At 41.0% G+C, this 51,119-nt stretch overlaps 1 pseudogene; it reads left to right on the top strand.

The window, feature by feature from the left end:
* Positions 1 to 15,756: 15,756 nt before the first annotated feature.
* Positions 15,757 to 21,177, top strand: LOC106002875 (annotated as a pseudogene).
* The last annotated feature ends 29,942 nt before the right edge of the window (positions 21,178 to 51,119 follow it).

The following is a 51,119-nucleotide window of genomic DNA, read 5'->3' as shown; positions in this document are numbered from 1 at the left end:
CATTTTGCCTATTATCCCAACATCCAGCATAGTGGTCTGAGCTGGACGCAGCAAGACGGTTCGAAGACTGGTAGTGTCCCCCGAGAAGGTTACAAAACAAAAAAACAAAAAAATCAGTTGAGAGTGTCTTTTGGCTTCTTCTCATTTCTTTAAGCCTCGGACAGTGTCCTAATTTTTTAAAAGATCTTTAGCATTTGCATATCTGTCTGAGCATTACACACACAGAAATTCCAGTCATCCATCTCAGAGCACGATAGACTAAAATTTATAACTAAATGGAAAGACTGGGAAAGCATTTCATTAAGGGAAGTAATCCAGACTCAGAGAACACAGGCTGCATAGTTTCCCTTATTTGTGGCAGCTAGGCTGCTCCAATAAATCCAGAAGCCAATACACTGGATTTTGTGCTAAGGGTTATAGCTGAATTACCTGAAGCACAGTGGACTCTAAGAAGAGGAAAATAGTATGACTTTCATGTTCTCTGAAGAAATGTTTAATAGTCTGACAAGAAAATAAAAACTTCAAAAGTTTGTCAGTTGTCAATAACTTAGTAAAGAAGCATGCTCTCATATGAGTGGACCAGACTGAACATAGTCACACACATTTTAGCAACTAAAAATCCAAAGCCTACTGTCAGCACAAATAAACGTGTCTTGTTTAAAATTTCAATCTATTTCTATTTCCTGACTTTCCAGACCAAGAATTATTTTCTTACAAGGGAATATGAAAACAAAAACATCCATTTCTGGATATTTGCATGAGGTTACTTGTTCTTTCTCAGAAGTTTGCCTCAATGCAAACAAACAAGAAACTTAAATGCTGAGGAAAACAAATGTTATTTTTTCATCATACCATAAAAAGAATGTAAACTCTGAGCAAGGTAAAATGACAAGCAAAAATAAGGCAAATGACAGAATTTTCAGTGAAGTAAATTTCTTTGTTCACATTGCCATCTTAAATCCTTCACCTCTGTGTTCCTCTAGTACATAGCTGAGAATCTGGCAGTTCTCTCAAGAAGCAGAGCAGAATGGACGGTCTCCACACAGTGAGTTGAAAGGTACCCAAGGTAGGTGTTTCAGTATGGGAAGCTGTCGGATTTACTATTCTTTCCTTATATCTTAACCGACACATGTTCATTCCAAGGTCCAGAAATGTAGATGTAAGACTATCAAAGTCAAAGGAGAAAAACAAATGATCAAGCATGAAAGTTAAATGTTTCAAACAGAAATGTGGTAGTGCATGACTGTAATCCCAGAACTCAGGAAACTGAGGCAGGGGCATTTATTCACTTTCAATCCAGCAAGGCAATAAAGCCAGGTTTTCCCTTATGAGGCTCAGGTATCCTATCATCACTTGCTAAAGAATAACTACTTGCACAAGAAGCACCATCTGGGATTTCCATTGCACCCTCTCCACCTTTACATTCATTGGCTTTACTAGCTTCTTCTCTATTACTGCCCATTTCCCAGTCAATCAACTGTAATTAATCTCCCTTGTCCCCCTCTTTTGCACACAAAGTATTCCTGCCTATTCCAGTGCCATTCCCATTCTTTCTCTGTATTTTAGACAGTATCCTGTCTTCACTTGAGTGATCATTTCACTGGAACACCATGCTATACTTGTGAGCTCAATGTGCTCGATGTGGTTGTTTTTTCTTTGGTCATGGAGCTAATTCAATAACCTGTTTGGTAATAACTGACTTTAGGCAACTATTGGCAAAGTGGTGTTCTGAAATTCTCTCCACACGTGAGCCATGCTTTAGAGTAGGAGGAAGCCTCTGTGCCCATTGTCCTAAAATTTGCTCTTCTTACCACAGTGGACACTTCTGGAAAGGAGGGATACTCTATGTACCACATCCTTTTCCTCTTGGGTCTGATGGTGCCTTCACCAGAGACATGTATCATCCTGTGCTACAATAATGCTTTAGAAAATGTAAGACAAAACCTAATAAAGGAAGCACAAGGAAATTATACATTGTTCAGTGTGAAAATATAAAATTCACAGTGAAGAAAAATGTATGGGGTCAAACCTCCATTTTCAGAGGCCTTGAAGGTCAAGCCATCATACTAGTTCTTCATGTCTGTGTGTAACATTTATAGTCAGGCTCTTCTTGTGGTCATGTAGGTCCTATTGACCACCAGGAGTCACTGGAAGTCCAGGGTACATTTGGTACATGGGTGGAGGGGTTCTCCTTGAGGACCTATTGGGCACTGACAGGCCAGGGATGAGGGCGAGCAGCCAAAAAGGAGGCAGCAGTAAAAGTAGGGGAGGCTGCAATAGTGGCTACAGTGGCAGCCTGAAACCCGAAGGGCTACAGCATGGTCACTGCAACCTTTGTAACTCATGCGCTCATGGGGAGCTCAATTAGCATGCACAGAGCAGGGAAAAGTGGGGTATCCTGAAGCCAACCTTCAGACAGCTGTGGCGGTGCAAACAGAGGATTGACACTCAAACATACTGGACTGGACAAGGAGGCTCCAAGGTCAACAGGGGCCTGGGCAGGTCTATTGGTTTTGAAACTCTAGGAAAAGTAACACCCTTTACCCCAAAACTTAGGAAAAGCAAATCTGATCAATCTCCAGGATTGCTTTATGCCTTCCTTTCCTGCTGGGATTCTTCTTTGCCACTCATTAGGGCTCCAGTTTCACACAGAAGACAAGAACATGAATATGTCAAAGCATACATCAAGATGCACATTGTCATCTGAATTCCAGACAGACCCTGCATGACATGGATTTAGTTCTATGTTAAAAATATGCCTGTGCTGCCATACGGGGTCAAGGCTCCCAGGGATCAAGGCTCCTGCCTGCTAAGACACAAGCTGTAGTGGAACAATCTGGAAGCACTGAGGACAGCATAGCACGTTGTACTCCCACCTGATATTCAACAAGAAATGGCTGCTAACAAAGTCTCTGAACAGGTTCCAATTGACCCCAATTGTTCTCTTTTTTCTCTCCTGAGATTTTATAAAGCACTAGATGTGTAAGATTCTTATGTGTGTGTGCCAGTCATAAGGCTTGAACTCAGGTCTTAGGCACCATCCCTGAGCTACTGTGCTCTCAGCTAGTGCTCTTCTACTCGTGCCGCAACTCCATTTCCAAATTTTGGTGGTTAACTGGAAATAAGAGTTTTACATACTGCCTAGTTTGGCTTTGATCTGTAATTCTCAGATCTCAGCCTCCTGAATACCTAGGATTATAAGCATGAGCCATTGACACACAGCATAGATCTGTAGCTCTTAAGAAGTTATTTACTATTACCTTTTCACAAACATATGACTTTGTTTTTTTATCTTATTTTTGTTTCTACTTATTGATTGGATGGTTGCAATATAGGGAAGGGAACACAGAATTTTGTATATATATGTATCACATACATATCTCCATGACCAGAGATAAATGAGCCAAACAGACATAGTGGCACATGTCTATACTCCCATCTATTTTAGAGGTGGATTTGGGGATGTTCAATGCCAGCCCTGGACAAAATTTAACAAGAGACCCCATTTCAAAAAGAGATTGAACATGATGGTATATGACTGTAACCTTAGCTATTTGAGAAGCAAGATGATAGAGATTAGAAGCCAGTCAGTGCAAAAATAAAGAAAAGAAAATAAGTAAAGCAAAGGAAATAAAAAGATAAATAGGCCCACTATTATACTAAAACAACCTATTCAAGACAAAATAGAAAGTTCTGGTTTCTCTCAGTAACAACCCAACACATTTTAAGATCTTCGGTATGAGGTTTTAAGACCTAGATTACATTTGTTACATTCTCATTTATTTTGGTCATTAAAGTCAGTTGGATTTAATAGTATATTTACAACCCAATTTCTATCAATATTTATCTAATTTCTCATTGAATTTCAGATCTCATTGTTTATAATGTGTGATGTGTATGGTGTGTGTGTGTGTGTGTGTGTTTGTGTGTGTGTGTGTGTTTCTGGGGATTGAGCCCAGCACCTTCAATTTGCGAGGCTAGTTCTCTACAACTCATCTAGCAGGGATTGCAGGTATGTATTACCATATTCATCATCATTGTTTCATAACAAATCTTCAGTGCTTACTGGAATCCATACCTAAGCAGTCATCTTCAGAAAGTGTGTGCAGGGGTGGTCTATGTGAGCCCCTGCTCACCTCACATATCAATGGGAAGGAGGAAGTGATGACATCTGATTATTACCATAGTAGGTAGCATCTTGGTTATTTGTCAGCAATCACTCCCCGAGGTAAACACGTCCCAATTAACCCTCACAGAAACTCTGTGAGACTGAGAATCATATCCCAGTTTTGGAGATAGAAAACTCAGGCCCAGAGAGGTGAGGTGAGTAGCTACTCTAGGTCAAATAGGATGTGACTAACAGGAAAAGTAAGGCTTCTCTAACAGTGAACTTGACTGGATTAAAATTAGAATTCTTGGTTCCCCATGTCTTGGGGCCTTTAATGAAATCTAGAATGTGGAATGCTTAATATGGATTCTGTTTCTGAATATATGATTCCTGAATGCTCATAGAAATGGTAATTGTATTTTCTTCTTTTGGTATTCCTGGGGATTGAACTGAGGATTTCCCACTTGTTTAGCTTGCTCACTGCCAGATTGTTTGTTTCCTCTTGAGCCATGCTCCTACCTTTTCCTTATGACTTTATGCATGGTGCCTTGAAGATTTTTCTTACGAGGTTAGCTTCAAACTGAAATCCTTCTCCTCTCAGTCTATAGAGGAGCTAGGATTACAGATGTGAGCCATTGGCACCTGCCTCCTGAAACACTAACTTTATGTTTGTAATTAAAAGTAATTATGGGCTGGGCCTTGTTGTAAATCAATCACTAGGTTAATTTAATCTGGAGCATACTATACATATTTTGTTTTATATTTTGAAATCTGTTTTTGAATGATTTCCCCCTTTTAGAGTTCAGATAAATTTTCTGCTACTATGTTTTATTTCCTTTTTCTTTCTTCCATTTTTTCCTTCCCTTTCCCTTTGCATGTCTCCTCCTCCCTTTCACTCTGGGCCCCTCCTTCTCTCCCTTTCCCTCTTATTCGCATTCTCTCCCTCCCTCTCTCCTCCTCTCTGTGGAACCCAGGAACTCACACATACTAGACAAATACTCTGACACTGAGCAACACCCACTTCCACCCATAAGTTCAAAAATTTTAGTTATGTCGACAGCTGGTGACTCAAGTTTCTAACACTAGATGCTCAGGAGACTAAGATCTAATGGTTGTGGTTCAAATCCAGCCTAGGTAAGAAAGTCCATGAGAGTCTTATCTCCAATTAACCAGCAGAAAACCAGTAATCGAGCTATAGCTCAAAGTGGTACTGCATTAGCCTTGAGCAATAAAGCCCATGGAAAGTGCCTAGGTCCTGATTTCAAACACCATGTCCCACAAAAAATAAAGAAGAATGGATAAAATTATTATTTTCCTTCTTTAACTGCAAGCCTGTACTGTCCCAAAAGGCCCAAGTCTCAGATGATTTCTCCATGACATTGGCTTCTCAACTGAGAGAAACCTCATTATCTATTGAATGTTAATTATTAAATTATACTAAAGTCCATCTCCAGGGTTTATCCTCAAGCCTTCTCTCTTTTCTTATCTTTGATAATTAATTACTCTGATGACATTCTTGTTTTATTTTTTTGCAGTGCTGGGACTGAGCTATGGCATTACTTATGCTAAGCAGGGGGCTCTACACACAGCTAATATCCCAATCCCCACTCTGATGACTTCAGATATCTCCTTTCAGCAGATGGATCTCTGTGAAGTCCATAATTCCAGACACCATCCACCCTTCCTGGGAGCAATTCAAGTCAGTATATCTGCTGCCATCAACTCAGGCTGTCTTGACAACTGCCACGTATTGGCAGCCTAAAGCATCAGGAACGTATCTGTGCTCAGTCTTAAAATGGTGCAAGGAAAGATCAAGGTGTGCTTTCTTCTTGGTCTCTCTTATTGGGGTGTGGTACCTATCCTGGGTATTCCCATGGTCCCCTATATGGATGCGTCTGTGTCCATCTATTGTCATTTTCATATAAGAACACCAGATGTGTTAGAAGACAACCCACCTGGATTGTCTCATTTAACTAAATAGTGTGTGTGTGTGTGTGTGTGTGTGTGTGTGTGTGTGTGCATGCATACACATGGGCTGGTAGTGTGGCTTGATCTCAGACTCACAACCCTTGCTTGACTTTTTGCTTAAGGCTCATACTTTACCACTTGAGCCACAGCTGATCTTCTGGTTTTTGCTAATTGGAGATAAAAGTCTCACAGATTAGTGTGGCCTCAAACTTGGATATTAAGATTTCAGCCTTCAGGTACATAGCTAGGATTACAGACATGAGCCACCAGTGCCCATCTAAATTTCTCTTCAAAGACCCTTTTCTGGGGGTTGGGAATATGTTTTAGTGGAAAAGTGCTTACCTAGCATGCGTGAAGTCCTGGGTTCAATTCCTTAGTACCACATAAACAGAAAAAGCATGAGGTGACATTGGGGTTCAAGTGGTAGAGTACTAGATGAGCAAAAGAAGCTCAGGGACAGTGCCCAGGCCCTGAGTTCAAGCCCTTGGAGTGGTAAAGAAGAAAACCCTCTTCCCCAATAAAGGCTCATTCAGAGGTATTGATGTATAGAATCTCAACATGTGAATTTTGAAAAGGACACTATTTAGTCACGAACAACAGCTAACACCAAAGCCCTTACATCCATACTTGGAGAGGAACTAGTACTATGTTTTTCTTCTTGGGTCTAATACTTGTTTACCTTGCTCATTTTGTGAAAGATGGCTAGTTTGTCCCACACCATATTTGCAAACCAAATTGTCTGTCCACATGAATTCCTAATTAATCTCACAATGACTCTAAAGTCTGTTCTATATTAACTTTTGGAGAACTTTCCTAGAACTCCCAACACTTTTTGTATAAAATTTGAGTAAAAAACTTAACATGGCATTTAAAATGAGATGAGAAAATACCTTGTTCACTTTTTGTCAATTATGGGGCCAAAACTGAAGGCTTGGGCACTATCCCTGAGAGTTCTTTGCTCAAGTCCAGTGATCTACCACTTTCAGCTATAGTGCCACTTCCACTGAATTGTGTGTTTGTAAAAATCTTTAAGACTACTTGAAGCCTTCAATTTGCTTTGGCCACATCACTTATATAAACTGTCTAATATGCCAACCAGTACTCTTTCCTGAGTAGCAGTGAGCAGCTAAGTACCCATACCCTCTTGAGTTCAAGCAGTTGATTTGATAGCTTCTAAAAATTTAAAAAACCCACCTCTTCTAAAATGAACCGTATTACATGTGTATGTAGGGGAGCCCAGTCATAGCCCTGCTGTTAGGCTCAGATGAGGTGTTGCCCAAGGAAGAGGAGAAGCCTTTCAACAGACAGACTAATGATCTGGAGGAAGATCGCAGAGGAGAAGCTGGAGGCTAAACAAACTCTGGCATAGAAATCGGTTTTAAAGATCCAGTGAGCAGACATATGCTAGAGAATCACATCTAGTGTGTCATGAGAGTACAGAGACATGGCCAGAGAGAAAAAATTCAAGCAGCTTGGTTAAGGAGACAGATCTGAGCACTTGCTGGTCTCTGCAGCTGCGGCTGCTGTGGCTGCTGTGGCTGCTGCAGCGGCCTCCATATCAATAGAGAGAGCCCAGGACACAGACAACAAACACTGTGAACTAGTGGATTCTATTCACCACCAGCAAGAACTGACCAGGAAGACGTGAAGGACCTCTACAATGAAAACTTTAAAAACCTGAAAATGGAATTAAAAACAAAACTTAGGAAGTAGAAACCTTTCCCCCCCAAAAAAAAATGCTCCTGGATTGGAAGGAACAACATCTTGAAAATGGCAATATTTCCAAAGGCTATGTACAAATTCAATGCGGTACCTATCAATATTCTGACCTATATAGAAAAGGAAATCCAAAAATTCAAATGGAAGAATAAAAGACCCCAAATAGCAAAAATGAGTCCTTACAGAAAGAACATTGCTAGAGGAATATAAATACCAAACTTCAAACTCTACTACTAAGCCATAGTCACCAAAACGGCTTGGTACTGGTACAAGAACAGACCTAAGTACCAATGGAATAGAACTGAAAACCCAGAAATGAACCCACAGACTTTCAGCCATGTAATCTTTGATAAGGAACCTAAATAAATAGAATGGAAAAAAGACAGCCTCTACAGTAAATGGTGCTGGCAAATTTGGTTAATTGCCTGTAGAAAACTAAAGCTAGATCTTTATATATCACACTGCACCAGCATCAACTCCATATGGATCAAAGACCACAAAGTCAAAGCAGGCACTCTGAAAACATTATAGGGCGGAATAGGAGAAGCACTAGTTTTCCTTAGCACAGGCCAAAATTTTCTTAATAGAGACCCAGAAACACAACAAATCAAAGAAAATTTGGAGAAATAGGATTGAAAGAAGAAGCAGAGCTTCTGCATGGCAAAGGACATAGCTAGCAAGATCAATAGAAAGCCCACGGACTGGGAGAAGATTTTCACTAGCCATACAACAGATGAGGGTCTCATATCTAAAATACACATGGTACACAAAAAATTAAATCCCCCAACTACAAATCTTCAAAGAAACAACTGCCTGATTAAAAAGTGGACTAGAAACTTAAAGAGAAACTTCTCTGAAGAGGAAATGACCAATAGACCTCTGAAGAAATGCTCAACCTCCCTACCCATGAAAGAAATGCAAATGAAAACAATACTGAGATTCCACCTCACCCCAGTTAGAATGGCTATGATCAAGAACTCTAATAACACCAGATGCTGGAGGGGATGTGGCCAGAAGGGATCCCTACTACATTGTTGGTGGGAGTGTAAACTTGTTCCACCACTTTGGAAAGCAGTATGGAAGTTCCCCAAAGACTCCACATAGAGCTCCTCTCTGACCTAGAAATCCCACTTTTGGGCATTTACCCAAACGATCACAAACAAGGCTATTCTAAGGCTACCAGCACAACTATGTTTATTGCAGCATTATTTACCATAGCTAAGCTATAGAACCAACCCAGATGCTCCTCAGTAGATGAAAGAATCAAAAAATGTGTCATATATATACAATGGAATTCTATGCCTCCATCACAAAGAATGACATTGCCTCATTTGTGAGGAAATGGAAAGACTTGGAAACAATTATATTAAGTGAAGTAAGCCAGGTCCAAAGAAACATAGGTCCCATGGTTTCCTGTATTTGCAATAACTAGTATATGTTTGGGAGAAGCAGAAAAAGTCAAAAGCTATGTACACATGACCATACAAGATGATGTTAAGCGAAATGAACCCCAAGATGGAGACATAAATATCCTGTTTCTTGCTTGCTATTGTTTCTAAAGTATTTATAATGTACCATGTGAGTTTTTTGTTTCTTTTTATGTTCCTTCCCAGGGTATAACCCCTGTTTTCACAGTATTTGATGTCGGTGCCCTGCATCTTTTATATACACTTCTCTAATGCAGGGAGTGGAATGGAAAAAACAAAATGCTTAAATAAGGATACAGGTTGATCCACTGTAACAATGAGATGAACTTTACAACTTCAGTGGCAGGGGGTGGGGATGTGGGAGTTTGGGCAGTGTAGTTGTGGAGGTGTGAGGGAAGGGATGGTAGGGGAAAAACAAAGGTTTTGGCAAAAATGCTCGATAGGAAATGTACTCATTATCTTGATCATGTAATTCTAACCCCTCTGTACAGTATTCTTACAATCAAAATGTTCAAAAAAGAAATGTTCTCATAACATTGTGTATGTAACTGTATCTCCTCTGTACATTACCTTCATGGTAAAATTAAATTTAAGAAACAGCAAAGAAAAAACAGACAACACTTGTCACCATCTAACCAATAAGGGCTGAGCCTCATCCCCCTCATTCTCCTCTCTGATTAAGGTTATTTCTAACGTTCCTTAAATGGGAACAGGTTTCCCTTATTTGCAATAACTAGTGAATGTCTGAGACAAGCAGAAGCGGTCAGATAAGTAGATGTAAGTCTAAATGAACCCCAAGATAAGGATTCAATGTTTTTTTTGCTTTCTTGCGATTGTTTCTAACATATTTATAAATGATTTCCTTGTTGCTTTGTATGTCACTCCCTCATAGTATAACCCCTATTTTCACTGTACTTGATGTTGGTATAATTTGTGGAGGGGAAGGGAAAAAACGAATTGTTTTTAGGGATACAGGTAGACCCATGGCAACAATGAGATGTACAAGACGTTATGTCGAAAAAGGAACTTTACAACATTGGTGGAGGGGGCGGTGAGAGGGTGGAGGGGGGTGGGTGGGGGAGATGGGAAGGGATGGGAAGGGGAAACAAAGGAGGAGGCAACAATGCTTGATTAGAAATGTACTCATTACCCTCTCATGTAACCCCTCTATATGGTATTTTCACAATAAAATATATGTATACATATATTTAAAAACAAACATAAAAATCTGAACAGATGGTGCATCCAGCGCTGTTTCTGTCAAGCATGCTGCTGCCTTTTAAAACTACAGAATTTTAAGGAATCGTGGAGAAGCAGGGATCCCACTGAAAAGGAACTCTAACAAAATTAAAACTCCTTTCTAACATTGGCATTTTAGGACATTTCAGCCTCCTATGGGCAGATGACAGACTTACAGGAGTAAGAATGTGCATGTTCTGTGCAAATATTCTATGTGTCCTTAGCCACCATCTTGTCCTCCTCCACAATGTGCTGGCTCATGTTGTTCTACATAGTTAGAAGTTCTTTGAAAGTCAGAATCCAGTCAGCCAGTGACTTTTCTAGTTCCTGCATTTAAACACAAGAAAGAGGGTAGAAAGAAAGTCTTCACTCTATTTGATGTTGGTATAATTTGTGGAGGGAAGTGAAAAAACAAATCGTTTAACTAGGGATACAGGTGGCCCATTTTTAACAATGAGATGTTCAAGTCTTTATGTCGAAAAACGAACTTTACAACTTTGGTGTGTGGGGCGAGAATCGGGGGGAGGGGTGAGGAGGAGAGTATGGGAAGGGATGGGAAGAGGAAACAATGGAGGCAACAATGCTTAATAAGAAATGTACTCGTTATCTTGCCCATGTAATTGTAAATCCTCTGTACGGTATTCTCACAATAAAAAAATAAAATATAAAAAAGAAAGCCTTCAACTCTAGCTGATGCTGTTCCCATACCTGTAAGATTATCCTTTGATTAGACTCAAGGGGAGGAGGACCAGTCAAGGAAAGGGACCATAGGAATGAAGACCTACCTTGGTGGCCAGCCTCAAACCAAGTTGCTCTGAAAAGAACATTCCTTCCTGCTTTCCTTTTCATTGCCTCAGTATTTCTCTAATGTTTATACAACTCACTCTGATTTAAAATATAGGTCAACACCTCAATTTAGAGAACAGTGAAGTTAATATTTAGTTAAAATATATTTAATAATGCCATATGTATTTAAAAGGTGTAAATAGGTGGCATCTTCTTTTAAAAATCTGATGAATGCAGTGCTGAAATCGTCATCACATGCAATTTTTCTTCAACTGGCATTATATTTTGGCTAACTTTTAAAATGAAAAAGTGTAAAAAAATTTTAAAAATATAATTAGTACAGATTTATCAGCAAAACATCTGTCTGTGGATACATAATTTGTTGGTTTCTCTATATTTCTTTGTGGTGGCTATCAAACAGAATTTTAGGAAAACATAGGCAAGCTATCAGTAGCAATACCCTTGATGAGATTTGGGTTCTATTTAATTTTTTGTGCTGATCCTGGGAATTGCACTCATTGCCTGTGCACTGTCCCTAAGCTTTTACTGCTCGAGGCTACTACTCTAAAACTTGGGCCATAGTTCTACATCCATATTTTTGGTTTTTAATTGGAGATAAGACTCACAGACATTCTGTCATTGGGTCCAACTTCAAACCAAGTTTCCTATATCTCAGGCTCCATAATAGCAAGGATTATAACCGTGAGCCACTGTTAGCCACATTGTGTCTTTTTTAGAAACAGCTGTAAATAATAATAATAGAAAACTATCACTATAACTAAAGGCTCAAACCTGTAATCCCCTAGCTATTTCAGAGGCTGAGATCTATAGGATCATAGTTTAAAGCTAGACTGGTCAGATAATTCAGAGTTTTTTAATTTTTTTAACCTGCTGGCCCCAGAGCTTAAATTCAGGCTTTGGCACTGTATATGAGTTGCTTTTCATTAAGGCTAGTGTTCTACCTCTTGAGCCACAGTGATACTTGCAGCTTTTCCTGAGTAGTATATTAGAGGGAAGAGGTAAGGAGATTGCCCAGTCTGGCTCCAAACTACCACCTAAAATCCTAAGCCTCCAAAGTAGCAAATCAGATATTATTATTTTCAACTAAGCAGCAAAAATAAACAGAATGGAGGTATGGTTCAAGTGTTAGAGTTTCAGCCTTGCATGGAAAAAGTTAAGGAAATTTAAGCCCCAGTACTGGCATATATGCGCACAAAAGCATGTAGATACAGACATACACAGGGTCCTATACTCAATTCCCCGGGATGAAAAAAAGATTAAAATATTAAATTAAATTATAAGGACAAAAATAAGTAATTTAAACGGTATTTTTAAAAAAAACAAAACACTATGATAGCCAGGTGCTGGTGGCTCATGCATTTAACCCTAGCTTCTCAGGAGGCTGAAATCTGAGGATAGTGTATCAAAGCCAGTCCAGACAGGAAAGGTCCATGAGACTCTTATCTTCAATAATCCACTCAAAAACCTTGAAGTAGTGCTGTAGCTAAAGTTGTGTAGTGCTAGTCTTGAGCTGGAGACCATAGGTATTGAGCCCAGGCCTACAGTTGAATCCCATGACCAAGAAAAAACAAACAAACAAATAGAAAATAAAAAAACTGCCATAGCTGAATTGTGACTTAGGTGTTAGAATACTTTCTTCCCATAAACGAGGTATGAGTTCAATCCCCAGTGTTGTTCATACCAAAACAACCCAATAAAAGCACACCAATAACTAACCAAAAATATATCATACTTTTTAAAGAAGATTAAAACTTACAAAAATAATTGAAGTAGAGCTAACATTTGACTCCTATCCTATTAAACACCAAAAAAGAAAAAAAAAGGCAGAACTTGAGCTGAGGCTCAATAGCCTGCTAGCTTTGAAATAAAAACAAAATACCAAAAACAAAACAACCCTCAGAGAGAGTCCACAGGCCCTGAATTCAAGCCTCTCCCAACCCCCAAAAGAAAAAAACCCTCAGGAGTTGAGTTTTTATTCCTGCAAGCTTTGAGCAAAATCAAAATCCAAAAATCTTATGGACAGTGAAGTAGTGTGGCATAAACTGTAGAGCCTGCTAGTTTTGATCTAAGAAAACAAGCCAGGTTTCTGTGGCTCATGCCTGTAATACTCGCTACTCAGGAAGCTTCCCACAATGGGAAGCCAGTCCAGGCTGAAAAGTCCCCTGGTGACTGTTTTTTTCCAATTAAGTGGAAGTGGCACTGTGGCTGAAAGTGGCAGTGGGCCTGCTTTGACCCTGACAGACAATACCTAGGCACTGAGTTCAATCCCCACAACTGACAAAATAAATAAATAAATACTGAGTGAGAATAGCTAGGCCCTGATAATAAAGGACATGTACTTTAAAAAGGGGAGAAGGCAAATCAAATAAATGAAAAGGTGCAAAAATGAGCATATTAAAGATTTCTAAATCATGGCTCAAAACTGCAATCTTACTTGCTCAGATTGCTGAAAACTAAGGATTGTGTTTCAAAGCCATCCTGGGCAGAAAGTACAGGAGACTTATTTTACTGTGTTCAGTCCTGGGGCTTGAACTTGCTATGATTTCCTTATGGCTAGAGGTCTACTTCTTCCTACCTATTGGTGGTTAATTAGAGATAATTTTCTCATTGATTTTCTTGCCCAGATTGGCTTCGAACCATGATTCTCAGATTTCAGTCCTCCCTGTAATAATCTTGGCTTGCTGTTGATATTCTAATCTCCTAGTAACCACAGGAAAAGCAGAAGCTGAGCTGTGGCTCAACTAGTGAAACCTGCCACCATTAAGATAAAAATAAATAAAACCTCAAGGAGAGTCATCAGGCCTTAATTTCAAGACCTAACAACCAGCACTCAATTAAAAAAAAATAAAAAAAAGAACCTCAGTCACCATTACCTGAGTTTGAGCCCTAGAAGAAGAGCTACAAAAAAGAGAACCAGCCTGTAGTTTACCTGTGGTAAAATTTGTAAAGCAGGGTAGTTTCAAGAGGAAAGAAAAAACTAAGCATGAAAGCTAGCCCCTAAGAACAATTGTCAAAAAAAGAAATAATAAATAACCTGAAAAGGTGAAAGAAAAGGTAATTAAAGATTTTTAAATGTTGACTCACACTTATAATCCTGAGTGCTAAAGTCACTGAAGTCTGAAGATCATGGTTCAAAGCCATCATGGGCATTGAAGTCCATGAAACTTGCTTCAGTTTGTTCAGTCGAGGGACTTAAATTTGAAGTGTTTTGCTCATGGCTAAAGCTCTACTGTCTTCTGCCTATTAGTGGTTGATTGGAGGTAAATCTCATAGACTTTCCTGCCCAGGTTGACTTTGAATAGTGATCCTCAGATTGCAAGCCCCACTGTACTGCCCTTGACTACCCATGGGACTCTTGTCTCATATTAAACACTTAAAAAAGGCAGAATTTGAGCTGTGGTTCAAGTAGTAGAGCCTTCTACCTTTCAGTTAAATAAGTAAATCAATAAAACCTCAGAAAGAGAGGGGCAGAATGAGAGTGAAAGACAGGAAATCCTACACTCATCAAAAGTAGAGAAATGTAAATATCACCCGTTGTGGAAGAAATAAATTGTATTGTCAAAGCATACAGAATTCACAAAGTTTATAGTCCATGATAATGATAATTTGACTTGTGAAGGTTAAAATATGTTTGCAATTTCAACTAAATATCACTATTCCACAATTCTGTGAAATAAGAGAAATTAAGGTAATCACCTAATCTCAATAATAATAAAAACTTCAGAAAGAGTCACCAGGCCTTAATTTCAAGCCTTAAGTCACTAACCTGCCCCAACTCAGACCAAAAAAAAAAGACACTCTGACCAGGACCTGAGTTCTTACACTAGGAGCAGAAGCCAAATGAAACAAAAAGTAGACTGTAGTAGTCCTATGGCTCAAGTAATAAAGCAAGCTACTTTTAAGAGGAAAGAAAAAACCTGAGTATGAAGGCTAGATCCTAAGCCCCTGATTTTTCCCATAATGGAAAGTGGATCAATCATGGAATCCAACAGTTTGTGCTTGCTCTTGGGATCACACCTGAAAATGCCCCTTCAGTTCTAGACCCTCCAATCAAAAATGGACGGTAGGCTTGTTCTGGGCTTCTGGCAAACAAGGACCTTGTGCAGAGGAAGTTCCTCCTCTTCTTTTCTGGATCCCAGGGTTCAGCCTCTCTTGTGAGTCAGAGTGGGGAGTGGATGGCAGGTTGACCAGGTGATCCAAATAGAGTGGGAGATGTGCTAATAGACTTGCAGCTGGCAGCTGGATTCCAGGGTAGGTAGGAACTGGTAGGGCCCTCTGATTACCCAGCAATAGGGCGATTGAGTTGGAGCACCTGCTGGCTCCACCTATAATCAAGTCCGCCCCACCTCCTCTGCCCCTGTAACAATCAGAGGTATAAATGGGGATCTGAGTTCACTCTGTCAGATTCCTGCTTCCCAGCTCTACTTGTTTGCCTCTGTGAGCACCACTGCTGAAGACATACATCCATCTGCTCTGCAGCCCTGCACCATGAGGGAGATTGTGTACATACAGGCAGGCCAGTGTGGCAACCAGATTGGCACAAAGGTGAGCATGGCAATGGCCTAGGACCCAAGTCTCAAATTTAGGGGAAGGAGAAGGAGGACGGGTTGGAGTGTGGAGGTGGTGGTGGTCATGGCTAGGCTGAAGTAGGTGGGGCTCCATAGTGGTCCCTAAGCTTCTGCAAATGAAGTCCCCCAGAGAGCTTCTCCAATTTCCCTAATTTGTGTGCCCCTGGTGGGTGTGGTTTTTAAACAAGGCTGGGGTGGTTTCAAATCCCTTGCATGTCTTAGTCTTACCTGAGACTCAAGTCTTTGTATTTAGTTTCCTGGGAATAGACTAATGCACATTTGGTCTGGTTTGAATGCAAGGAATGCAGTGTTTTTGAGCTGAAAGATACAGACAATTCCATTTGTGTCAACTGATGAGTGTCAGATAATTGTGAACAGGTCTTCTACCTTAATGCAAACTTCTCTGAGTTTCATGCCCCACCTCAGCTTCCTTAAGTTGGGTGTTTTCTAAATCATTGGTTGTTGTGTATGCTCTGAGGACACTTGGGGTTCTGAAGACCCTTCTTACTGAGTGTTCAAGTTACTGCTTTGGCAATTTCATGTCCATGTAAGGCCAGTTACTCGTCACAGAATACAAACAGAATATGGTACTGCATAAGATGGAATACTCATAGGAGAACACAGACGTCTTCTATTCAGCCAGATAACAAAGAGATTAAGAAAACTAAAATACCACCCATTTCTGTGCTTTTTTTAATTTAGAAAATGTAATTATTTTTTACAAATATATTTGTGTCAACAGGACATGGGTTTCTTATAGTTACTTTAAAATGCATTGTTTGGACAGTTGATATTCTAGGTCATAATACACTTCTATTTCCATCTCAGTTTTGGGAAATGATAAGCGATGAGCATAATATTGATTGCACTGGCAACTACTATGGAGACAGCCATTTACAGCTGCAGAGAATCGAGGTGTATTACAATGAGGCAACTGGTGAGTGTCTCCCATCTGGTTTCCCATACGGTGGCAAAATAGTTCCCAGGGGAATACTAATGAAAAGGAAGGAGTTCCTGCCTTTCTTATGGTAGTATTGTAGTTTTAATTTGGGACCTTGATCTTATAAGTCAAGTGCTGTACCCAACTGAGCCACTCCACCAGATACTTTGTTTTAATTTTTGAGTATACTCTTGTGAATTACCCCAGGAAAACCTTATACCTGAGTTCCCCCTACCTCTACTTGCTGACTAACCACACCTGGATTTTTTTTTCCGGTCATGGAGCTTGAAATCTGGGCCTAGGCAATGTCGCTCAGCTCTTCAGCTCAAGGCAAGCGGCTCTACCACTTAAGCCACAGTGCCACTTCCAGTTTTCTGGTGTTTTATTGGAGATAAGAGTTTGCCGGCTTTTTATGCCCTGGTTGGCTTTGAACCGTGATTCTCTGATCTCAGCCTTCTGGGTAGCTAGGATTAAAGGCGTGAGCCCATTTCACGCAATTAAAAATGAGACTAAATATGTATTCTAAAACAATTGATAAAATATAATATAATCCAGTGCAATTTGGTTGTATGCTGATCATCCTAAGCTCAAGGCCTGGGCACTGACTATGAGCTTCTTTTGTTTTGGGTAGTTTCTTGGAGATGAGTCTCCCAGACTTTCCTGCCCCAGCTGACTTCAATCTGCGATGCTAAGGTCTCATCTCAGATTTTTGAGTAGCTAGAATTACACCCGTAAGCAAGCAGAGCCCAGTTACATTGCCTCTTTAAAATATAGATTAAATTTCTAAAACAATATTTTGAAAAAGAAAATTTTAAAAATTTTAAAGAGGGATGTTCAGTCACTAATATATATGAGAATAGTCCAAATCACAAAGCATAAATAAAGTGTCTTACCCTGAAATCTATAACATTTCTGGTCTTGAGCATTTTGAATATGAATACTTAGCCAACAATAAATTATTTTAAAGGTGTTTAAAGTAAGAAAACATTCTTTTGATGTAGAAAAACCCAATACTAATTTGTAAACATTGCTTTTAAATGATTCATATTGTCTTTCCTAACATAAACAGCCTAATTGAAGTCTACAAAGTAGATTTTCAGTTTTTGCAACTGTCAATGTAAAGATCATTTAATTTTATATTGAGTTTCCATTCTACATTATTTTATACAAACAGAATCGTGGATAATTGGCTTTCCTATGTATTAATCCAATGAACAAGTACAAACAAAAGTACAAAGCTATTTAATTTGAGTTTTATAGATCCATATTTTCGGATGTCCTCACCTTGGTTGAGAGTGGTTGGGTTGGATTGTGTCACTCCTATGAACAGAATTTTAGGTTGTGTCTTTATTAGATCCTGTATATCCAGCAGGATGGCCAGTTTTCTTCATGTGAATGTTTAGGGAGGGGGTATTCTAAAAATGGTGTTTACATCATGTTAACTGCTTTCCCTTGGGCCAAATCAGGATAAATGGGAAATTGCAAGTCATTGCTCAAGGTTGCTCTGAGTATTTGAATACAAGGATGTGTGCTATTTGGTAACCATTATTGAAACATTATAAGACAAGAAATATATATTGTATAAATGTTTTCTCCAGGAAAGCCTTACACTTGAATTCACCTACATCTACTTGGTGAATAGCCATACCTGTCTTTTTTTTTGGCGTTGGGGTGTCGGTCATGTGGCTTCGACTTTGGGCCTAGGCACTGTCCCTCAACTCTTCAGTTCAAGGCAAGCAGCTCTACCTCTCGAGCCACAGTGCCATTTCTGGTTTTCTGTTAGTTTATTAGAGATAAGGGTCTTAAGGACTTTTCCTGCCCCAGCTGGCTTTGAAGAGTGATCCTCTGATCTCAGCCTCCAGAGTAGCTAGGATTATAGGCATGAACCTGGTTCATTTCTTGAGAAAGGTAATTGGGGAAGAGAAGGGATAGTGGGAGAACAACAAAGTAGGGCACAACAATTTTTGACAAGAATGTTCTCATTTCTCTACTCATGTAACTAACTCCTCTATACAGCACCTTCACAATTAACTAAAATTAACAAAAAAAGAGAAAGTTTCTTGCTGATAGACACTGGTAACTCATTCCTGTAATGCTGGCTACTTACAAGGCTAAGATATGAGGTTCATGGTTCAAATCTTGCCTGAGCAGAAAAGTCCCTGAGACTCTTATCTCCAATAAGAAAACTGAAAGTGGGGTTGTGGCTCAAGTGATAGAGTGCTAGCCTTGAGCTGGAGAGCTGAGGGACAGTGTCCAGGCCCAGAGTTCAAGCCCCATGATGAACCACAAAAAAAGGTGTTGGCACCTTTCTTTTGCATCATTAGACTCAAAGCCTGATGCTCATCTTTGCCTCCTGTGTAGCTGAGATTTCAGCCACCATGCCCAAAGCAAAGGAATGAATATTCAATGGAAATAGACAACTGCAAACATCCTTAAAGTTGCTGAAGCCCCTTGCATGGGGATTCATGCTCAAGATATCTTTTCTGTTTCCATGTCTCAAATGCTGTAATTTTTGTAATGAATGCTGAGAGTCACTTAGAATCATAAGCTCTGCCCCCTAAGTTCCTTGTCAAGTATAGGCCTAAGTCAATTCTTTTTCTCACAGGCAACAAATATGTTCCTCGGGCCATCATGGTGGACCTAGAGCCTGGAACATTGGACTCAGTGAGATCGGGACCATTTGGCCAGAGCTTTAGGCCAGACAACTTCATATTTGGTAAGTCGTCATGGTCCATGGGTCCTAACATCCAGGCACTCCAGTGCTGGGCTGAGCCTTTATCCATCTAGATATTGTCCTCACCTAACCAATCTATTCCAGTCCACGGGAATCATGCCCCTGGCCTCTCAGACAGCTCAGATCAGTGCAACTCTGCAAGCCCTCCATGACAAAGAAGCCTCTGAAGGGAAAGAGCAGCAAGTAGAGAAAGCCACCAACAAGGTTTCAGCACTGCTGGTCATTTTAAAGGCCTGGCAATAACAGAACCACTTCAGGACACCAGAAATCAAAGCACAGCTATGTGTGAGCAAGGTGCAGACAAGTGCCTGCAGTTTAGCTTCCCTCTGACCACACTCTGTGAAAGTAACTATATTTCCAGTATTGAGGCAGGCTCGGTTCTTCATTTCTAGAAGTACTCTATTTGGGTTAAAATGTATTTTCCTTCACACTGTCTACTTTTCTTTAGAACCTGGGTGATTTGTAGGGTCCCAGATACATTGAAAACATTTCCTTTATCTAATGTAATAGCAAAGGTTAGCTCAGAAGAGTCCTATTGTCTTCACAATAGGACAGGCACAGTTATTTTTCTTGGAGTGTGTCTCTCATCATGTCTTTGTGTCTGATAGGCCAGAGCGGGGCAGGCAATAACTGGGCAAAAGGCCACTACACGGAGGGAGCCGAGCTGTTGGAATCGGTGCTGGATGTGGTAAGGCGGGAGTCAGAAAGGTGTGACTGTCTCCAGGGCTTCCAGCTGGCCCACTCCCTGGGAGGTGGCACTGGATCAGGTATGGGCACCCTGATTCTCAACAAGATCCGAGAGGAGTATCCAGACCGCATCATGAACACCTTCAGCGTCATGCCCTCCCCCAAGGTGTCAGACACCGTGGTCGAACCTTACAATGCGATCTTGTCTGTCCATCAGTTGGTGGAAAATGCAGATGAAACTTTCTGCATCGACAATGAGGCCCTGTATGACATCTGCTTCCGCACCCTGAAGCTGCCCACACCCAGCTATGGAGACCTGAACCACCTGGTGTCAGCCACCATGAGTGGAGTCACCACCTGCATGCGCTTCCCGGGCCAGCTGAATGCAGACCTGCGCAAGCTAGCCGTGAATATGGTGCCCTTCCCCCGCCTACACTTCTTCATGACTGGCTTTGCACCCTTGACCAGCCGGGCCAGCCAGCAGTACCATGTTCTCTCAGTGCCCGAGCTCACCCAGCAGATGTTTGATGCCAAGAACATGATGGTCGCCTGTGATCCCCACCATGGTCGTTACCTGACAGCAGCTGCCATCTTCCGAGGCCGCATGTCCATGAAGGAGTTGGATGAGCAGATGTTCAACATGCAGAACAAGAACAGCAGCTACTTTGCAGACTGGATTCCCAACAATGTGAAGACAGCTGTATGTGACATCCCCCCGCGTGGCCTCACAATGTCGGCCACCTTCATCGGCAACAACACTGCCATCCAAGAACCCTTCAAGCGCACCTCAGAGCAGTTCAGTGCCATGTTCCGGCGCAAGGCATTCTTGCACTGGTACACGGGAGAAGGCATGGATGAGATGGAGTTCACTGAGGCTGAGAGCAATATCAACGACCTGGTGTCCGAGCCAGCAGTGCCAAGATGCCACCGCTGATGAACAGGGGGAATTTGAAGAAGACTTTGTGGAGGAAGAAATTTAAGACTTCCCATTGGTAGCTATGCAACAGGACTGGACTGTCAGAGCCTGCCTACTACTTCTCAAATGAATGGTGCTTTCCTGAGCTCTAGTTGTCGTGCAGTGAGGTCCCTGCTGTGTATCATCATGCACAGCCTTTCCAGTCAGGAACTCACTGATGGTGAATGTAAAAATGCAGATTTCTTTTAAATAGTATTATTTTAAAGCCTTATTTATATAAATAAAGTATACATTTTGTACTCTTGATTCCTTATTCTTCTTTAGAATCCCTTTTTTTCTTTCAATGTATTTGAAATATAAAGTGGGCCAGCAGAATTTAATCTTATTAATATAGGAATGGTGCTCAAGAGGAATTTCAAATTCATGGCGTTCCTACTATTTTGAAGAGGAAGATGACAAGTGCCAATGTTGTTTATTTTCCCTGGCCCAGTTTTAAAGTTAGCAGTATCTCAATAACATGCAGTAGCATAAAAACAGTTTGAAGAGAAAGTAAACCAGATCCAGATGTTACAATTTTCCTAGTAACAAGGTGATTTTTGGAGTACTGAAGGAATTGATGTTCAAGACTTGTCTGGGCACTGAGGTAGCAGGCCTCTTCCTCCTTTATTCTGACACAGGACTTGCTTATCCTGCCACCTAGTATGCATTCCTCTTTGGGAATGGGACCACAAAATGCAGGTATGAATACTGGCCATTAAGGATCTACTTCTCCTTCAGACAACCACAGGTTCTGGTCTCATGCCCCATCAGAGGGATTTCATTCACATTCCCCAGAAACAGTAGCAGGAACCCCAATCCCTGTGCTTACAGTTCAGTTGGCAGCGAAGCAGCACTCACAAGATGAGTGCAAGATCCTGGTTGCCAGGGTAGTTTCTCAAGGTATCTGGCAGCTCTAAGGACAGAAATGAATCTAGCTGTTTGAGGGAGTGAGAAGCTGACCAGTCCCATAGCGTATCAATATCTGCTTGATTGAGTACTTCCAAGTCAATGAGTGGAAGCGAGACATGGCCCAATGACCCATTCTCATACTCATTTTCCAGCATTCGAGGCTGTCTGAGGCCCACAGGGGGTTGTAAGGGAAAAAGATTCAGCCTGTTGGGTATGTTTACTTTACATGAGTGAGACAGAAATCTCAATTGCTTAGAACCTACACAATGGCCAGGAAGAGGGTGAGCACTTCTGTTTTCACCAGAGGCCAAAATCATTCACTAGTTCTTTTTGCCAGAATCTTTCATTCTTCTTGCAGTGAGGCTCCAGGTACGTTGTCTGTGTCAGGCATTCCTCCATGGCCACCAATAACTTGTAAGAGCCCCTTTTTCTCCAGAAACAGGACCTATGGGAATGCAGCAAATTTTAGGACACTCTAAGGAAAGACACTACTGGGTGACGTGCAAGTTCCTTGTTTCTAGTAAAGTTGGGAGATAGTAAGTCCCCTAAGCATTCCTATACCAGGCCTGAGGTTGGGGTAGGGTGGGGAGGAGTGGGGTAGAGATCTTTAAGCCAAGTTGGTCTCACTCAGCAGAAAGTAAACTGCCAGAGAGACTGTTCTGTGACTAGAAGCCCCAGGGCAGATCAAAGTGCAAATAGCTTCCAATGTGGGAGTCCTAGGGAGTAGGTATGGGCCAGCAAATTGACATCCCTGGGTCTCTAGTCCTGGAACAGACCAGGTTGGATGACTCCAAATCCTCTCAGGCTGCTGGGTCTGAACTGAAGGCAGGCCTGGCCAAGGCACTCTCATTCCTCAGTGGGTTAAGGATTGAGGCCAAGCTGTGGTGGAGGCCCCACCCAGCCTATTTACCAGTGTTTGACTAAGAACAGTTTTGTTTTCTCTTAAGTGCCGGTTTTTGAGTCTTTTCTGGTGGCTTTGGCTTATTTCTTTACACTTTTGAAGAAGTAGTTCTTGGTTAATAATTAATGACTTATGCCTCATCCCTCAGAAAACTCCTGTTGATAATTTTACCAGTAGATTATCATGTATTTCTCAGACATGGCTTTTGTTTTCTCCTAGCCAGAGCTCTGCACTAATTGCCACACAAGCTAATGTTGAGGTGACTCCTATAGACAGGGTGATTATTTTGTCCAAATGCTAAGTGCAGCATCTCCCTTATTCTCATGTGCTTTGGTAATTGTATCAAATAATTGAGTCCTTGACTAGTCTAATCAAAGCTCTGGCTGAAGATGCAGCTCAGTGGTAGAGTACATGCCTGGCAGGCACAAGGCTCTCAGTTCAGTCCCCAGTACCAAAAGGAGGAAAGGTAACAAATGTTAGGCTCTAGAGATGATATATTAGGAGTCAAGGCAAAACACCCAGTTTGGCATTGAGGAGTTGTGTCATGAGGGAACACTGGTAGAATATTTGTAGGTGGAAAGAAGAGAGCCCCTTGATATGTGCACCCTTTTAGAAAGCAGAGGTAGGAATGGGGGATGAACCTCTGGTAGAGAGCCTAGGCCATCGAAGGAAGAAGCCGTGACATGTATGTTGCCCTAATGGGACCAGAGTCTAAAGTGGCACCACCATACCAGCCATGGCTCAACAAGAACAGGTTTGTCAGAAGGACCTTCTTGCATTGGAGAGATGTCCTTTGACCACTTTGGCCTTGTTAATCATATTTCCTTATGCTGTTTTCTTTTTCCTTCCTACTTGTCATACCTATAGCAGATCCTATCCAGGAGACCCATTCTCTCTAATCTCATTCTCTAAATGTCTCCCAGTTTATAGCTGTACATATCCTAGACCAAAAAAGTAGGGGGTGGATTTTCTGTCAGACCTAGATTGAAACTGAAAGGTATTTTTGAAGTAGACTTTGACAAAGTTCTGATATTGACATCGTTGTGTTGATAAGTCCTGGAACTTAGACCAGCTTCTGGTCTAATTCTGAGGTGACAGTGGAAGAGAACTGGTGATAGGAAATCACCGACCAATGTGATTTCAAACCCTTGACAGGTACATCTCCATTCATGGATGTGCTATCAGCCAACATACAGATGTCTGTTAAGGAGTGATGGCTGGGAAAAGGAAATTTATTGGTGACAAAGGAGACCAGCCTTTGGACAAGTGGTTGCCTTTAAGTGTGAGGCAAACAAAGAGTGCCTACGGATACAGAGATATTTTCAGGAAGCAAGACAGCTTCACCCACATCTTGTTATCCACAAAATCATCTGAGAATAACTCTGTAAACCCAGAGGTGAGAGACATGTGCTTTGTGCTTCTGCACCACTGCTTTGCTGCGTGGCTCTTTATGCTCTTCTGAAACCTCCTTCTCAGCTGGCCCACAATGTGACCAGGAGGTGGGAAGTGGAGGGAACTTGGCAGCTTGGCTGCTAATCACTCTGGCCACACTGACATGGGGCAGTACGTATGTGATGGACATCTGCTCCATGCTAGTGGTATGCGACCAGTGGGAGCTTTGGCTCTTACTAGGAGAAGGTAAGAGTTCCTCTTTCCTTGGGCCAACTCCCAGGTCAGGATGTCTTCATCTGCAGAGGCTGGAACTTTGCCATAGCTCTGATCTTCACAGATTTCTTTCTGTTTATCAATTTTCTCGTTCTTTTTTTGTTTCTTTCTTTCTTTTCTTTGTTTCTTTCTCTCTCTCTGTCTCTTTCTCTTTCTTTCTTTATCTCTTTCTTTCTTTATCTCTTTGTTCCTTTCTTTCTTTCTGTCTTTCTTTTTTTTGTTCTTTTTCCAGACATGGGTCTTGAACTCTAGGCCTAGGAACTTTCGCTCAGCTCTTCAGCTCAGGAGTAGCTCTTGAGCCATAGTGCCACTACCAGTTTCCTGGTGGTTTATTAGAGATAAGTATCTCAAGGGCTTTCCTGTCCAGGCTGGTTTTTAACTCCCATACTCAGATCTCTGCCTCCTGAGTAGCTAGGTTGACAGTCAGGGGCCATTGGTGCCTGGCTTGACAGGTTTCTTATTTGTGCAAGATAACAATGGCCATGTTCTGCCCTGTGAGGAGGTTTCTTGTCATCCTACAACACTGATGGTCTTAGTGTTGTGGCCAAGCAAACAGCAAGGGGGCTTTCTATGCATGCACATTGACTAGTATCTGAAAAGGCAGCTTGCAATATCCAGGAAGGCTCCAGGATTGCATACATCTCAACTTGCACTGGGCATTACCAAATTTTAAGTTCTAGTGTTGGTTCTTTTCCTTTGTACACAGCTTGAGTAGGTTGTTTCCAGATGCCTGTCATTTAACTCAGTTACTCAATTAACTCATCTGTTCTTTCTATGAGTCTGACTTAAATGATTGCTTATCAGAGGCCAATAACTGATTTAAGGCTAAATGAAACACAGCAAGTGCTCAGGCATGTTGACTAAGAGGGCTATATAGATAATGTACAGCTGCATGGTACTTGTGTTGTACACTTCTCATATCTTCACCAAATTCTAAATATTTCTTTTTTTTGGGGGGGTCCGGTTGTGGGGCCTGAACTCTGGACCTGGGCGCTATCCCTCACCTCTTCTGCTCAAGGCTAACACTCTACTACTTGAGCCACAGCGCCACTTCTGGTTTTTTTCTTTTTGCTTATGTGGTGCTGAGGAATCGAACCCAGGGCCTCATACATGCAAGGCAAGCGCTCTACCACTGAGCCACCTTCCCAGCCCCACTCTAAATATTTCTTATAGAGAAGAAAGAAGACATACATTTTTGGCTTCTTTGCATAGGTATCTGAATCCAGCTAATGAGCACATCTTACATTTGTTGGTTTTTTTTTTTTTGTAGTTTATGGTTTGATTGAACTCAAAGCCTCATACATGCTAGGCATGCACTCTACCACACCTCCAGCCCCCTTCTTGTTTTAAGTATTTTAAGTAATTTTTGGGCATTGCTCTTCCCTCACATACACCTCCCTCAGAGCTGGGATTGCAGGCATGAACGACCTAGCCAGAAGTATTTGTTGAGATAAGGTCTTCTTGCTAACACTTTGCCTAGACTAGCCTTGGACCTCAGTCTTCCCCAGCTCTGTTATTCCACAGAATAACATACCTTTGGTTTAAAATGTTGTAATCCCGTTATTATTCTGGGTTCTCTAATTGGAGTTTTGTGGTATAGTACTAGAAGGCAGTGCCTTCTTACTTGACTTGAAATTATAAGCCTTAATCAGTGGACATAATTCTGCTCTAGACTATCAGAACCTCATATCAATGTGTGGACACTGCTGATTGTTGAACCATAATTCAGAATATGTTGCATGATTTTAAACCTCACTTTTTACATACACATGGGCACGCACACACACACACACACACACACAAACACATACGCACACACCATTGTCTTCTCTGGTGACTTTGTATATTTTCTGTGAGACCACCTGTGTTCTCTCCTGTGCATCTTGGAGCTTCTCTCACCAATCATGCTATTCTGCAGCCTGTTCCCTCCTACACTGTCCAGTCTCTGACCTTGACAGAGGCTGAGGCTTTGTAGTACTGGGATTAGAAAAAGAGAAAAGATAGATACACACATTTAAGCACAAACCTTATCTCTTGCACTTTTAGGTGATTTTAGATGCATGTTTTCATCAGATCCTCACTCCTACTTCTTCTACCAGCCTCCCACTGCCATGTTCTTTTCCTGGCTCCCACAGAAAGCTCAGCTGATATTATAGGAATCAGAAACATTGTGCTTCTGCAAAACCCGCATTGCTGCTACTTTGAGTGAATCTTTTTTTGTCATGAGAATTTTTCTTAATGGAATATGGGAGAGTCAGAAAAAAATTATTTAAAGCAGTTTCACTGCTTTTTTTAAACGCTTAAAACGTTTTTCTTTCTTACTCAGTTTATTTAAATTAACTTTATATGCCTAAGAGGGACATTACACAAAACAATCTTTCTATGTATATATTTTTTGCTTATTTCTGTGGTGTCATGTCTCAAATTCCTTAAACTTTTTGACGCTAAGATCCTCATTGTGGCAAATATCCAGAATCGAAGGGAAGGGAAGTGAGAATGGAGATCATCTAATATCTTACATTATCCACTGTCTGGTGCTGCTATTTCCACTATTGGAATTGATGATGGCCAGTTTGCAGATTCATTGTCATGAAACAGCTCTTACATCATTGATAAAACTGAGTAGCTTGGGTTCCATTTATAGCATTGGGCTTTTAGTGTCTGCGTGTGTCTGAAGGGCCCAAAAGCAAGCTCCTCTGCACAGAAGTGAGGTATCCACTCCTGATAGAGTGAGATAATGTGGGAAGTTTTCAAAGGAAGAGGCTATTACTCAGCACTCCTATATTAGAGAATTTGGAGAGAGAGCAAAACAAACCCATAAACTGCCCCAGGAACGTGACCCCTTCCCACTCAATCATTCCTTTTTCAGATAATATAGCTGAGTGTGCTGAGGAAGGCAGCACACTACTTCCTAATTCAGATCTTGTTGCCTGGATTTCCTAGACAATTCCTACTCCCTTCTATGATGGTCTGGCTTAATATCTGACCTTCTCAAGTGTCTTCTCAGAAGGAATTCTGTCTTCCAAAACTAACTGTGGCAAATCTTTTACTCAGTTCACAGATGATCCAGTGGGAACAAATACTAATTGAGTATGCTGCATTGTACATCTTTTAATGTTTATGGAGTATAATTGTAAGTTTTAAAAGTTATATATAAAAACCAGGAGCCAGCTGGTTCATGCCTCTAATCCTAGCTACCCAGGGGTCTGAAATCTGAAGACTGCAGTTTGAAGCCAGCCCAGATAAAAAAGTTCATGAGACTCTTATCTCCAATAAACTACTCAGAAAAAGCTGGAAGTATTGTTGGAACTCAGTTGGTAGAACACTAGCCTTGAGCACAAAGAGGCTCAGAGAGATTGCCCAGGCCCTATTTTCAAGAACCATGGATAGCAAACAAGACCCTATATATACTTAACAAAGTTGTACACATTTTCCTCTTTAGGTCCATCATGATCTCCTACCACAAGACACACTGCAGCTGGAATTTTGTAGTTCATGATTCTACAGCATTGTGGCCTGGGGAGGTCTCTCCTGACAGGTCATTTCTATGAAGATTTGATAGATGGCTGTGTTTTAACAAACTGAGTTTCTGTTCAACTCATGTTTACAAATGAATTCACACACCATCATGGCACCCTTCCTCTGAGCAGGGCTGCTGGTGAATTTAGCATGGATCTCTGAGACACAGACATAATTTCATTTGGCATTATTATTATTATTCCAGGCAAAATAGAAATTGCAGTTGTAAAACAATATATCAATCCCGTTGAAACCCTGGTATTGATTTTCTTCGTAGATTTTGAGACCAGAATTTTTTTATATAGGTACAAATATATCATGGGATAAGCGTGGAATAGTGGACAGCTTTTGATTCTTATGTGTTTATGTACAACAGCTTTATCATTAAACCCCAGTGTGAGCTTTCTAACAATGCCTTGGTACATCTCATTTAGAATCATGAGAAATTAGTGTAGCTTGCTCATTTAAAGGAATCAATTCTCGCATAGTGCAAAAACATTACTAACTTGGGGGCAAATGGCAAGGCTGTGATGAGGTCAGCCTCACCTAATGGATTACACCTCACACCAGTTGCTGGAATCTGCATCTGCAAGCCCTGTTCTCCTGTGTTCTTTACAAACCTCCCAACTTCCCTGATTACAATATAATCTACCAGGAGGCAGATGGCTTATATCTGTAATCATAGCTACTCAAAAGTTGGAAATCCATCCATATGATCTTGACCAGCTCAATTAGAAAAGTCTGTTAAAATTGAGCTTCCAAGTGATTAGTACAAACAAGACTGAAAGTGTGATTCAAATAGTCAAGTGCCAGGCAACTAAGCAGAAGATCCTGAGTTCAACCCTCAGGACTTGTGGGGGGGGGGGTAAGGGGAGAGGAAGCACTATATTCCATCTTGATAGTGTTCAAAGGATGGGGAACTAGTAGGAAGTGTCTCAATGACTGTTGTCAGTAAAGCCCTGGCTTAGAACTCTGTGTATGAAAAGTTGTAGTTGTTCTTCAATGGTCAGACTCAAACTTTATAAAAAGAATAACTTTGTATGTAGGTAGGTATAAATTTATGCTTTGCTCTACTGTGTGAAATCAGAACAAGAAACCACCTTTGGAAACAGAATCAGCAGTATGGGAGGAGGCTGAGGAAGAAGCTTATTCCCTATAGAGTATAGCATCAACCTCCCTGGAATTACAAAGCCAGTAAAAACAAACTCCAGCAAAGCACTGGCTGCGCCTTATGGCAAGTTCTTGTCCCCTGCTATGGCCACCTTCCCCCATGGCTGCTTTGCTCTCCAATCTCCTGTGGCAGTAGCATCCACCAACACATAATGGGATACCGGCATCGGGATGCTTGTTGATCTTTCTTTCCAACCTCATGTCTTAAATTAGTCTAGTTCCATATCCCTAAGTTAATTTAGTCCAGTTTATAAGACCTTAAAAAATACCTGTTGTTTCCAGATTCAATGTGTAAAATCTCCTAGCAGGGGCAGGATTTATCCCTTAGTCAATAATCCTTCAGTCAGTACAAGACAATCTTGGTGCCAAGTTCACTCTGAATTTTCCCTTTCTTGGACATAAGAACTCGCTAAAGTCAATATGATCCTTGGGTCTTCAAAGAGAGAAAGTTGGAAATGCTACATATAATGATCAGATTGTCCTAGAGCCACTGTAAATACCAAAGCAGTTCTGGCTATGTCACCTACAACCGGTGGCAGCAGCCACCCCTGAGTGATATCCAGGCTGTACGTAAGCCTTTACAACCTGCAGCAAGTAGATTGAAAGATTACATTTTCTGGGAGGAGGCTTTTTTTTTAACAAATCTTAGTTTTTATGATTTGCACATTTTCTGTTTGGCAACTTGCAATCTAGAATAGATTTTTGTTATCTGCTCACACATGCAATGTTTTTACTTCTTCCCCATTTATTTTTTTAACTTTAGAAACTTGGTGAATACTTTTATTCAGTTTAAGAAGCCTAATAGTGTAGCAGTAAAGGGCCCAGTCATTGGAGTAGGAGCATCCATATTGGCTCTTTGTGATGTGATTTGGGCTAATGAAAAGGCTTGGTTCCAAACACCCTATACCCCCTTCGTACAGGATCCAGATGGCTGCTCTACTGTCATTTTTCCCAAGATTATGGGAGGCATGTCTGTGAGTACTTTCGTTAAAAAATTATTTTAGACAATGTTTTAAGGACATGTGGTTTGGGTGTTGTTCTACTCAGAGTATCCGGTGTATTCTCTGGGAATATTTCCTCAATCTACTTGGTTCATGTAGTGCGGTGATCCTTCCCAGGAGAAGGCCATTCCTCCCATGAGGAGCCTCCAGATCTGCATAAATCACACTGATACCCAGTTTTCAATCAAGAATTGTTCTTTTACTTCACAAGGTAAAAGCTGCCCTTTTAAAGTGGCAGTGGGAGGCCATGCACCAGTTGCTCACACACCTGTAATTCTAGCCTTTTGGGAGGCTGATACCAGAAATGCAGTTTGAAGCCAGTGTAGGCAGAGAAACCGAAGAGATTCTTATTTCCGTTAGACTGGAAAAAGCCACAAGTGGACTAGTGACTGGAATGGTAAGAGTGCCAGCCTTGAACAAAAATATCCAGGTTAAGAGCCAAAGCATCTGAGTTCAAGTCCTACTATTCACAACTTCATGCCTGCAACTGTACCTATACATCTCCACCAACAAACACACAAAAGCAATTAGGGATCAAACTTTCATAAATAAAAGAAGTGGGGAGACGGTTTCAGTATAAATTTGTGGTTCATTTTTTTCCCTATTGAAATTAGCCCAATCATGATGAGAGATTGTATTTGCGTTTTCTCAATTACATACACCTGTTCCTTAGTTCTAGAGAGAGACTGAGAGAATTGGTAGAGAAGGGCATCTGCAGAGATTGAACTCTGTTGAAGGGAGGGACTGGATGTCAGATTGGATAGGGGAACAAGTGAAACTCCTTTAGCTCCATCACTGAGTGCCCATAGTTTGACCTGGCCAATTATCATGATGCTGTCTTCATACCCAACAATATGGGGGAGTGCAGGAAGACCACTATATCATGGAGAATAACTATAGCTGAGGGAGTTTCAGAAGGAACTGACAGCCCACAGCTGGAGTAGTAGGACCTCCCGTTGGGGTTCATGACTACTTTTACCTCTGTGTCACTGGGACCTGCCTCCTTATGGAGAAACATCCAGGATCCGGGGGTATCACTTCCTTAGGGATCCTACAATGAGAAGAGATAGACAGTACAATTTCAAGCAGTCTTGGGAGCAATGAGAGTACAATGAAGAAGAAAATGTGTGTCTCCTCTCTGAAATTTCAGAAGGTAAGAATAACTGAGGAGAGAGAGCTGTCAGTCACTGCTGAGTGGGTAGGGTTGAGAAGGAAGAACACTGGAGCTGGGAGGAGCCTGTGCAATCCTAATTATTTAGGATGCTGAGATGTGTACTATTATTATTCAGGACCAGCCCAGGCCAAAAGGCGGGTGACATCTCCTCTTAAGGTAGGGATACATATCAACTTCACTACAATAGGAAGCCTAAAATAGGTGAGTCCAGGCCCTATAATATACCTGGATAGTTAATTCCTAGGTATTTTATTTTTTGTGGGGCTATTACAAATGGAGTTGCTTTCCTAATTTCAGCCACACTTTTCTCATTATTGGCATACAGAAAAGCCGTTGATTTTTGGGGGTTAATTTTATACCCTGCTACTTTGCCAAAGTTTTGAATCAGCTTGAGTAATTTGGGAGTGGAGTCTATGGGATTCTTTAAATACAAGATCATGTCGTCTGCAAAGAGGGAGAGTTTTATTTCTTCTTTCCCTATTTGGATCCCCTTTATGTCTGCATCTTGTCTTATTGCTGTAGCTAGGCATTCTAATACTAGATTGAAAAGGAGTGGCGAGAGTGGGCATCCTTGTCTTGTTCCTGAGTTAAGAGGAAATGGCTTTAGTTTTTCACCATTGAGTATAATGCTGGCTGTAGGTTTGTCATATACAGCCTTTATTGTATTGAGGAATGTTCCATGGATTCCTAATTTTTCCAAAACCTTCATCATGTAGGGGTGTTGGATCTTGTCGAATGCTTTTTCTGCATCTATTGAGATAATCATGTGGTTCTTATCCTTGCTCCTGTTGATGTGATGAATAATATTAATTGATTTGCGTATATTGAACCAGCTTTTCATCCCTGAAATGAATCCTGTTTGATCGTGGTGTATGATTTTTTGGATGAAATGTTGGAGTCGATTGGCCAAAATTTTGTTGAGAAGTTTTGCATCAATATTCATCAAAGAGATGGGTCTATAGTTCTCTTTCTTTGATGAGTCTCTGCCTGGTTTTGGGATGAGGGTTATGATGGCTTCATAGAACGTGTTCAGTAGTGAGCTTTCTCTTTCAATTTCATTGAAGAGTTGGAGGAGTATTGGTGTGAGCTCTGCTTTGAAGGCCTTGTAAAATTCCGCTGTAAAACCATCTGGTCCTGGACTTTTCTTAGCTGGGAGGTCTCTTATTGCTGTGTCTATTTCAATGCTTGATATGGGCCTGTTAAGATAGTTTAACTCATCTTGGTTTAGTTTTGGCATGTCAATATTTGCTAGAAAAAGGTCCATTTCTGTCAAGTTCTCAAACTTATTAGCATAAAGTTTTGAGAAGTATTCCCTTATAATGTTCTGAATCTTGGTTGTTTCCGTGGTGATGTTTCCATTCTCATCTCTGAGTTTATTAATTTGGGTGTGTTCTCTTCTTTTTCTGATAAGATTTGCTAAGGGTCTGTCAATTTTGTTAAGTTTTTCGAAGAACCAACTCTTTGTTTTGTTGATTCTTTCTATAGTTTTTTTGGATTCTAATTCATTTAATTCTGATTTAATTTTGATTATTTCTTTCCGTCTATTGCATTGGGGTTTATCTTGCTGTTCTTTTTCAAGGAGGTTTAGATGTGTCATTAAATTGTTAGTTTCAGATCTCTCCAATTTGTTGATGTAGGAGCTCAGAGCTATAAACTTGCCTCTGAGTACTGCCTTTGCTGTATCCCAGAGGAGCTGGTAATTTGTGTGTTCATTTTTGTTGAAGAGCATGAACATTTGGATTTCCTTTCTAATCTCTTCCATGATCCACTCATGATTCAGCAGGGTGTTGTTCAGCCTCCATGTGATGCCGGACTTTCTTTGGTGGCTTTTGGTACTGAGTTCTAATTTTATTCCCTTGTGGTCAGAGAGGATGCAAGGTATAACTTCAATGTTTCTGAATTTAGACAAGTTTGCTTTGTGGCCTAAAATGTGGTCAACAAATCCCCAAAGAAACAACTGCCCAATAAATAAGTGGGCGAAAGACTTAAAGAGAAACTTCTCTGAAGAAGAAAGAAGGATGGCCAATAGACACATGAAGAAATGTTCAACATCCCTAGACATAAAAGAAATGCAAATCAAAACAACATTGAGATATCACCTCACCCCAGAAAGAATGGCAAAAATCAAGAACTCTAATAACAACAGATGCTGGAGGGGATGTGGACAGAAAGGAACCTTACTTCATTGTTGGTGGGAATGTAAACTTGTCCAACCACTTTGGAAAGCAGTATGGAGGTTCCTCAAAAGACTTCACATAGAACTCACCTACGACCCAGCAATCCCACTTTTGGGCATTTACCCAAATGCTTACAAACAAGACCACACTAAAGCTACCAGCACAACTATGTTTATTGCAGTATTATTTACCATAGCTAAGATATGGAACCAACCCAGATGCCCCTCAGTAGATGAATGGATCAAGAAAATGTGGTATATATACACAATGGAATTCTATGCCTCCATCAGAAAGAATGACATTGCTCCATTTGTTAGGAAATGGAAAGACTTGGAAAAAATTATATTAAGTGAAGTAAGCCAAGCCCAAAGACACATAGGTCCCATGGTTTCCCTTATTTGCAATATCTAGTATATGTACGAGTCAAGCGGAAAAGGTCAGATAATGTGATGTCAGGAAAATGAACCCTTAGATATGTATTTTAATGTTTTTTCTTTCATACATGTGTTTCTAACGCATTTATAAGATTATCTCTTTGTTGCTTTGTATGTCCCTCCCCCACAGTATAACCCCTGCTTTCACTATATTTGATGTCAGTATAACTTGTGGAGGAGATGGGGAAAAACCAGTTGTTTAAGGATACAGGTGGATCTGATGCAACAATGAGAAGTACAAGTTGTCATATCCAAAACGAGCTTTACAACGTCGGTGGGGGGGGGGGGTAGGGGGGGAGGGGAGAAGGAGAAGGATTGGGATGGGGGGGAGGGGGGAGGCTGGGAAGGGATGGGAAGGGTAAACAAAGGAGGAGGCTGCAATGCTTGGTAAGAAATGTACGCATTATCCTGCCCATGCAATTGTAACCCTTCTGTACAGTATGTTCACAAATAAAATAAAATTTAAATTAAAAAAAATATAAAAAAATATACCTGGATTGGAAGCAAAACCACAACTGAAAAATGACCAGCACAAAATAGTAGTATAACTCACCTACCGACCAAAACCAAGACTCTGACTTCTAACAGGAGTAGCATGGACAAGTGTAAGCTTGGGGACCTCGGTGTCCCAGTGTGATTCACAGAGATGGGTGTAGCATCTGTTGCTCTGTGGACTCCTGGCAAGGAGGAAGAGTCCTTCCACATCCCTCAATCCATGCCTACAAAGACAGCAAATGCTGAGTGGATCCCCTCACAATGTCTAAGCATGGAAGTTTGGTGGGCACTTTTGTTCCTTAAAGGGAAAGAGAGCAGGGATATGCAGGACCAAACAGACTCCTGAGTGAGAGAAGGTCAGAGGGACGCAATGGTGAGGTTGGCATGGGGTTTGTGTTTAGTGACTAATATGACTTCATTGGAAATGTTCTGGCTTTGATTATGACATGTGCATCGAGGGAGAGCTAGGGTAGTCCAGGGAAACACTCGTTTAAATTTTCCATAGGTTGAAACTTACTCTAAAGTCTAAGTTGTTTTTGAAAACTGAAATGTGGAAACATTGAAAAAAGCACACAGCCCCCCAGCACTGGCATTGTTCTCTGTAGATGTACCTGCCCTAGCCACCCTTCTACTGGTGGGTGCTTGTCCCCAGGGTGCCTCATGCCCCATCCCTTTGTACTGCTCAAGCCAGAATAGCTACTGTTGGGTAGGGAGGATCAGGAACCCCTGTTGCACCATGTACCAACAGGGCCTCCTTCCCTTGGAGGCACAGCACATTACACAGCTCTGCAGCACCCTATCATTGCTATGAATTGGAACTTACAACACTTGAGCTTTGCCTGCATTAGGCCCCCACAGCTTCAGAACAGCCTTTTGGGTTCTTCTGAGACCTGGAGGGCAAGACAGGGAGGCCTGGAATGCAGCACCTGTTCCCGTTGGAGCAGTGAGTTTTCCACAAGGAGCTAACAGGCTGAGAACCTTGGGAATGAGCAGTGCAGGGTGGCTAAAACTTGGTACTCCCTGCTAACATGCCAGGCATTCACTGACGTTTATATGCTAGCCCTCTGTGCCCACCAAACCATGGCCACTTGGTGTGTTGTCTGATAAGGCAGGAAGTGATTGGCCAGCAACCAAGAATGACCAGTGTCAATGGGTTCATATAGTTGAGTGTACTGTCCCTTTATGAGAAATCCCTTCTAGATGTGAATGTACTGTTACAATTGACAACTCTTTCCATCAACCCATCCCTCCATTTATAACTCAATTCACATCTTATGCTCTATGCCTAGCAGTCCAGGTTCACAACCAGTACTGTTCAGACGCAATACTTTGACATCAAATAAATGACCAGTGCAGCCCCATTTAGGTTTTTTCCTCTTTTTTTCACTATAGGATGATAGCGTATAAAAGTTGCCAGTCCCCTCATTGTCCTGCATGCCCACACTGTCTGACCACAACCAATCCTGAGCCACTTCTAAAAGCCATAATTCTTAGTAAAAAGGTGTCTTCTCAGAAATCACATGCCAAGTTTTAGGCGCCTGTCTTTTCTTCACCTGTACCCTGGCATACCTTCCTTGGGCAGATTATTACAGTTTGCTGATACTTGGCAAGCAAACTGAGAAGTGTAAGGGTTGGGCTCAGTCTCAGCCTCCCGCTTCCCTGAAATCCAAGAGTCCCACAAAGACAAGAAAGTATTCTGCCCTCACATGTGAGGACCATTTTAAGCACATGATGGTATGGGGTAGGTACCATAGTACTCCACCTGACATTAAAATGCTGTTTTTTCCATTTTACTTTGTTGTGTGCACCTGGTCCAACCAAATTAAGGGTGGATCTGTAAGCTCATTGTGAATTATTACTGAAGAAGTTGACTTGCTAACAATTAAATGCTAATTCTTTCACTAAAGAATCTATTTGAGGAACATGTTATGATCACTCTAAGCAAAAATCTGGGGAGTGTGTGGATGTGCAAAGGTACGGGAGGATGAGGGTAAAGTAGAGGAAAGACTAAGTAAATTTGGATAAACACCAACTAGTCAAATGGCATTTTGGAATTGGAATCTTTGTACTGAATGTTGACAGTGGTAGAATTCTTTTTTTTTTCATTGTGAAAATACTGTACAGAGGGATTACAATTACATGGGCAAGATAGTAATTACATTTCTCATCAAGCATTGTAGCCTCCTCCTTTGTTTACCCTTCCCATCCCTTCCCATCCTCTATCCCCCGCTACCCAATCCTCCCCCCGCCCAAGTTGTAAAGTTCGCTTTTGACATGACAACTTATTCTTCTCATTGTTGCAACAGGTCCAGCTGTATCCTTATTTAAACGACTTGTTTTTCCCCTTACCCTCAACAAATTATAGCAACATCAAATACAGTGAAAGCAGGGGTTATACTGTGGGGAAGGGACATGCAAAGAAACAAAGAAATAATCTTATAAATGCGTTAGAAAACAAATGCATGAAAGGAAAAAAACATTTGAATACATATCTTAGGGTTCATTTTCCTAACATCACTTTATCTGACCATTTCTGCTTGACTCATACATATACTAGATATTGCAAATAAGGGAAACCATGGGACCTATGATTCTTTGGGCTTGGCTTACTTCACTTAGTATAATTTTTTCCAATTCTTTCCATTTCCTAACAAATGGGGCAATGTCATTCTTTCTGATGGAAACATAGAATTCCATTGTGTATATATACCACATTTTCTTGATCCATTCATCTACTGAGGTGCATCTGGGTTGGTTCCATATCTTAGCTATAGTAAATAATGCTGCAATAAACATAGTTGTGCTGGTAGATTTAGTGTGGTCTTGTTTGTAAACATTTGGGTAAATGCCCAATAGTGGGATTGCTGGATCATAGGGGAGCTCTATGCGGAGTCTTTTGAGGTACCTCTATACTACTTTCCAAAATGGTTGAACGAGTTTACACTCCCACCAACAATGAAGTAATGTTCCCTACTGTCCACATCCCCTCCAACGTCAGTTGTTATTAGAGTTCTTGATTTTTGCCATTCTAACTGGGGTGAGGTGGTATCTTAATGTTGTTTTGATTTGCATTTCTTTTATGGCTAGGGAGGTTGAGCATTTCTTCATGAGTCTATTGGCCATCCTTCTTTCTTCTTCAGAGAATTTTCTCTTTAAGTCTTTAGCCCTCTTATTTATTGGGCAGTTGTTTCTTTGAGGATTTGTTTTTGGGGGATTTAATGTTTTGAGTTCCAAGTATATTTTAGATGTGAGACCCTTGTCCATTGTATCTGCCTGCTATTCCTCGTCTTCTTTTTCCTAATTGATGGTGCCTCTGAACTATACAAATTCCTGTGAAGGCTTTTTATAGTATTGCATTCAATGTATCGATTGTTTTGATGGAAATTAATACGTTCTTGATGGTGTGTACTGTTGTTCACGATTGAGGCATGGTTCTCCTTTTATCTGTATTTCAAATTTTTTGTAAGTTTTAATTTTCTTTTTAAAGTATGATGTATTTTTGTTAGTGTGAATTTATTGGGCTGTTTTGGTGTAAAAAACACTGGGGATTGAACCCATACCTTGTTTATGTGAAAAAAAACACATTCTACCACATAAGTCACAATGCAGCTATGGCAGTTTTTTTATTGGTTTTTGTTTTTATGTTTGTTTTTCTCTGCCCTGGAGCTTGAATTCTGGGCCTGGTCTTTGCCCTTCTAGTATACAGCTCAAGGTTAGCAGTCTACAACTTTAGCTACAGTGCCACTTCCAGGTTTCTGAGTGTTTATTGATGATAAGAGTCACATCACTTTTCCTGCCTGGGCTGGCTTTGAACCATGATCCGTAGATCTCATCCTCCTGAGTAGCGAGAGTTAAATACATGAGCCACAGGCACCTGGCTATGGTAGGTTTTTCTAAAAAAAAAAACAATGTAAATTACTCATTTTTGTCTTTCTAATTTAATATTTTTATCTTTTTTATCATCCTGTGGGATAGAATATAGGACCCAGTGTATGTATGTATGTGAATGCTTCTGTGTGCATCTGTGCCAATGCTGGCGCTTAAATTTCTTTAACTTGTTCCAAGCAAGGCTGTAACATTTGAGCCACAGCTCTACATTTAGAGCACTTTCGCATGTTAATTGGGGATAAGAGTCTCACGGACTTTCCTGCCCAGGCTGGCTTTCAAGCCATGATCCTCAGATCCCAGCATCCTGAGTAGCTAGGATTATAGGTAAGTCATAAGTACTCAGCTATCATTTAGTTATGATGAGATATTCACAATGCTTCTTAGCACTTTTTATTCAGTTTGTAAAGAAATTTCATTATTTGTTTCAGCATACATTATTTATACAAGATGAGATATTTCCATATATGTGTACAGTGTACCCCAATCTAAGTCATTCCTTTTATCATTTTATCTTTTTTCCCCTATCTTAAATCCTTTTCAATAAGTTCTTTTTGTTCTATTTTATATAGTATCATAAAGTTTTTTGGCAATATACATCCTTAATTTTCCTCTTCATTTACCTCTTTATCCCTGCTGGGTATCCTGGTACAGGAGCTGGTCAAACATACCTTTACAACTCAAGAGTAGAAACAAAGTTTATTGCATTTTACCCTGCCTTTGCTCCTATTTTCTCTTCATGAGCTCTGAGATTTAATCTGTTATTTTCTTTTTAAAATCTTCTTTTAGGAACTCCTATAGTAATGATAGTTTTACTTCTTTGTCTGGAAATGCTTTGAATTTGCCTTGATTTCTGGAAGATATTTGTTTTCACCCCTGTGTCTTCTGACAAAAAAAAAAACTTTTTGGGAAGTCATGGGGCTTGAACTCTGGGCCTGGGCACTGTCCCTGAACTCTTCAGGTCAAGGCAAGTGCTCTACCACTTGAGCCATAACACCACTTTTGGTTTACTGGTGGTTAATTGGAGAATGTCTCATGGAATTTACTGCCCGAGCTCAGAGCTCAGGCTCCTGAGTAGCTAGGATTACAAGCATGAGCCACTGGTACCTGGCAAATATTTTTTATCTATAGTTAAGGGGCCATTTTTCTTGCATTGATTACAAAAATGATTTCTTTAGGGTTTTTGTTTTTGTTTTTGCATAGTTAGCTTACATTTTGTTAGGTTGATGTTTCTTTGTGGTATTTCCATGTATGCATATATTGCAGTCAGGTCAGATTCATTTCCTCTATTCTTCTAATCCCCTGAGCTGACTCCATTTTTACAGTTTTCAGTGGATTCCTTTCCATTATTGTCATATTTCCACGCAGCTTCCAAACAGAGGAATGGCAGCTGAGTGGAGGAGAGCAGAGGGAAGGGTGAGGACAAGGCCAAGATGGAGCCATGGAGACAGGGAAGCGCAAACCACCCGCGATGGGTTGGTCGCCTGCCATGTCATCCAGGCATGGCTGATGGGGACAGCATCCAGTGTATGGCGGCCTGTGTGGTGCTTCCACTCTGGGATGTAGCTGTGCTGTTTGACAAGGTTACCATGACCCAGCAGGGATGGCTGAGCAGTCTCCAGGTAGAGACTCCTCCCCGGAGGTCTAACGTGGTCTCCATAAAACCCACCTTCGCAGCAGGTTGTATGGTAGCTCAGTTATCCAGTCACTTGACGCTTTTCCTTTCTTAAAAAGTCTTTTGAAGCCAGGCGCCAGTGGCTTACACCTGTAATCCTAGCTACTCAGGAGGCTGAGATCCAAGCATCGTGGTTCAAAGCCAGCTCCGCCAGCAAAGTCTGTGAGACTCTTATCTCCAATAAACCACCAGAAAACTGGAAGTGGCACTGTGGCTCAAGTGGTAGAGCGCTCACCTGGAGCTGAAGAGCTGAGGTACAGTGCCCAGGCCCAGAGTTCAAGCCCCATGACCGACCAAAAAAAGGGAAAAAAAAGCCTTTTGAAAATGGATGCTTATTAAGCTGTCATCTTCACTCAGAAGATGGTACTGGGGTGTGGCGGGAATTTGTACCAGAACCAAAGTTCTGTCGTGTTTTAACATCCTCTCATTAATACTTTTCAAACATTTTTCAATTACAGTGATGCAAGTAAGACATTGTGAACCAGGACATGTACAATACATGCATGTATGCACAACACACACACACACACACACACACACACACACACACACTTTCCCCAACCAGTATGGTTATGAAGACACATACATTCCCGCTTCTCTTCTTCTGTCTCCTCCCTTGGCTTCCCCTTCCCTTCTGACTATTTCACTGAAACAATGCTGATCACAACCCTCTTCTTCTTCCATCCCTGTAGCCTTACCAGCAGCCATCTTGGGATGTCCATTCAGGTCACAAGTTTCTCAAGACTGAATCTCCCTTTGCTGATGTTTGGGGAACATGAGTTTCTGTCCTTGTCATCCCCCTTGACAAGTATTGACTAAATGCCCACAAGCACTTTGCAGAAGAGTCTGGCTCTGCCCCTAACCAGCTCCCATTGCCAAGAGGAAAGGCAGGTACAGGGCACAAACTAATCGTCTTTGACCTTTCCTGTCTTCCTTGTGAGATTAATAAGAGCATGGAACAAGTGAGTTGAATGTGAATGAAACTTGCCAGGAGAGAGGTGGTGAGATCTTTGTCAGAGGCATTATGGAATAGCAGAAAAGAAATTCCTAAAGCACTGCAAGTTCTAAACTCAGCTGTGTTGCTTATGAGCCTTATATTTACAAGCTGATTTGTCAAGACCACTGGTGCCCTCATTTGTACAGTGATAGGGAGTCCCTGGAATGTGGAGTTGTTTTTTGGATGTGTAAATATACATGTAATTACCCGTTGAACATCCAACATTCAGTAACCGAGCTTTGGGAGTTTAAAAAAAAATTATTATTAGTGACAGAAACCAAGTAGCTAAGATAAATAAAAAAGGGACTTTGTTTGCAGAATCTCATGATAGCTCAGAAAAAGACAACCCAAAAGTCAAAGGAATAACCAAACAACTAGGATATAGGAAGGAGCATACAAGAGGCTCACAGGCATTTATAGACAGTAGGAGAGGATTTTTTTTTCTCAAGAAAATACTCTTGGAGAGGATCGAGACAAGATGGCGGAGGAGAAGCTGGAATCTGAACAAGTTCTCGCATAGAAAGCAGTTTTAGAGTTCCAGTGAACAGTCCCAAGCCAGAGAAACACACCAACTGTGCCATCACAGGACAGAGAGTTAGACAGGAGAGGGAGAGCCAAGGCAAGAATACACATCTGATTGCTAGCCGGCAGCCGCTGCCGGTGGCAGCAGCAGCAGGGTCCGGTGGAGACTGCATACCTGAGCACTCACACAGAGAGTCCGGGACGAAGGAGCCAGACGCAGCGAGCGAGCGGATTCTACTCAACACCAGCAAGAACCGACAAGGAGCAGACAGCTTCATCCTGCAGTTTGCAGACCAGAGACAACCCAGGATCCAAGACTTGGCGTGAGTAGAAACCCGATATCCTCACTCCTTCTCAGGGAGCAGAGGAGGGAAGGCCACCCCTCCCCCCCAGCACCGGTGATCTCCATCTTGGATACCGACAAAGCTCGGCGGAGCTGCTAGCTCCAACTCAGGCCTTGGAATAAAACGAGTCATTTAGCAGGTCACAAGAACTTAATGGCAAAGTGACCTGCCAGACTCAGCTCCATCCAGGGAAAATCACCCAGCTCAGGGGCCAGCCATTGGAGTGGCTTCCCTCACTGGGTAACCAGAGCCAGAGGCTGCCCCTCCCTCTAGCAGCCTCAACAATCAATCACAGAAACCCTGAGAATGGCTCCAGGCTCGGCTCTGTGAGTTATTTATTTTTGTCTTCACAAAATAGCCCCAGGGAAAAGCTATTGATTGGTGAAAGGCCTCAACTCTACCCAGAACCTAGCCTCACCACTTCATCCCCCTCTTTTGTGATTCTCAAAGCAGATCTACCTCCCATTAAACTAATCTGGGAGGGGATCTCAATATCTTGGGTAAAGCAGAGCATTTTTCTGCCTGTTGGAACAAACTGACTTAAGAAACCAATCAAGCCACAGGACCAGAGACTCCAACAAGAAGCTGGTTACAGACAAAAGGGAGATACAGGATTCTCCCCACCCCTCCCAAAAAAATCAAAAAAAAAATCAAAGAACTTTTTTCTTTCTTTTTCTTTTTTTTCTTTTTTCTTCTTTTTCTTTTTTTTCTCTTTCTTTTTTTTTAGGTACCTTATACATATAAAAATTGTTTTCCTTTTCTAAAAATTTTATTGATCTTTAAATTTTGCCTTTTTTTGAAAAAAATAATTGTTTTCCAGTAACCTTTTTTCCTCTTATAATTTTTATTTCAGGAATACGTGAATGTGCGGTTTCCTTTCTTTTATTGTCTTCTTTCTCTTTTTCTTTCTTTCTTAACTATCTTTTTTTTTGTCTAGCTCTACTGAACTTCTGATTTTTTTTTGCTCCCTTTATTATCCTGTTCACCTATTCCTCTCTTTTGATCATTTTTTGTGACTTAACTCCTGTCCTGCACATCCTCAGATAAACCCGCAGTTAACTAGTAGACCCTATCCCCCATTGTGTACACACTTAATCCACAAATTTGTTACCCAATTCAAAACCTCTGAGACTTAAATTCTTTACTAGCAGTACTACTTCTTTATACCTATATAATATTTTAAGCATTTTTTAAGTTTTTCACTCCTCCTCTATGTCCCTTCCCTTTTCTTAATATACTCACAGTCCTCTCTAAATAGATGGTTTCCTCTCTAAATAGATGGTCTTTTAATCCCCATAAAAATATTAATTTCTATGTTTCTATTTTTTTCTGGTCTCTTTTCATTTCACTTTCCCTTTCTTCTTTTTCCCTCTCTTTCTACTTGCATCCTACCCAACCTATTTCCTGCATTGGGACTAGGACATAGTTAACTCTCCCTGTGCCCCCCCACACCAATCTATTCCTATTTTTTACCCACATCTCTCCCTAACCCTAATAATTTCTGGTCTTCCAAATTCTTCTCTGCGGTTCGAAGCCCATTAACATATAGTTGTTTGATGTTGAATAGAGGTATCTGTTGAACTAGACTGTATCTGTAGACTATTGACTGTACAAAAGCAAACTTTGATTGAGGGTTGCCTTAAGATTGTGTTCTAGCACAAAACTGGTGCTATTTTCATCTCAAATGGGCAGAGTAAGCCGGAAAAACACAAGAAAAATGGCAAATCCGGATATCTCAATTCCCAAACTTGATAATCAGGGGTCAGAACAGATAATGAAAAATCCAGAGGAGAGTTCCCAAATAGCTCTACAAACACTGGTGGCAACCATGATAAATGAGAAGTTTGACAACTTACAAAGGACTCTGTATGAGCGTGAAAGGGAGAGAGAGGAGGCATCCCAAAAGCGTGAGGAAGCTACTCAAAAACTGATACAGGAGTTGCGTGAACAACTTGAGAATGCTCAAAGAGAAAGGGAGGAATGGCGTGAGCAGGCTGAGAACACTCAAAGAGAACTGCAGGAATCCCACGAACAGGAAGCAGCTAATCAAAGAGTAATACAGGATTTGGGAGACCAGGTAGAGAATACACAAAAATCACTAAAGGCATTCATGGAATCCATTAACAAAGAGCTGAAGGAAGTCAGGGAGACCACAAAGGGAATGCTGAATGGAACCCAGCAGAAGGAATGGGAGTCCAAAGAAACCATAACCAATCAACTAAGTGATTTGAGAACAAACACTGAACACCAAATTAAGGAAGTAAAGAAATTCATACAAGACCTAAAACAGAGCTTCAACAAAGAACTCGAAGCCTCAAAGCTGACCAACTAGAAGGAAAAGAGATAAAAAACAAAGTAGAGAGTCTTGACAGCAGGTTAGACCATGCAGAAGATCGAATCTCAGGAACTGAACACAGCCTAGATATTAAAGAGAAAGAACATACATCCATCCAAGACAAGTCCAAGAAATATGATAGATCTATCCAACACCTGGAAGACACCATCAGAAGGCCTAATCTAAGGATAATGGGTGTAGAGGAGCACCTAGAAACAGAAGTTAATGGTCTAGGAAATTTGTTTAACAGGATCCTAGCAGAGAACTTCCCAGACATACAAAAAGATAGGCCTATTCAGATACAAGAAGCTTTTAGAACCCCAAATAGACCAGACCAGAACAGGACCTCCCAACGTCACATTATAATCCACACAGGATCAACACAGACCAAGGAAAAGATCCTTAAAGCTGTCAAGGAGAAAAGGGTAATCACCTATAAAGGGAAACCAATCAGAATCACCTCAGATTTCTCAGCAGAGACAATCAAAGCAAGAAGAGCCTGGAATGATGTATGCCATGCCCTAAAAACAAACAACTATCAACCAAGAATACTGTACCCAGCTAAACTCTCCTTCATAACTGAAGGCCAAATAAAAAACTTCCATAGCAAAGAAAAATTGAAACAATACATCTCCACCAAACCAGCCCTACAAAAGATTCTTAAAGATGTCCTACACATAGAAAACCAACAAGACCACAATAAAGGCCAAGAAACTGCACCCAAACTAAGAATCCAAGAACCATAGGAAGAACCCAGTTTTTTTTTGTTTTTTTTTTAATTTAAATTTTATTTTATTTGTGAACATACTGTACAGAGGGGTTACAATTGCATGGGCAGGATATTGCATACATTTCTTACCAAGCATTGCAGCCTCCTCCTTTGTTTACCCTTCCCATCCCTTCCCAGCCTCCCCCCTCCCCCCATCCCAATCCTTCTCCTTCCCCCCTCCCCGCCACCCCATATCCCCCCCTACCCCCCCCCGCACCGACGTTGTAAAGCTCGTTTTGGATATGACAACTTGTACTTCTCATTGTTGCATCAGATCCACCTGTATCCTTAAACAACTGGTTTTTCAGTTTTTGAAGCCCCCAAGAAGGTCGATAACATGGCAGAAACTCCCAAATACCTCTCAGTCCTATCTCTTAATGTTAACGGACTGAACTCTCCAATTAAGCGACATAGACTGTCTAGTTGGATTAAAAAACAAGACCCTTCTATCTGCTGCCTGCAGGAGTCACATCTTGCCCGTATAAACAAACACATTTTCAATGTTAAAGGCTGGAACAAAATCTTCCAATCAAACGGCCCCCATAAAAAAGGCGGGAGTTGCAATCCTAATATCAGATAAAATAGACTTCAAATTAAAATTTGTGAGAAGAGATAAAGAAGGCCGCTACATACTAATTAAAGGATCTCTCCTTCAGGAGGATATTACAATTCTAAATATCTATTCACCAAACAATGGAGCACCCAAATTTATCAAAGAAACACTACTTTCCCTCAAATTCCATATAGATCCAAAGACATTAATTGTTGGGGATTTTAACACACCACTCTCCCCACGAGATAGATTAACTCGGCAAAAACTCAACAGAGAAACCGCAGATCTAAACAGCTGCATAGATCAACTAGACTTAACAGACATCTACCGAACATTTCACCCAGAAGCATCAGAATACACGTTTTTCTCAGCAGCACATGGAACGTTTTCTAAAATAGACCACATTTTAGGCCACAAAGCAAACTTGTCTAAATTCAGAAACATTGAAGTTATACCTTGCATCCTCTCTGACCACAAGGGAATAAAATTAGAACTCAACACCAAAAGCCACCAAGGAAAGTCCGGCACCACAGGAGGCTGAACAACACACTGCTGAATCATGAGTCATGGAAGAGATTAGAAAGGAAATTCATATGTTCATGCTACTCAACAAAAAGGAGCACACAAATTACCAGCTCCTCTGGGACACAGCAAAGGCAGTACTCAGAGGCAAGTTTATAGCTCTGAGCTCCTACATCAACAAATTGGAGAGATCTGAAACTAACAATTTAATGACACATCTAAACCTCCTTGAAAAAGAGCAGCAAGATAAACCCCAATCCAGTAGACGGAAAGAAATAATCAAAAATAAATCAGAATTAAATGAATTAGAATCCAAAAAAACTATAGAAAGAATCAACAAAACAAAGAGTTGGTTCTTCGAAAAACTTAACAAAATTGACAGACCCTTAGCAAATCTTATCAGAAAAAGAAGAGAACACACCCAAATTAATAAACTCAGAGATGAGAATGGAAACATCACCACGGAAACAACCAAGATTCAGAACATCATAAGGGAATACTTCTCAAAACTTTATGCTAATAAGTTTGAGAACTTGACAGAAATGGACCTTTTCCTAGCAAATATTGACATGCCAAAACTACACCAAGATGAGGTAAACTATCTTAACAGGCCCATATCAAGCACTGAAATAGAAAGAGCAATAAGAGACCTCCCAGCTAAGGAAAGTGCAGGACCAGATGGTTTTACAGCGGAATTTTACAAGGCCTTCAAAACAGAGCTCACACCAATACTCCTCCAAATCTTCAATGAAATTGAAAGAGAAAGCTCACTACCGAACACGTTCTATGTAGCCATCATAACCCTCATCCCAAAACCAGGTAGAGACTCATCAAAGAAAGAGAACTATAGACCCATCTCTTTGATGAATATTGATGCAAAACTTCTCAACAAAATTTTGGCCAATCGACTTCAACAATTCATCCAAAAAATCATACACCATGATCAAACAGGATTTATTTCAGGGATGCAAAGCTGGTTCAATATACGCAAATCAATTAATATTATTCATCACATCAACAGGAGCAAGGATAAGAACCACATGGTTATCTCAATAGATGCAGAAAAAGCATTCGACAAGATCCAACACCCCTACATGATGAAGGTTTTGGAAAAATTAGGAATCCATGGAACATTCCTCAATACAATAAAGGCTGTATATGACAAACCTACAGCCAGCATTATACTCAATGGTGAAAAACTAAAGCCATTTCCTCTTAACTCAGGAACAAGACAAGGATGCCCACTCTCTCCACTCCTCTTCAATCTAGTATTAGAATGCCTAGCTACAGCAATAAGACAAGATGCAGTCATAAAGGGGATCCAAATAGGGAAAGAAGAAATAAAACTCTCCCTCTTTGCAGACGACATGATCTTATATTTAAAGAATCCCATAGACTCCACTCCCAAATTACTCAAGCTGATTCAAAACTTTGGCAAAGTAGCAGGTTATAAAATTAACCCCCAAAAATCAATGGCTTTTCTGTATGCCAATAACGAGAAAAGTGTGGCTGAAATTAGGAAAGCAACTCCATTTGTAATAGCCCCACAAAAAATAAAATACTTAGGAATTAACTTAACTAAAGAAGTGAAGGACCTCTATGATGAAAATTTTAAAATCTTGAAAATGGAAATCAACACAGAACTAAAAAAATGGCAAAACCTCCCATGCTCCTGGATTGGAAAGATTAACATCGTGAAAATGGCAATACTTCCCAAGGCTATCTACAAATTCAACGCAATACCTATCAAAATTCCAACCTCATTCTTCAAGGAAATAGAAGAGGCAATCCAAAAATTCATATGGAACAATAAAAGACCCCGAATAACAAAAACACTCCTGAACGGAAAGAACACTGCTGGAGGAATATCAATACCAAATTTCAAACTCTACTACAAAGCCATAGTAATCAAAACAGCTTGGTATTGGCATAAGAACAGACCTCAGGACGAATGGAATAGAATTGAAAACCCAGAAATGAACCTACAGACCTATAGCCATCTAATCTTCGATAAGGGAGCTAAAACAATAGAATGGAAGAAAGGCAGCCTCTTCAGTAAATGGTGCTGGCAAAATTGGTTAACTACATGTAGAAAACTAAAGCTAGATCCTTATATATTACCCTGCACCAGAATCAACTCCAAATGGATCAAAGACCTTGAAGTCAAAGCAGACACCCTGAAAACATTACAGGATGGAATAGGAGAAAGCCTAGGTCTCCTTGGCTCAGGCCGAAATTTTTTGAATCGAGACCCAGAAACACAACAAATCAAAGAAAGGTTGGAAAAATGGTACTGCATAAAGTTGCAGAGCTTCTGCAGGGCAAATGACATAGCTAGCAAGATCAATAGAAAGCCCACGGATTGGGAGAAGATCTTTACTAGCCATACAAGGACAAGGGTCTCATATCTAAAATATACTTGGAACTCAAAAAATTAAACCCCCCAACAACAAATCCGCAAAGAAACAACTGCCCAATAAATAAGTGGGCGAAAGACTTAAAGAGAAACTTCTCTGAAGAAGAAAGAAGGATGGCCAATAGACACATGAAGAAATGTTCAACATCCCTAGACATAAAAGAAATGCAAATCAAAACAACATTGAGATATCACCTCACCCCAGATAGAACGGCAAAAATCAAGAACTCTAATAACAACAGATGCTGGAGGGGATGTGGACAGAAGGGAACCTTACTGCATTGTTGGTGGGAATGTAAACTAGTCCAACCACTTTGGAAAGCAGTATGGAGGTTCCTCAAAAGACTTCACATAGAACTCCCCTACGACCCAGCAATCCCACTTTTGGGCATTTACCCAAATGCTTACAAACAAGACCACACTAAAGCTACCAGCACAACTATGTTTATTGCAGCATTATTTACCATAGCTAAGATATGGAACCAACCCAGATGCCCCTCAGTAGATGAATGGATCAAGAAAATGTGGTATATATACACAATGGAATTCTATGCCTCCATCAGAAAGAATGACATTGCCCCATTTGTTAGGAAATGGAAAAACTTGGAAAAAATTATATTAAGTGAAGTAAGCCAAGCCCAAAGAAACATAGGTCCCATGGTTTCCCTTATTTGCAATATCTAGTATATGTATGAGTCAAGCGGAAAAGGTCAGATAATATGATGTCAGGAAAATGAACCCTTAGATATGTATTTTAATGTTTTTTCTTTCATGCATGTTTTGTAACGCATTTATAAGATTATCTCTTTGTTGCTTTGTATGTCCCTCCCCCACAGTATAACCCCTGCTTTCACTATATTGGATGTCAGTATAACTTGTGGAGGAGATGGGGAAAAACCAGTTGTTTAAGGATACAGGTGGATCTGATGCAACAATGAGAAGTACAAGTTGTCATGTCCAAAACGAGCTTTACAACGTTGGTGCGGGGGGTGGGGGGGGAGGGGGGTGGGGGGGAGGGGGGCAGGAGAAGGATTGGGATGGTGGGGAGGGGCAAGGCTGGGAAGGGATGCGAAGGGTAAACAAAGAAGGAGGCTGCAATGCTTGGTAAGAAATGTACGCATTATCCTTACCATGTAATTGTAACCCCTCTGTACAGTATGTTCACAAATAAAATAAAATAAAATTTAAAAAAAAAAGAAAATACTCTTGGAAAATGTCAGTTCTGAAGACTACCAGAGAGAAGAGCCATACCATCAAGTTATGGCTTTAGAAGTCTGGCCACTTTGCCTACATCAGAGTCTACAGAGCATTCAGAGTCCTCGAGAGCCAGGCTTGACATTGTAAGGATATTTTCAGTGATGATCAGGTCTGGTCTTAACCTTGGATCGTGGAGATGAGGATAATGTGACTTACTGTTGCTGTCAATGGGAATTCAGACTTAGCTAGAACTACTTCCTTCTCCTACCATGAACAGCCTTAACAAACTTGAGAGTGATGAATGGGCGTCCGCCACTCTGTTCATCACTAGCCTGACAGTTGCTAGTGACAAGCATGGTCTAGAAAAAGGTTGCAAGCTCTACTTTGAGTTCTTGGATCCCTGTAGCTTCCACAGTGCATACTGCTTGCTCATCGGTATAAATAATTTACACTGCTGATGCTCTCGTGTTATACCAAAGAACAGACTGTCCTAGGGACACAATGTCCAGCTTATTCAACAGCGTATCTTCAATGCTTCCTGGAGGCCCCACAGGTGAGCACCGAATGGAGAGCTTTATAGAGTGCCCGGACCAGGGGTTCCCAAGGCTGATTAAACATTAGAATCACTTTGGAGACAACATTCCTGATGCTTAGGCTCTACCCTATTCCCAGAGGCTTAGGAATCCATATTTTTAAACATCCTCAGGTGATTCTTATGTACAGTTAGGGGTTGAGAACTACTGATTTTTTTCCAGGCTTTATTTAGTAGACAGAAAAAAATAGAAACTAGGAAGTGGCGCTGGAGCTCAAGTGGTAGAGCGCTTGCCTTGAACTGAAGAGCCCAGGCCCAGAGTTCAAGCCACACGACTGACAAAAAAAAAAAAAATAGAAACTAAACTAAAACACGTCAAAGAATACAGACGTGTTGAAGGTCTGGTTATTTGTTGAACTGCCTTTGCCAAGTTCTTTTTCTCTTTGAATTACTGTTAACTCCTGTCCTATGAAGAGTTAGTAAGTTTCAGGAAAGAGCCACTGGGTTTGGTATGGAGTAAAGAGGAGAGAGTCTTTAGGTTGGAAGGAACCTATATAAGGTAAATTAAATAGGTAGGTTTAATTAGGTAGCGGATGAAGAGACCACCACTTGGTATTCAGGCAGGAAGAGAAGTCTATTTATTTTGAACTGCCTGCCCGGTTGTGTATGGTGGAGGCACACATGGCCAAAAGGTGCCAACCACCCCCCTCCACTTGCCACCCACCAGGACTTAGCTAGGCCAGGGACAGGGAGGTGTGGCCAGGTGGGAAAGGTG

The sequence above is a fragment of the Dipodomys ordii genome, unplaced genomic scaffold, assembly GCF_000151885.1.
Source record: "Dipodomys ordii isolate 6190 unplaced genomic scaffold, Dord_2.0 Scaffold1000003805, whole genome shotgun sequence".
NCBI lineage: Eukaryota > Metazoa > Chordata > Mammalia > Rodentia > Heteromyidae > Dipodomys > Dipodomys ordii.
The sequence above is the reverse complement of the archived record's forward strand: the minus strand, read 5'-3'. Positions and strand labels throughout refer to the sequence as shown.